Genomic DNA, 71,112 nt, shown 5'->3' on the forward strand with positions numbered 1-71,112 from the left:
AAAGCTTAGAAGGTTCTGGAACATCAGAGGAGCCTCTGAAGCTGCGTCAATGACCCTCAGTGCCGTGCCACCTTCAGCAAATGGATGTCACTTATTTCAACATCTTTGTCCCTGAAACATTAAGAGCACACTGCAGGAAGCAGGGGCACTCCATCGAGTGCATGTCTCCAAACATGTGCACTCCAGGTGAGACCCAGAGAGCAATTTTTTCCTGGGTTCCCTCTTGGCCACCCAAGAGTACAAATTTCTTCCCCAGTTTCTGCTGAACACCAGGCAGGGATAACAGAAAGTCAGACAAATACATCCTTGCCTGCCCAGAGCCAGCATCAGTCATACAGACAGAGTCAGACAATGGTCATAAAAGTAGGTGGTACTCAAGTACGTTAGGGGAAAGAGAGCCCATCCAGCTCCCACCGCGGAAGAGACGAGCAGGCTGGGGGCCTGGGAGGCAGCACCAGGTGGGTTTTCCTGGGGAAGGCAGCCAGGGTGGTCAGATCTCATTTGGACACGAGGACCCGGTCAGACGGAACAGTGCACAGGTGAAGTAGGGCTCACACTTGCCTGATGGTTGGGGAGCCCACTAAAGCTGGGACTGTGGGCGCTAGCACAGATGCCCAAATGTTGAAGACCAGTTGGAAGTGGATGAGCAGGAAGTGGCAAAGCTTCGTCAGGGGAATCTTCATCATGGTGGTTTAACTGACGCCCAGGAAGCCCACACGAGGCTGACCCAGTTTGGGAAGAGGATGGACATTTCTGGGAAATCTGAGGGTGTCAGGGCACCCATAATCCCAGAAAGCTAGAACAGAGTTACAGACAAAAACAGCAGCCCAGGGAGGGTTCCAGGTGGGAAGGGGCAAGCCCAGATCTGGGAAGGCAACTCACAGAAGGTTCCAGTTCATCAACAGTATTCAACTTTTTCATGGGGTGAACATGTTGGCAGCATTCAGGAGATCTCTGTGGACCCCTCATGCTTTCTCTGACTCTGGGGCACCCCCTTCCCTTTAGGTGTGAGGAATCTGCCCTACCTAGTCTGAAATTGGCCAGATTCTAGCCCCAAAGGGACCAATAGTGGATCCTAGAGACTTGAAGAGGCTTGGCATGCGGCCCACCCCAGTGCATCAGGGAACACAGCCCCCTGATCCTTGTATTCCAAATGCATGGGTCCCAGTAGGCATACCCCTACCACATATAGGCTGTGCTAAAACTCTGCTTACAGACACGCTGGCTCAGTCCTGGGAAGGAGGTGGAGAGGCTGGGAAGTGTCACACACCCCCTTATGACTCATGTGGTGAAGACAACTCACATGAGCAGCACCCCCATTCCAGGGAGGCACCAACTCCCCAGCCCAACACACAGACAGCTCATCTCTCCTTTCAGAAGCTTCTGGAAGCCTTTGTACTTCTGACCCTACCATGCACTACCAACAAATAAACACATTAGCAATGGAGGGGTGAGCTCATCAGAGCATGCGTAAAACTACACATCAACAAGTTTTCAAACAATAGGATATTTTTAGACTCAAAGTGTCTCCACACCAATCATTTCTTATTTACAAAGAGAGGAATTGGAACTCATCAGTAGACAGACACGGCTGCCCCAGGGTCCATCAGGGAGCACACTAGGTCCTAGGAGAAACCCACACTATCTGATGCCTCATAAAATGCCTTAGGAGGACACCATGATACTGATGCCTAAGTCAATCTCAGCTTGAAGGCTGGGTGCGATGGCACACGCCTTTAATCCCAGCAATTGAAAGGCAGAGGCAAGGGGATCTCTGTGAAACTGAGGCCAACCTGGTCTACATAGTGAGTTCCAGGACAGCCAGGGCTACACAGAGAAACACTGTCTCGAAAAACAAAACAAAAACAACAACAAAAAGCTCAGCTTGATACATTTCCATCAGAAAGCAAGCTGCAGAATGCCTGTTGAAATGCTCAAAAAGGTCAGTACCCCAAAATCCAAAGAGGGGAAATGGTAGACCATGGAGATGATTTAGTGGGGTAAGGTGCTTGCTGTGAAGGCTGGTGGCTTGGGTTTGATTCCAGGGCCTGTGAAGTGGATAGGGGAACTGAATGACTTCAAAAATTTTCCCTCTAACCTCTACAAGCATGCCCATAGACACACACACACATATAAATGAATGTAAAAAAAAAAATTCAATGAAAATCATTTCCGAAAAGAGAAGGCGAGGGCCATGTGGTAACTAAATACAGTGTGTTGCCTAGAACCACAAGGCTTTGGTAATGGAACTAACTGTAGCAGTGTTGACGCCCCCAGTTGGTCATTAAGCTGGGGTTATGAGAGCATCTCCCTCCTAGGAAGTGCTTTCAGAAGTGTCCATGGGGAAGAGGGTGGTGAATGGCTACAAACTGCCATCAAGTGGCCTGAGAAATACAATTGTACGTGTACATGTATGTGTACGTATGGTGAAAGGAGTGTGGATGATGATGCAGAGGGGTCACAACCTAAACCTTCAGTGAGTCTGCATCGTGCAACTGAGCAGAGCCCACGGGTCAGTTCTACACATTTTCCATGAGTTTGAAATTTATCTGCTGTGTAGCTTTTTTCTCCAAAGGGAAATGTTCCTTCCTCCAGGGAGCATGGCGGCACCTGAGACTCAATGAAAGCTCAGAAAGTTCACAGACGTCTGAGGCTCCTCCCCATGCTTATGTGAGCAAGAAGCAGCTGCTGGAGGACACTCTTGGGTGGAGCCCCCAGTGAATTGCTCAGGGCCCCCCAGGACGTGGTTTGGAAGCATTACCCATGCTGGACTTCTCAATGAGGCAGCTGGCTGAGTCACTTGAGCTCCTGTGAGTGACCCCGAAAAGCTCGCTGGTCTACCGGCTTGGACTCGGGCAGATCTGTTGATGTTGCCGTTTCTGGGGTGGGTGGGTGTTTGCTCTCATCTTCCCAGGAAAAGTCACATGATACCTAAATATAAAGCTGCTTTTGGGGTTGAACCTGAAATGTATCCCAACCATGTTCTGAGAGCTGGGTCCCCAGGTGGTGACATGATTTGGAGAGGTGGTGGAACCCTTGGAGGCAAGTGTACCTGGAAGAAGTGAGTCAGGGGACAGGCCTGTGAGAGCATGTCACCCCGCCTGCTTCCTGTTCCCTCTACCTCCTGGTCAATGTGATGTGAATAGCCTCACTGTGACTCCCATAGCCAGGATCCAAGCACGTTTTTCCACCGTGATGGTCGGGAGCCCTCGGAATCGTGAGTCAAAACCTTCCTTCCCTTGAGTGTATCAGGCACTGTGATCACAGAGATGAAAAGAAAAAAATGAATTAATGTAGTTACCAAAAAAGGGAGGAAGGAAGGAAGGAAGGAAGGAAGGAAGGAAGGAAGGAAGGAAGGAAGGAAGAAAGGAAGGAAGGAAGGAAGGGAGGAAGGAAGGAAGAGTCCTGCTGCCTGCTGGCCTGGAAAAGGTCCGGAAGCTTTTTTGGCCCAACATTGCTGCAGCTCTGTTTTCCTGCACCTCTCTTTGGGTCAGACCATGTGCAGCCCAGAGTCACTGGCCGGAGACCCGGGCTTCTCTTCAAGAGCTGTGTCTTCTTCACCAAGCGGACTGAAATTCCACTTGGGAAGACATTGTCCATCCTGGAACAGACCAGATCAGATTCCTGCCTGCTGCTCACTCAGCTGCGGCCTGGGTCCAGTGTACCCTCCATCCCACACATCTGTCAAAATGAATCCTGGTCCCACTGGCCCATCTTAGCTGCCTTTGGCCCTCTTGCCATCTGTAAGCAATCTACCACCTGCCACTCAGCTCTCATTAACAAGAGGCAATCGGGAGGCCAGGCTGCAAGCCAGAGCCTGGGAGGGACCTTCCGGAATGGCCGGGCTCGGGCACAGGCATTTACTTTGTCTTCATTACACTCTAATTCCACTTTACCCACCTTGGCCAGAAAGGTATGTGGCTAACGAGATGCCGTGATGGCCCCCAGCCCACCTGTGCACCACAGGGCCTCTGTGCCAGGCGTGGGTGTGGAACCATGCCATCTCATTCATCTGCAGCCCAGCAGGCCTAGCAGGCCAGACCTATGCTCCTGTGACATTTACCAAAGGGAAATGGACACCACAGGCTTGTCCGGCGCTGTGCTGACAGAGGCAGCCAGGTGTTTTCTTCTTCCTGCTGCTGTCAGGGTCAACTTATGAAGACACTTTTCTTTCTTTTTCTTCTTTTTGTGGCCTCGGCATGGGACTGCAGAGCTCGCACATGCTACACACATGGTCCACCCTTGATGTAATTGCTCTCCTCAGAAGCATTCAGAGTGGGTAATACAGACACCACAGACATCAAACACCACAGAGATGTCCACAGGTGCCCAGCACCTGTGATATAACTGCTGAGACCCTTGTCAGATAGGGAGGACCAGGGCAGAGTCCCTGTTAACTGCCTCAGAATTCAGGGACGGAAATGTGACACTCAGTACCCAGCCTGAAGCCAGTGATACTGGGGTGGGGATGCTGAGGTTGGGATGCTAAGGTGGGGATGCTGAGTTGGGGATACTGAGGTTGGGATGCTGAGGTTGAGATGTTGAGATGGGGATGCTGAAGAAGGGATGCTGAGTTGGGGATACTGAGGTTGGGATTCTGAGATGGGGATGCTGAGGTTGGGATGCTAAGGTGAGGATGTTGAAGTGGGGATGCTGAGTTGGGGATACTGAGGTTGGGATGCTGAGGTTGAGATGTTGAGATGGGGATGCTGAGGTGGGGATGTTGAGGTTGGGATGCTAAAGTTGGGATGCTGAGGTTGAGATGCTGAGGTGGGGATATTGAAGTGGGGATGCTGAGTCTAAGATGCTGAGGTGGGGATATTGAAGTGGGGATGCAGAGTCTAAGATGCTGAGGTGGGGATATTGAAGTGGGGATGCTGAGGCTGAGATGATGAGGTGGGGATATTGAAGTGGGGATACTGAGGCTGAGATGATGAGGTGGGGATATTGAAGTGGGGATACTGAGGCTGAGATGCTGAGGTGGGGATGCTGAGATGGGAATGCCATAGTAGGGATGTTTGCTATGAGCCATAGGAATATGAAGCAGAAATTCAGCTGTATATGGTAAAGCTATATCTGGAAGAATCAAGGAATTCTTCCAGAGAAACCTAAATCTCAAGGAGTACTTGATGTTATTTGGCTTTTAGTATATCAGCTGTTTCCTGCTATCAATTTCATGTGCACTCTTATACTAACAATGTATTTATCTGAAATACCTCTCAAGCATTCAAGACAAATGGCAGACCAACTGCTAATCTCCTGAATTAAGGTAAACACCCTTAAGGAGACATCGCCTGTCCCCTAGGCCTAGGAGACAGGCGGACCTAGGTGCATAGCTTTGTTTCTTGTGCAATGAAGCTCAGAGCCTCCTTTCTCTCACAGCCCAAATGGTGTTCCAGAGCAATTGACTCAGAACAAAAGGGCTCTTTGCATCCCCGGTGCAGGTAGCTATGAGGCAGGTTTCCTAGCTCCCAGCAGAAGTGGGGATGCTGAGATGAGGATGCTGAGGTGGGGATGTGAGGTGGGGATGCTGAGGTGGGGATGCTGAGGTGGGGATGTGAGATGCTGAGATAAAGGATTCTGACATGGAGATGTGGATACTGGGGATGCTTAGATGGAGGATGCTCACATGGGGATGTAGGAATAGAGAATTCTGAGTGGTCCAGTGTCACTGAGGTCAGTGCAGACCATGTCTTGTCTTCAACCAGGTTTTTATCCTACCATCTTCCACAAAGGAGTGCACATACAGTGAAGAGAACAAATGGAAAGAACTTTATTGTCAATTCGGGATGAACAACCTTAACTGGAGGAAACGATTTGAAACAGATTGCCCATTTTAGACTTGGCTAAAACAATGAACTCTCAGTAGCAGTAGGAAGTGCTATAGCTGCAGAAATGCAACAGCTAAGGTCGCAATAGTTGCAACAACCAAAAACAGAAAAGGGGGGCACCTCATAAAATTAGATCTGCCTCTGGGGAGAGGCACCCAGCTGTGGAGGCATGGGAATAGGGGAGGCAGACTTCTTAGCCTCAGGAAACAAGGACTAACCTGGGCTACTTGGGACCTGCATCTGGAATGACCCTCACCCCCAACACTTTTCACTGTTAGCCCATGCTTTCCCTCCGAGGGCCAGTCACGCTCCTGCGGCTGTTCCTAGCCAGGAATCTCCTGCTTCAGGTCTGGGGACTCTGTTCCATGACCCCAGCACACCTTTCCCTGGCCTCTCTCTTCACTGTACATCTCCTCACCCCTGGCCCTATTCAAATGCTGCACTGAGGCCACCAAGGCACCTAGCTGGGGGCGGGCATACCCATTGCCCTTCCTCCATTGCCTTGGCTAGGCCCCTGCTTCCTACAACTTCATAATACAATGTGCATGAGGGGCTTTCTCCAAACCCTTCAATAATCCATTTGTACTTTTTTTTTTGGAGCTGAGGATCGAACCCAGGGCCTTGTGCTTGCTAGGCAAGCACTCTACCACTGAGTTAAATCCCCAACCCCTGTACTTGTTAATTCAGTATAGTAAATGGTCAGTTGATGTAATTAAGTTATTAAATTCTTAGTTTAATGGAAATTATATTTGATACAAGTCAGTATCATCTTGTGCTGGTAGAAACACACCTGCAGTCCAGCACTGGGAGGTGGAGGCCGGAGGTCAGGAGTTCAAGGCCAGCCTTAGTTACATGAGGGCTCAAAGCAAACAAACAAACAAAACATCTAAACATTAATCAAAATTTTCTTCTTAATGAATATTTAACAGTGATTTCCACCAATCACAGACACGGTGTCAAGCACAGTGGGAGCCCAAACCTACACAGTGAGTGGCTGGCAAGCTCTGTCCCTTGACTTCTGTGGGCCCAACCCTAGCCAGTGTTACACCAGCCCTGGTGGCTGTCTCTAGGCCAGGATATCCCCACAGCAGCCCTATTCAGCCCAGGCTCCTGGGACCCAGACCTCATTATTCCTGCCTCAGGCAGTAAGTGGGGCATCTCTTGGGAACATCCCCAAACTTGCCCACTCCCTGTGGCTGAGACGGTGAAGATCTGTCCTGTGTTCCTCTCCAGGCTGGGGACAGGCCAGCAGAGGACATGACACCTGGATGTGACTTCACTGGGGGTGTTTTGAGAGACACCCTTTGGGTTGATGTTTAAAGTAGCACCTAAAGGAAACCTGGTGTCCTGTGGGTGAGGGACACTCTGCAAGAGTGCCATGGCTGTGAAAGCCAGTGTTGCTGTGACACAGAACGTGGAGGGACCCGAGGACTGTGGCAGTGGTTCCCAGCCTTCCTGACACTGCAGCCCTTTAATACAGTTCCTCACATTGTGATGACCCCCAGCCATGAAATTACTTTGTTGCTTCCTCATAACTGTAGCTTTGCTGCTATGAATTGTAATGTAAATATCTGATATGTAGGCTATCTGCTATGTGACCCCAAAGGGGTTGTAACCCACAAATTGAGAACTGCTGGACAATGAGTTAGCATTTTTAAATTTCTACTTCCCCTTCTGGCCCCCCCCCCCCCCGCAAGCCAGGGAAGGTTCCCCCAAGGGCTGAGGCAATGTTGTTTTGAGCCATGACCTCTGGTGGCTGTGTGTGGCAGGGCACTGAGGGCAGTAGTGGGCAACAGGAAGGTGGCCTGAAAGGGCACTGACTGGCCTTCACTGCTGCAGTCCTGACAGATGCTGTCCCAGGGGTGCCAGGTGAACACAGCTCTGAGGTCTAGACTCCCCACAAAGGCGATACCCGTGCCTTACCTGCAGGAGATGTCTGGGATGGCCTGCACCGACCTAGTCTCTGGACAGCCTGGTACAATGCCCAGCTGCTCTGAGCATTCCCAGACAGATCTGGCTGAGGGGTAGTTTTTGTTTTTGTTTTTTTTTCCCCTTGGGCCTGCCCTCTGAAGTTGAGCAAGGGATGAGTGGAATGTGGTTACCTTCCCAAGCCTTTCTGTGGGTGGGTTATGAACCTCAGACTTCAGACACATATGTGCATGGTTTATGTCCAGACAGACAGATTGAAAAAACCTTATAGGAGGATGATCAACCAGTCAGCCTGCTGCTCAGGCATCCCAGGCCCCACTGGCCCTCTCTCTTACAGGGAAGCCTGGCTCTGTCTGAGGTCACAAATGCTTATCGCTTTCTTGGGAGAGGCATTAGTCACACTTCGGCATGCCCTCAAAGCTGAGCTTCAAGCAAAAGATCTCTATCTGCTGCCCTGCTGCACCGAAGACCTGGAGCCAGTCAGACCTTCTGGAAAGTGAGGCAAGGCGGTTTGGATGTAGATGCAAGACCCAGTTCCTCCGAGGCCAGGACCTGGTCCCCTCCCGTCTCCTACCCCCAGTTTCTTCCTGTGGTGACTGAGAGACTTCATGACCCGTCTCCATGTACCCTCTAGGAATACAAAATGAATGCACACATCCCCATGCACAAGGATCCAGCTCTGAACCCAGCTGTAAATGGCCATTTTCTGGGTGAGTTGATGTCAGACAGACATGCTGATACTGGCTAGTGAGACAAACAGGCTGTCACCACCCAGCACTCTTAACGACGGATGTTCTGGAGGCTGAGAACTGCTGGACAGGGTGACAGGCTAGACTCTTTCCCAAGCTGACCCCTATGGCCCAAGGCCAGGGTCAAGTCACCCCACTTACCCAGCAGGACCCCCCAAGTGCCTCTGTGTTTGACAGAAAAGCAAAGCAGAGAAAGACACACCCCACAAGAAAGCCATGCTCCCGGGGGATGGGGGGCCTAGAACTGCCTGGAGTTAGAAGGTCTGGCAGGTGAGGAAAGGGAGAGGCGAGGCCTGTGGAAATTTCCCAGGACAGTGTGCTGGGAAGCAGGGGTTTGGCAGGCCGGCTGGTTTCCTCGGCTGCACAAGGTTTCTTTGAATAGAATCAGAAACAGCAGGAAGGCGGGAATGGCTAGGAACACATTGGTTTTGTTGGGATCCTCTCTGCTTCTAGAAGCTACTCCAGAGGCCAGAGGGAGTCAACCCTGTTTACCTGTGGTTAGCAGAGTGCTGCAGACCCCAGATGTCCACATCTTAACTCCCCAAACCTGGCCTTGCAGAATTAACTGGCCAAGGGGCTTCACACATGTGGTGAGGGAGGTGAGGAAGGAGCATCCCCCCACCATGCTTCTAGGTGAGTGTCATGAAACAACCAAGTCCTTCATGTGGGAGAGCCCTTTCCAGCTGTGGTCAGAGGGCTTGGGACTAAGAAAGTCAGAGAGAGGGAGGCAATTTAGCTGACTCGATGGTGATGGCAGAAGTCAGGGGCCCAGGAATATGGGTGCCTTGTGATCTGGGACAGGGATTAGGATGTGCAGAAATGGGTCCTGCCTACATCAGGAAGTCAGCCACTGCGTGATGAGCCGGAATGTGAACTGTGGTGGTGGGAAAGCATGGGCTTTCCCTGCAGCTGTGACAGCACACTCCTCCTCAACGCCCTGGTACAGGACCTGTGATGCCCCACGCCATCCTTGAGAACACCGAGTCTCTGGGAGATGAACTGATACATCCAGAGGGCCCAAGGAGGTGGGGACCCTCAGCCAACTGAACCACTGGGTTCCACTGCTCCGAGGTAAGGGGGTATGCAGTCCTGACCAGGCAGGGATGGGTGAATGAGAGTGCTGACCTAGAGTCAAGGCTCCTCTGTCCTGCCCTCTCGTCCCTTGTTCCAAACATTGCCTGAGCCTTGGAATGAGGGTGACTGTGGGTAATGTCAGCTTTCTGTTCCTATGACATGATGGCTGAGGAAAACAGTCCAAAGGAAGAAAGGTTTCTTTGGTCAGGAGTGATGGTCAGCACGCCTTTAATTCTAGTGCTTGGGAGGCAGTAGGTGGATCTCTGGGGTTGAGGCCAGTTTGGTCTACACAGTGAGTTCCAGGCCATCTAGGGATACCTGGTGAGACTCTGTCTCAAATAAATAAATAAAATTTATTTGGACCGCTGTTTCAGAGGGTTGGTCCCCAGCAGCATGATTGGAGTGTGTGAGGGAGCTAAGAATCACCCTTCAAGGCCGCTCAGGACACACAGTGGAAAGACTGGGGACAAGGTATGCCTTTTGGGGTACACCTCCCAGTGACTCACTTCTTCCAACCAAGACTTGATTAAAGTTAATGTGATCAGATTACAAGGTCCCAAGGGGTGAGTGTACTGAGGTGCTTCCCCAGAGCTCAGTCTGAAGGCTGCATTGAGGACCAAGCCTGCGGCACAGGAGCCCACGGGAGGCATTCCATAGGTAGTGACTATGTAACTGAGTGTCCTCTCCAGGCAATGACAATGTTTTGGAACTGGACAGAAGTCACACACTGTCATTATTTTCTTCTTTCTTTCTTTCTTTCTTTCTTTCTTTCTTTCTTTCTTTCTTTCTTTCTTTCTTTCTTTCTTTCATTCATTCACTCATTTATTTTGAGACAGGGTTTCTCTGTGTAGCCCTGGCTATCCTGGAACTCACTCCTAAGACCAGGCTGGCCTTGAACTCAGAGATGTACCTGCTTCTGCCTCCTGAGCGCTGGGATCAAAGGCGTGGGCCACCACTACCTGGTTGTCATTTTCTCTTTTTTAAGATTTATTTTTGTGTGCCTGGGAGTTATACCAGCATGTATGTCTGTGTCCTGTGCTTTCCTGGTGCCTGCAGAGACCGAAGAGGGCAATGGATCCCCTAGAACTGACTCCAGCCACCATGGGGTGCTGGGAATTGAACTCGGGTCCTCTGGAAGAGCAGCCAGTGCTCTTAACTGTTGAGCCGTCTCTCCGGCCCCAGGTGTCACTTTACAATGGCTGCTCTTGTACCACGTGGACTTCACTTTAGTTATCTTTCTAAAAACCCGCTGAGACCCGACCCTGGGAGGTTCTGTCCAGGGACATGAGGACAGCGAGGCTATGGGTCTAGGTGTTATGTGAAGTCCCTTCATTGGCAGATCTTAGTGACTGTATTTTGTCAACACTTTGGGGCAGACCAGGGTCTCAGCCACCGGTGTGCAGCCTCGGCCAGAGATGACTAGGGTCGTGTGGGGGCTGCCCCTTGACTGTGTGGGGACAGGAAGAGAGTAGAGATGGAAAAGTACCTCGGTCCCAGAGGAGTGGCAGGACAGGAGTGTGGTTTTAGACCCGCAGGGCCTCTGCCAGAGTGAGATGCTCTTTGGGAGACCATAAATGTTAGCCCTGCCGGCCTATGTTGTAAATGGACTTGGTTTTGTTTAGTTGGTTAAATTTTTATTTACTTTTTAAAAACCCACAAAAACCCTGGCAGGACTGTCTTAAGTGAGGACACCATGTTACCCAGGAGAGCTGAGTTCATAAAGGCTGAGCTGGGCCGATGGGCGGTGACCGATGCTCTCCACCTCAGGTATGGGCTGTAGAGAACCCTCAATCATCACTGACTGCTCTTTCTTTCTTTCTTTCTTTCTTTTTTTTTTTTTTTCTTTCGAGACAGGGTTTCTCTGCGAAGCTTTGGTGCCTGTCCTAGATCTGGCTCTGTAGACCAGATTGGCTTCGAACTCACAGAGCTCCACCTGGCTCTGCCTCCCGAGTGCTGAGATTAAAGGCGTGTGTCACCCACCCCACGCTCACTCCCACCCTGCTGCTGCTGTTTCTTGAGATCTGTTGTGTGCCAGAGGTCCCCCTTAGCTGTGTGCTTCCCCGTTTCTGACCCCCAAGAGCTGCCAAGGCAGGAGCTTACCTGTGCCAGCTCATCTTACAGAGGACTACATTTTGGCACAGAGATGCCAAGGGGCTCACCCCGAGTCACACAGCCAGGGAGCAGCTGCTAGACAACCAGGTTTCTGACTGCAGTGAGCTCAGAAGGCCTGCTGCCTTGCACCCAGGAACTCCCAGGACCATTGTTTCTGGCCAAACGCTGTTCCCGAAACAGATCTTGGCTCCGGAGGTCAGGGTGGCCTTGCTCACGCCTGGTGGTGTCTGTGCTGCCGACCCATGCATGCATATCTGTGGGGTGGCACTGCCTGGCCATAGGAAATACAAACTGGGAACAGGGGATGTTCTGTCCCTTGGGCTCAGTGCAGTTCCTGTTGCGGCCTTGCTGGGGTGAGTGCCAAGGTCCCACCAGGAACTCTGCAGATCAGGAAACCTGGCTGGGCTGCCTGTGGGCCAGCTAGGACCAGCCTCCAAGGTCATCCAGTGAGCACTTGTCCCCATGCCTCAGATGGCTGGGTCCCTCCAGGGGAGGCCCTGAGGGCAGTCACTACCCTGCTGCTGCTACCCACCCATGGGCCTGGTGACCAATAAAGTGAATCCCCCAACAACTCTGGGTAGTTTTTCAGCTCTTTCCCAGGGTTCTGTGGTCCCAACTAGCCCAGATTCCACACTTGTGGGTAGACTGCCACTCACCTGCCCCTGCCCCAGAACTCTTGCACAGCCTAGGGGCCTTCTCCCTCTCCTGGCCTCAAAGCCCTTCCTGCCTCAACCCACCCCCACTAAGATTTGTATTATTTTACATGTATGAATATATGGGTGAGATCCTGATATCCGCAGAAGCCAGCAGAGGACGTTATATTCCATGCCCTGGCACTGGAATTATGGATTATTGTGAGCCATTATGTAGAGATGGGGATTGAACCTAGGTCCTCTGCAAGAGCATAGATGTTCGGAAATGCTGAGCCATCTCTCCAGCCCCCCCTCCCCCTTTAAAGATGTATTTATTTTTAATTTGTGTATGAGTTTTTAGCCTGCCTATATGTATGTGTACCATATGTGTGCTTGGTGCCTGAGGAAGCCAGAAGACACTGTATTCCCTGGAACTGTAGTTACAGACAGTGGTGAACCGCCACATGGGTACTGGGAATTGAACCCAGGTCCTCTAAAAGAGCAGCCAGTGTTCTTAACCACTGAGCCAGGGAGACTTTCTTCTGGCCTTGTTTGATGGGGCTGGAGAGATAGCTCAGCAGTTGAGAGCACTTGCTACTTTTGTAGAGGACCTAAGTTCGGGTGGCAGCTCCCATGTCAGTCAGGTAACTCCATCTCTACAGGATCACACACACACACATGCACGCACGCATTCTTTTTTGTTTTGTTTGTTTTTCCAAAGCTGAGGACCGAACCCAGGGCCTTGCGCTTGCTAGGCAAGTGCTTTACCACTGAGCTAAATCCCCAACCCCCCACATTCCTTTTAAAAGAGAAAGCAAGCCTTGGGGGAGTGGGGCATCTGAGCAGTATGCAGACATTTGCTGTCTCCTGGCGCCCCCTGGTGGCCATCATCTAGCACTGTAAACCCACTTTATTCTCTTCCAGCCTGTTCCTACAGGGAGGGATGCTGCCAACCCTTGTCATGGTGTGAGCTCCTACCAGCTCTGGGTCTTTGTAGGCCTGGGTGATCAAGTGAGTGGCGGGCATCCTGCTGGCCGTCGTGTGCACTGTGATTTTCCTAAAGCTACTCATGTTTAACAGCATCACCACTGCTTGCTGCCTAGGTGCCCTGAGCCTCAGTTTCCCATGTACACAGCGGTACAGTAATGACAGTCAAGGAAACCATGCATGGTAACTCGCAGCAATGGACACAGGTTTTGTGTGTTTATGTGTGTGTATGTGTGTATGTGAAGGCCACAGGTCAACCTCAGCATTGTTCCCCAGGCAATCAACATCTGGGGTTTTCAATTATTATACATTTATGTGGGAGGGGGGCATGTACACATGTCATAGGATGTGTGTGTGGGGGGGGGTCAAAGGACAATTATTATATTTGGTTCTATCATGTGGGTCCAGGGATCAAACCTGAGACATCAGACTTGGTGGCAGGTGCCTTTACCCACCGAGCCATCTCTTGCGGCAGCTTGTTTTTGAAGCAGGGTCTTTCTGTCCTGAGGCTCACCCGAGTAGGGGAGGCTCGCTGGCCAGCAGGACTCAGGGATCCACCTGTCTTTACCTCCCAGTGCTGGGATTTCAGCAGGGCACCACCACACATAGCTTTTTTTAATCTAGGCGCCAGGGATCATACTTAGGTCCTCATGCATGTAGAGCAAACGCTCTGCCAACTGAACCACCTCCCCAGGGCAGTTTTGATGAGCATCGCTGTCCTGATGACCTGGGGTATGCCTTCAGCAGAATACAGAACGATGCCCTCAACCCAACAGGGCACACTGGGAGAACAGTGAGCTTGTTCCCCTCTCTGAGGGGTGCCACCCTGTCTGTGCTGCCTCTCAGTGACAGTGAGCTCCCCAGTTTCTGAACGCCAAGCTGTTTGGGGGGCTCCATGAGAGGACGTCTGGCACCTGAGTTCTGCTCCTTGACACAGGGGAGAGGGGCAGTTTACTCTGGAAATGTGGGCGTCCCCTTCACCTCACAGTCCAACTGGCCTCAGTGTCGTACTCTAGGACTTGAGGAAGAGGCTGCAGTGGTAGCCAGAGAGCACGGAACTGGAGAAAGGAAAGACAAGGATGAAGCCAGAGTCTGTGGTGGTGACACCCCCCATCTATGGCAGACCCCTGATGCCCTGTCCTATGGCACAGAGCCCCACAAGCTCCTGGGCCTGAAAACTGTCACAAACCCAAATAAGGCATCTGAGAAGGTGCTGGGGACAGTGACGTACACCTGTAACCCCAGCACCTGGGAGGTGGAGGCAGGAGCCTGGGCCATGCAGGAATTCTAAACCAGCTGGGTAACATGAGGCAAAGGGCATCTGGTGCTCATGGTGGTGCACACCTTTAATTTCAGCACTGAAAAGCAGAGGCAGGTGGATCTCTGTGAGTTTGGGCCCAGCCTAATCTAAATAGCAAGTTCCAGACCAGCCAATGCTACACAGTGAGACCCTGTCTAAAGACAAGCAACAAAACACACACGAGAAGACTTAGAAGACAGAGCTGAGGGAGTTTTCCAGAAGATGACAAAAGAAAAATAGGTTGGGGGGGGGGGGAGTCTAGGCGGTCCCACACTTAACTCACAAGCAGAGGAAAGAAGCAGAGAGAAAGGTACACACCGAGGTGTTCCCCAGAACCAAACAGGCAGCCAAGATCCCTGGGGACCAGCCCAGGGCAGGATTAGCAAGGCTGAGTCTGAGATCCAGGGCTAAACTTCACTCTATGGGGTAAATTAAAGTCACTTAAAACCAGACACATGAGAATGGAACCCATGGACAGCCGCGATGGGAGGTGGGGGTGTTAGATGGGGTGAACCCAGTCTAGCCATTGTTCCATGTCAGTGTAGAAGGTGTGAACTTCAAGCAGAATGAACAGGGATAGGGAGGGGTGGGGCACAGGACATGGTGACTTCTCTAAGGGGGGCTAGGTCCTGCAAAAGCCACAGACCCCTCATCTCGAGCAACAAAATCTCCAGCCTCGTAATGTAAGCTGTACAATGAAGAAAGTGCACTGCCCAGGAGAGGAGCCCAGGCTGCGAGCCCCAAGCCAACAGGAAGCAAAGGGTTACCCCTCACCTCTCATCTGTGGGGTTGCACGAGCAGGACAAGCCCCTCCACAGCCTCCTGGACTTTCCAGAAAGCCACCTGAGCTGTTGAGACTTGCCCTCGTTGCCTCTTGAACAGTCCAGACTGTCCATTCTTCTTCCACAGGGCCCCACGTCTTCCCTTCAGGGATTAGAGGCATGCACCACCACACCTAGCCTATGGAAAGTTTTTTTGGTTGGTTTTGTTTTTTGAGACAGGATTTCTTTTTGTAGCCCTAGCTGTCCTAGAACTAGCTCTGTAGACCAGGCTGGCCTTGAACTCAGAGATCCACCTGCCTCTGCCTCCCACGTGCTGGGATTAAAGGCGTGCACAACCACCATCTGGCTCGGAAAGGATTTTAATAGCATTTGTTCACATGTTTGGGTCAGTTAGACTCTGTAGGCAGATTGGCCTCAAAGGCACAGCAATCAATCCTCCTGCCCAAGGGCTAAGGTTACAGATACCAGCTTCTATGCTCAGCTTTAGTTTTTATTTTAAACTAAACTAAACAAAAAATTTTTTCCCCAAGGCCATTCAAGAGAAAGGTAAGGAGTCTCAGAGTAAAGTCTTAGCTGGGGAACAGCTGCAGAGGTAACTCTGGGAGCTGTGCCCAGATGCCCACATCCCGTACCAGGCACACAGCAGTTAGATTCTGGAGAACAGGCAGGTGGGCAGGCAGGCCACCAGGAAAAAGAGGGCTGCAGAGGTGAGAACTGTGGACAGGTCACTTTATTTCATATAAAATCACACTGAGGAGTTGAAAAGTCAAGTATACTCAGCTTGGATTCACCGCCACAGACTCCACACTGGAGGATGACACCACCAGAGCCTGCATGCCCAGACACATGTGCAAATGAATGCAGAGACAATCTGAGGCCGCCCCACAGTTTGCTCACTGCATTAGGGCTAGGCTCAGGTCCTGGGGTTCCCCTCAGTGGCACAGAAGCCCAGATGAGGGCCTGGCAAAAGCAACTGACATAGCCAACAGTCATGGTATCACAAGACAGAAAGGCAGCTGGTCCCAACAGGGAAACACTGGTGTCTGCATGGGAGCGGACTCACAGCAAGTCCCTAGCCTCTGTCAGACTGCTCTCACTCAGCAGCAAAGGAACAACCTCGAAGTTTAAGGCAAGTCCCCTGAGGGGAGCTGTGTGTACTGACATATTCGAAGCCACACCAAGGGCGCACTCTGACTGCAGTGCCATGGTGGAGAAATAAAGTCACCAGTCACTGCTCTGACAGCTCAGGCACCAGGTTATCCCCCACTGCAGCACCTGCCCAAAGGGGCCTAGGCAGCTCGCTTCTCTCATGCCGAGCTCCCATGGCCCCCTTCCCCATAGTGCTGGGCCTCAGCACAGGGCACCACCTTCCTTGTTGAGGGACTGTTGCATGCTGTTAGTTTGGCCGGAACAACACAACCTCAGCTCCACGCCCTCAAATACTCCTTTCAGTGAAATAAAAGTAGGAGGCCGGGCCCATGCGCAGGCATGCCTGTTCTTTGGATCTGGACACTGTATGATACATTCATAGAAGGCCAGCAAGGGCCAGCAGTGCGTCCCACTTCCCTGAAACACTGGAGTTTGAAAGACAGCTTGTCTACCACACACGTGCCTGAACAACACTGCCGATCTGACACATGCCCAACACACACACACACAGACACACACAGATGAGCACATACAGACTTGCTGGAAGGGTCAAAGGATGCCCATTTCCGGACAGCAGAGAGTGTTCTGGAAGCCATCTTCACTGTTCAGTGCTAGGGGTTGGAGCCCTCCAAGCCATAAAGTCTCCGTGGAAACCCTTCTGGTAAGGGAGTGTGCTGGGGACGGGCCGGCAGGACTCCCAGCAGCTGCTGTGTGGGCTTTCCTCATGACTGAGAGGCAGCTCTGCCTGTGGGGTGCTCTCGACCCACAGGACATCCCAAGTGTCAGGATGGTGACAGGATGGCCTCTTGGGGCTGTACGCTTCTCCTGGCAGCACACACAAAATCTGACAAGCCTTTGTGGCCCTGAGTCCACAAATCTGCTCACGGCCCCGTCAGCTGGACAGCTCCATCTGCCCACAAGGCTGCTGCTATGTTTGCAGGCCAGTGAGCATCAAGATGTCTGCAGACACTCCTGCCCTGAAGGCTCATACAGAGAACTCGGGGCCCCCTTTCCTAGCCCTCATCTGCAGTCGTCTGAATCGGAAGCCAACAAAGGGGTTCATCCAGAGGAGGGAGGGGGGGCCCCCGAAGACAGACTTCATCCCTTCCCACCGCAGTCTTCGCTCCCACGTAGGCTTCTCGCTCTTCAGCCTCTCGATCTCCTAGAAGCAGAAGGAGGCATAGAAGCAGTGAGGAGAGATCCACAGACGGCTAAACACGGGTCTGCTGCCAGGCCACCAAGGCCTGTGTGGACCTGGGCCTGTGAGTGCTCCTCCCTGTCTCTCTCACAGCCAGGCTGCAGCCATCTGCACGGACCAGCCTCCAAGTCAGCCTGCTGGGCTCTAGAAAGGCAGTGACCCTCTGCATGGAGCCAACACCTTGCTCGAATTCCTACTCAGTCATGTATTTACACAGCACCTACTCCAGGCCTGCAAGGGCAGGAGGGTAATTGAGTTCCTGAGACCCACTGAGCGTTCTGACCCAGGGCCTGCTTGGCCTAACTGACTTCCATCAATCCAGGGCCCAGAAACAACACTGTGCCCATGGAGGGAGCAGCAAACACAGGCCTGTGGGGTCCGAGGCTGTCCAAGACTCCAGATCAGACAGTGCCCCCAGACACAGAGCAATGTCCAAGACTCCAGATCAGAACCCCACTCCTCCGCACCTCTGCAGACACATTAATGTCCAAGACTCCAGATCAGGACACCCCCCTCCCCCGCAGACATAGAACAAGACTCACTGTTTCATCATTGCATATTGAGTGGATCTGGGTGCCAAACATGACCGCAGTGAACGTGAAGAACAGGAGGCCCTCAAGGCACAGGAAGACCAACAGGATTACAGTTATGGGAGGTGAGAAGTCGCTGCACTCTGGGGATGAGAGGGAGGTGTGGTCAGTGCACCACAAGCACCCTACACCACAGGGAGCCCTACACCCACATACCCCTGGCACCTGCAGTAAGTTTCCTGGAAGGAATGTGTTTCCTTGGAGAGTGCACTTGAGCTCTCCAAGAAGCTGGCACCCAGCCTGCCCAGCACACAGCCTTCCCACCCTTCCTAGGCAGTAACCTCACAAGTCCACCTTCACTGAAGTTCTTGCTGCACTGGGGGGTGTAGCCAGGGCTTGACAAAAGCCAGGCAAGCATTTTACCACTGAGCTCTACCCCCTGCTCTCTTTATGAGATAAGGTCACACTAAGTTGCCTGGTTTCCCGGAGGTATGAGACTGTCCTGAAAGGACACTCCTGTACCTATACTGTGTGGCTACTGTCACAAGAGTTCAGCCCCTCTGCCTTTCTGAAGCTGCCAGTCAAGGCTGTCTGGATCACACCTATCTGGATATCCCATCAGGCCACGCCAAGACAGCTGTGAATCGTGACCAACTAAGCCAGCCAGAAAGTGAACACCAGACTGATGGACCCGTGGCAATCCTGCCCGCTTCTAGTGTCTAAAGTCTGCAAGCAGCTAAAATGACCTATCAGAAATTCGTCATGCCTTGAGTGAGGAATCCAATGAGGGCTCAGCAGGATAGCAGGGGCGAAACTACCACACTCTGGTCTTAAGAAATGTCAACTTTTTACTGGCACAATGGCTTATACCTGGTATTCCAACACCTAGGAAGCTGAGGTAAAAGAATCATCCCTGAGTTCAAGGTCAACCTGGGATACAAAGTTAGACCCTGTTTAAAAAAACAAACAAACAAACAAAAAACCCAAAACCCCAAACAAACAACTACAACAAACCAAACTTATTACAAGTAAGGCTGGTCGTGTGTGTGTGTGTGTGTGTGTGTGTGTGTGTGTGTGTGTGTGTGTTGTGGTGTGTCCGTGTCCCGAATCCAGGAAACTGACTCTCCCTTTGGCCCCTCCCCCACACTGCAGAACTCTCAGGAATGGCACACAGAGCCTCAGTTACCTGTCCACTGCCCACGGACACAGGAGATGAACTGAAGTCCACAGAGAATCAGAGCATGGACTGAAGACAGAGCTATGTACATCTAGGAGGAGGGAGTCGGGTTAGCTCTTTTGAACAACTTGCCATCCTACAAGCAGAGGCTGGCTGCTCTCCCTCTTTCTCAGCCCGCCTTCCCCCCCCCCCCCCCACGGAAGCGTGCTGGCGGCTGATCCAAGCCCACAGTGGGTCAAGCTCAACCGTCACATGGCAAACAAGCAGGGAATCGAGCTCTACAGGTGAAGGAAGGCCCTGGGTCTGACAGTGGTGACAGAGAGGGGACAGACAAATCCACAGGGGATGTAATACAAGCAGCAGACAGTCACTCCTGGACTGTGTCTTGCATGTGCCAACACAGCCATCAGCTCTGAGGCTAAATACCTCCCCAACTCCCCCGGGTTCAATTTTCAGCACATCCAGTTCAATGCAATCTCCGTACAAAGTTTCCACTCACCGTGAAGAGCACGAAGAATCTCTGGTTCTTTTCTCCTACACAGTTGTTCACCCACGGGCAGTGATGGTCCATTTTCCGAATACACCTTTTACAAATACTGCAAAAAAGAGAGCACAGTTCAGTCCAGTGACAGACACCAAATGAAATCCAAGGTGGAAGAGGCTGGGGGACATCTTCTGCACAGCACTCTGCCAACACCTGTGACAAGTCTCAAACTGGCTGGCCTCAAATTCATGATGATCCTCCTGCCTTGGCCTCCTAAGTGCTAGGATTACAAGCATGTATTGTGCCTTTTCCTACACTGCTCCACATGCCTGACTCTGCGGCTAGTTGAGTTTCTGAAACAGCTTACATCACCGACTGCATCCAGTAAGCACTGTACAGCAGTAGTTGGCTCCCTGGTCTCTTAACTATCCCACTCTGTTGGATGTAGTTTCTCTCATGTCCCCTGGTATACCTGCCAACCTAACAGCTTCCAAAACATTCCCAGGTCATCTCCAATGGACTGCAGGAGTAACTTCCTGCCACAGCAGTGCATTCACTTTAAATGCACAATGGAGTGACTCCTGCACTTATGGAACTGTGAGGTGACCCCTATAAGGAATTTGTGTCCACAGCCAGTACTCTCCATGCCAGCCCCAGCCCAAGGCCACTACTCCATCTCAATGCCATGGCACCTCTGTTTGCTTTCTGGCCTAGCTGGCTGTAGCTTCCCCGCTTTTCCACAGCAACAGGTGGACAAAACCGTACTGTCTGTCCTCTCTGCAGACAGACCGCGGATGGCCCTGCTCATCTTTATTTGCTCCCACTGGCAAATCCCAACCCATTAGGAGGAAGACACACAGAGACTCAGTCCAGGACAAGGAAGCCCAACAGATTCCCCGGGATGGAGAAGTACCCCAGGTTCACCCTCCACACCTGATATCAGCACCCCCAAGGAACAGCAGCCTGTTTAAAACCAAGTCCTGGCACAGCAGGACAAATGACAAACTGCAGCAAAGGCCAGTGGACAGAGCCCAGGAGAGGCTGCCGTTCAGATGCACGTTCGTGGGCCGGACTGTTGCTTCTCCTTCTCATTAGCCAGTGTCAGACACCATGGCTACAGGAGCCTGTATCTAGTCTGCAGCTCCTGCCAGGCAGGAAGGGCAGCGACCATACAGAGGCCTGCTTCTCCAGCAACGAAATCCACGTGCCAGCAGCCCATGGCAACCAGGTCAGGAAAACAAGGGGACACCTTGTCACTTCCTCTGGCTGCTGTCCACTTGTCCCCGGCCCCAGGGAAGGGACCTGAAGTCGGCACTGTGTGCAAACTCCCCAGGACTACAGGTGCTAACTAGGCTCCGCTGAGGGTGGAGGCTGTACCTGCAGTGGTGGGCACGCTCCGGCTTGATGCAGCAGCACTTGGGGCACTTGTAGATCACCTCGCCAGGCTTTAGCTGCAAGCTCTCCATGTACTCCTTGGTGGCGTTGCCTTTGGGGACAGCCCCCTGTGCACAGATTGACAGGGTGGGTGAAAGGAAGACAGAACAGTAAAACAGGGCTCACACTCATAATCCTAGCACTTGAGAGGCACAGGCAGGGGGACTGCCACTAATCTGAGGCCAGCCTAATCTATAGAGTGAGTTCCAGGCCAGCTAGGACTAAACAGGGCTACACTCTTAACTACTCTGGCCCCCTCCTCTACAGAAAAAAGAAAAAAATCAGTAAAACACTCCCATAATCCCAGCACTGGGGAGGCAGGTACAGGAGGATGGCTGAGTTTGAACCCAGCCTGAGCTATAGAGTGAGATCTTGTTTCAGGAAAACAAAGGCTTCTGAAGCCCCAAGTGTACTGAATTGAGGAAGGGAGTTCGTGCGGCCAGAGGGTCCACAAGCACACCAGGCCACTGGCAGACTGAGCACCACAGGGTGAGAGGTCTATGAACAGCTCTGTTCACAGGCTAGCTGTGGATAGGCTAGCTGTAGATAGGCTAGCTGTGGATAGGCTAGCTGTGGACAGGCTAGCTCTGGATAGGCTAGCTCTGGATAGGCTAGCTCTGGATAGGCTAGCTGTGGCCCCTGAATCAGACAGGAGAGAAAGCAAAGGCTATGCTGTGGATCCCAACATGGCAGGGAGGCAGCCTGCGAGGCCAGGCAGCCTTGCCTCCCCCGTAGATGGCAATATAAGCTTACAACAGTGGTTCTCAACCTCCCTAATGCTGGGACCCTAATGTTCCTCATGCTGTGGTGACCCCCAACCATGCTATGATCTCGTTTCATTTCATAACTGTAATTCTGCTACTGTAAGATCCGTATTGCATCGGGCGCTCTGCTAGGCGTGTTGGAGTCCACTGGTTTACAAGGCCCTGACAGCCAACACTCCTCCCTTGTCCCCTGGTGGGAGGAGCAAACTGGCAGACACAAGTCACTCCACATGCACAGACCAGGTCCCTGAGCCAGGGTCGCAGTCAGTGCTGTAAGAAGCTCAGGACATTCTTGGAAGGAACACACATGGCCTCATACCCCTGCAGTGCAGTGGCTGCCTGTGGGGACTGCTCTCACGTGGCCTTCAGATTGCCCTTGCCAGCCATCTCTCCCAGCTCTAGGGTGGCCACAAAAAGAGTATGTCAAGCTTCTGAGAAGCAGCGACCCCTGGCCTGGAGGCTCTGAACTGAGCCTTCATGGCATCAGGAACCAAGGAGCTGAAGTCCAGGTCTGCCTTCACTCGGAAGCCAACAGGACTCTGTTCCAGAGACGGGCTCACCACACTCTTCATGCACCACACTCTTCATGTCTGCACATATCTGTGCAGTGCTGTGTGACACTCCTTGACAGCATCAAGACACGCCAATGTTCTAAGCCAGAGATGCGTGTACTCACCGGGTCGGTGAGCATGGTTCTTAGGTGGGACGACAGTGCCAGTACTGCCAGGCAGTTGAAGATGACTCCATTCACCACAGAGTACCAGAAGTCTTTGGAAGGCAGCAACATGACGAAGGTCACCACGAAGTCTGCATAGACGACGAGAAGCCATGTCATAACAGCACAGACCATGCCACAGCCATCACGGATGAACCACACCCTGTCTGCCATGTCGGCCTCAGAGGACGCAGAATCGTAAGTGTCATTGTCGGTCAGGAGAGGATGATGCTCGATGTCCCGGAGCCTGTGTCCTGACGGCTGCATGATTCCCTGACACACCCTGCAGAGGGGGTGAGAGCTGGTGAGGCTCCTGGGCAAAACACGCATACACATACACACTTAACACACATGCCAAGTCAGCTCAAATACACAGAGCAGAGAAGACCCTAAGTACCAAACTAGCCAAGGGCTCAGTCTCTGCCTTCTTCTGTCCTGCTGTGTGAGACCCAAGGGGTCAGTGTGGATTTGCCTGTGCATGCAAAGCTGTCACCTACCACATACAGAGATAACGAAAGGCACCAGCTGTACAGAATCACAGCATCCAGCACACATAGAGGACCCCGGTGGACATTGCTGTCCTCAGTGACCTGACCTGTCTGTGCTCTGGACAGGGCTTTCACCCCCTCAACATAGATGTCACCAAGGCATAGAGAAAGAAGCATGGCAAACAGTGTTCTGTCCTCCCCTTCCTAGAGACTCACCAGGCTGAATTTGTACCTGGCTGCCCTCCACCACCTCAGCTTCCTCCGCCCCAGGTTAACGCAGAAGGTGGGCAACAGCTTTTGCGGACAGCTCCTGTTTTCGCCTCTAGATTCCTCAATCATATGCTGCTTCTAGCATGTGATTTTTAACCTTCATAAGGTCTCCTGTTTATGAATCCATTCTTTCTTTCCAGACTTTCCCCATACTTCCTGTGGCCTCCAACTGCCAAGAGCACAGATCACAGGAGCTGACGAACTGGACTCTTGAGCAAGCAGGAACTGCTCTGTGGCGGCGGCGGCGCCTGGCCTGCTCGCCTTGGCCTTCTCTTATCATGTTTGCTAAGGGTGGAGACACTGGGGACAAGTACAGTAAGGGAGGGAGAGTCCGGCTGTGTCCCAGCCTTGGTCCATGGAGGGAAACAGTGATGGGCACCAAGGTGAACTTGCCCCTCCACAGCAGCATCGAGGTGGGCAAGGGGGGGGGGGGGGCTGTTCTTGCAGCTCCACCAATCAGCAGCATGGCTTTTCAAGTCCGGACATACATTTTTTTTTCTTAATTGTAAGTGGAACACACTTGCCAATGGGTGTCCCCACTTGCAGAGTACAGAACTTTGACATGCAGCACAGACCAGGGCAAGAAGAGACACCATTGTCTCCACAGCCAGAGAAGAATCTGAGCCAAAGAGCTTCCAGGTGATGTCGGGTGCAGTAGAAGACAGAAGAATGGGGACATGTGCCCGGGCCAGGGCTGCCCTGTTCATGCCCCCACGCAGCTTTCCCGGCCAGGCTCCTGTAAGCCACACAGGGCCTTGCTTCTCCTGCCTGCCAACACCCTGCACAGCTCCTCAGTCCTGGACACTGGGACTGGGGTCTCAGAACCCCAGGCACCACTGGCTGAGCCTGGTTCTGAAGGGCCAATGGCTCTGCCTCATCTGAGATCTCGGTATATCCACCAGCCAGGTTCCGCCCACCTACCTCACCTGTTCCCTGCCTGACACTGACATCAACATGCTGAGACAGAGGATACTTGCACACAGCAAGAGCTGTCTGCTTAAAGAGAGCTATGACAGGAAAGGCCCTCACAGATCCAACACTCTCCTGTAATTCCCACTACCTCTTTCTTTCTTTCTTTCTTTCTTTCTTTCTTTCTTTCTTTCTTTTTTTCTTTTTTTTTTTTTGCCAGAGCTAAGGACCGAACCCAGGGCCTTGTGCTTGTTAGGCAAGCACTCTACCACGGAGCTAAATCCCCAACCCCTACCTTTTTCTTTTTAAAACGTGATTTCACTGTATAGCCTTGGCTGGCCTGGAACTGGCCAGCTATGTGGATTAGACTTGCCTCAGTCCCTCAGAGATCTACCTGCCTCTTCCTCCCAAGTGCTGGGATTAAAGGCAGTGTGCCACCACACCCAGTGAATATCCAATTCTGTAAACAAACTGTAACTAGGACCAGGAACATCAAGGCTCCAGCTGAAGGATTCTACAGGCTAGGACCCCTTTGTTTTCTGGTTTCCTCTGCTAGGCATGCTCTGCGAGGAACAGCCTGGCTAACATGGAGGGACAAGAGGTTCTGGGGTCAGAATTCCATGGTTTCAGTCTGAGCTCTCCCTGGAGGGCAGGGTCTGCAAGTCCCACAGGAGCACAGCCACTACTGAGTGGCACCAGCTCTGCTCTGCTTCCCAGCTCAGGTCCCAAGAGAGCTTCCAGAACACCGAGTGCTCTGCTCTTCCTGGGGTACAGGTGGCAGGGATATCCACAGAAGAATGGCACCCCCAGACACCTAACAATGGCTCTGGCAGGATGTTCTTAGATGTGCACATCAGGCTGGCAGTGTAACATGTGTGTGCTGGAGTTGTGCACCTCCAAATCCATGGACACCAAAGAAGGAAAACAGCCCAAGATTCAAGTGTCAATTCATCCCTTTTCCTTTTCCTTTTCCTTTTCCTTTTCCTCTCCTCTCCTCTCCTCTCCTCTCCTCTCTTCTCTTCTCTTCTTGTAAGACAAGGTCTCAGGTAGCTCAGGCTGTCCTTGAACTCCTGACCCTCCAGCCTCTACCCACTACGTGCTGTGATGACAAGCATGTGCTGCCATGCCTGTACACAATCTGAAAGAAGGCAGTCACTGAACACAACAGGACTGCTGCTATCTGTGAGTTGCTCCATCCCAAGTCACTGTGCCCATTGAATTGGTGCAATGGGAAAGGAGAGAAAACACGAGGAGACCACTCCATACATAGAGAGAGCAAGAAATGTGATGCTGGGCCACTCGACCCACCAGGAGCCATGTACCACACAACAAACACTAATGTCTGCTGGTGCCACACTCCTGATGGTCCATCCTGGAAGAGCTCTGAGTGAATGTGCCTCACCCTGAGACTAGCCTCTCAGGGAACCGAGTGGGAGTTGACAGCCAGCAGCTAAGCAAACAGGACAGTAAAATATGAAGTAACAAGCCATGGGCCTTGTGGCAAAGCATAAAAAGAACTACAGGTTAATTTAACTATAAGAGCTAGTTAGTAATAAGTCTGAGCTACTGGATGAGCATTTGTAATTAATATAAGCCTCTGTGTGTTTCTTTGGGACCAGCCAGTTGGGACAGAAAAACTCCGCCTATAGCCTCATACTGCAGCTGCCTCTGGGCTTGACCACATACACACCCTTACCTGTCCCACAATCCATAGCTACATCAGCTAGGGAGGGATACTGTGCTCTAAGTCAAGAGTCACAATGAGCTGGACTGGTGGCTTGTGCCCATAATCCCAGCACTCAGGAGGCTGCGACAAGAGGATGGTAAGATTGAAGTCAGTCTTAGCTAGAGTGAGACCCTGTCACACACACACCAGCCGCAGACTCACCTTACAAATTGCTTCTAAGCATCATGGGAGCACTTGTGCCTTTTTTTCAGTACTGTAAGGCGCATGTTGTCCTGTGTGATGTGGCCTGCAAGACAATAAACTCAATGACAGGTTACTTGCTGAGTGACAGAGCAGCACACAGCACAAGTCTGTGAACCATGGATGTCACACACACAGTCTACAGCAGCATTGTGGCTCTTCACTTGGGACTGTCCACAATAATGAAATCACTGGGCTTCTGAGTTCTGATCACCAGAAAATTAACCATGGAAACAAAATTATTGATTTTATTATTTATGTTTTTGAGATAAGGTATTATAAGCTGTCCAGGGTAGCCTCCAACTCAGGCTCAAGCCATCAAGCCACAGGACCCAGCAGCTAAGACTGGGGCACACACTACTGCAGCCAACAATAACTTCCTGTAGTCTCTTTTACCTCCCCATGTTAGAGCCAAATCCAGATGCCTGACTCCTTCAAGAAAAGGTATGGTGGCACATGTTTTTGATCCTAGTACTTGGTAGGCAGAGGCAGACAAATCTTTATGAGTCTGAAGCCAGCTGGGTCTACACTGTGAGACTCAGGAGAGACCCTGTCTCAAAAATCTCAAAAAGAAAGAAAGAAAGAAAAGAAAAGAAAGATCCAGGGATAGGAGGAGGGCCACACCTGGCTCACCCTTCTGTCCAGCAGTAGCCTGTCCTCACTAGCCATGGAGAAGGAGCCACAGATGGGCAGAGTGTGACGGAAAGGGGGCAATTATAGCACCAGGCACTGCTAAAAAGGGGGGCAGAGCGGCCAAGAGAAAGTGCTGATACAGAATTAGGGACAGCTGCAGATGGTGTCTGCAGGAGCCTGGCCGAGTGCGGCATATTCACAGAGGGAAGAGAAAAACGACCGACCGAGCAACAACATTGGTGGGCCTCACAAACTCCTGCAAAGTGAAGGAACATGTACGGAGTGACTCTCCCGGGGACGACAAACCAACAGGTTTCTGAAGAAACTGCAACAGGTTCCAGCCCAAGAGGCTGAGGCTGCCTTCAAGCTGAAACAAGGGACATGGGTACATGGATTTATCAAAGCAAAATTCACTAAGTAACCCACTGTGGGCACAGCTGTAACCCCAGGACTCAGGAGCCCAAAGCAGGACTGTCTCAAGTTTGAGGCCAGCCTGGGCTACACCGTGAGACCATGCTTTAAAAATTCTCTAAGTTGTTTTGAACAGAAACAGAAAGTATACACTTTAAATATGTGTTTCTCTGTGTATCCCGTGAGAGAAGAGGCACCGGTAAAATGGCTAGTCCAGGGACTGGGGCAGTGCTGGAGGAAAAAGCTTCAGTAGAAGCCACATCCTGGTCAGTGCATTTGTGAGCCAAGGCTGCCTTCCATTTACTCTCATCCGTGACTTCAGGCTCTGTGGTCATGTGGACAGAAGCAGAAGGAACTCAAGAATTAGTATCTGTTAGTGATTGGTTCCTCCAAGAACCAGGGATAGGAGGACATCTAATACTGTTATGCCCCAAGTGCCCGCCTGGGACCCCGATCTCACACTGAGCTGATGTTGCAGTAGTCACAATCCACCAATGCCCTACATACAGACACAGAGAGCAGACTTCTGCAGCTGGCAGAGATGCACCCAAGCGCCAGGCACTTAAAAAAACAACACAGACTGGCAGTGGTGGCGCACGCCTTTAATCCTAGCACTTGGGAGGCAGAGGCAGGAGATCTCTGTGAGTTCGAGGCCAGCCTGGTCTCCAAAGTGAGTTCCAGGAAAGGCACAAAGCTACACAGAGAAACCCTGTCTCGAAAAACCAAAAAACAACAATACAGAGGGGCTGGAGAGATGGCTCAGCAGTTAAGAGCACCGGCTGTTCTTCCAGAGGTCATGAGTTCAATTCCCAGCAACCATATGGTGCCTCACAACCATCCGTAATGAGATCTGGCGCCCTCTCCTGGCATGCAGCCAGAACACTGTATACATAATAAATAAATCTTAAAAAAAACAAACAAACAAATCAACAACACAGAGATGTAAGACTCAAGAGCAGAGCTTCATCCACAGGGTTCTCACACTTGTGGAGGTGGGGGTGGGGGTAGGGCTGAGCCTCCCAAACAATGTGCTGAAAGCTTCCAAACCAAGAGCAAAGGAATCGGGAGAGAGACAGCAAGAGTTCCTCTAGCTGGGAACCAGAGTGAGGAGCAGGAAAGATGACTGGCCACATGGCAACCTGATGGACAAGCAGATACGGAGAAAACACAGAGAACCCAGGTAGGAAGGGCACCACCCAAGAGAGGGGGCTGAGATGGGGGACCGGACTGGGCCCCACTAGCAGTCCGCTGAGTGCCTTGCTCAGGCACCAGAACTCGGGCAAGAGGACAGGTGTCCTAATGAGGTGGCACACAAAGAGTACTTGGCATCAAGACAGGACGAGGTTGGCAGGGGAGGATTGTCACCCAGGAGGCTATTGTGTCCTCTCACCCACGCAATGGTGGGCAGAGGGCGGGAAGAGTAGGGCCTGGGGAGGCCATGGGCAGTCACAGGAAGGGCGGCAGAGTTCACGAGCCTCTGGAACGAGGGAACTGCAGGCTTGTGGGGAGTGATGAGAATGGGGCTCACCGGATCTGAGGTGTCAGCAAGGCAAGCCCCAAAAGATACCAGCTGCCGACCTCTGCTCTGACTTAGAATGAGAGGCCTCAGCACAGCAGCATGCGGCTAGGTGGAGACAGGTAGGCCCACCATAGACCCTGGGGCACTGGGAACATGGGCATTCCAGAGAGGGGGCAGGGCAGGGAGGGGAACCAGGAGGAATGGGACAGTCAGCCACTACAGACAAGGCTCATGGGTCACCAGGGACCTCTCCTAGCATTTTCAGTCAAGTGTTAGGAGCCCAGGCCACTGACTGCTAAGAAAGGTACAACTCTTTTTCCAGATTAAGACTCCAGCCAGGGTCTCACACATGCCAGGCCAACGAAAACAGCAAAATCTTAACTTAAGAGAGAGGCACCTGAAGCTAGAGGGAGAATCAGAGGCCTTGACTCTTAATCTCTGCAGTGTCCCCCACTTCCACACTGGAAGTCACACAGAGGACACTCTTCATCTCCCTACCTTACAGAAGCACTCCCTGCAGCCATGGCGCCTTGCTATGACCATGTCACATTTCGCCCACAGTGGACACTATGGGGATGCAAGAACAGATGCCAAGTGAGCTGCAAAGCCGCTGGACTGAGTGAGAAAAGGCTCGTATCCGAGGCCCTTTCTTCTGCCCTTGCTTTGAACTTGTCTTAAGGCCACCAAAGCAGTGCAGATCTGATTCTGGGGTAAAGGGCCCATGTGTGCAGGCCCAGGGAATGAAGCCACAGATGACAGGGATGACGAGGAGAAAGCCAACTGTTAGAGGGTGGGAGGCTAGCCTTGGCCTGGGGAGAACTAACATCTAGAACTCCCAAGTGCACTGGACAGCTGTCATACATTCAACAAAGCAGAAGCCTAGATAACCAAACAGATCAGTGGCTTCGGGGCCTGGAGGGAGGGTAGTGTGACTGTCTTGTCACACTGGGATGATGGCCACATAGCCATCTGATGGTGGGAACTTGCTAAAACGTACAGTTGGAGGAGGTAGTTCATGCTTTAATCCCAACACCCAGGAACAGAGACAAAGGATCACTACATTACAAGTTTCAGGTCTCATACAGCTGGCTGCAAAGTGAGACCCTTTCTCAAATAAACAAACCCCAACACAACAACCACCTTTGGACCCTGGAGGAAGGGGTGGGTGGGTGGAAGGAGTGCAGCGAGACTCAGGGACAGCGGTGGAGACTGGAAGAGAAAGAGCAGAAATGCGGTCATGTATCCATAGCGCCGAGAACCTTAAGTGCTCCAAAAGCGCTGTCGAAGGCTGGCCTCTCTATTCCAAGACCCTGCCGGGGCTCACAATAGCTGAACGAGATGGCAGGCCAGCAAAAGAGATGGTAACACAAAGTGGGTTTTGAAGGCAGGACTTGGTCTGCAATTGCAAATCAGAGTCCAGGATGCAGAGGCAGATGCTTGAAACGCAGGCGGTGGAGAACGTGAGGGCACAAGTCCTGAGGAGCCCAGCAGCAGACTGGGAGGGAGGGGAGATGCAGCACTCCTGAAGACTGGGTGCAGTAGGAACCCTAAGCACTCAGAGGGGCACCCATCAGGACCAATGACTCCTCCAGGTGGTCAAGTACACCTATGCCTTTGACAAGCGTCCTGGGCATGTCACCAGACAGGTGAGAAGGGCACCTAAGTTAGGGTGGGGACGATTTCAAAGGGCCAAGCCTCACTCGATATGGCAAATGAACAGCCTATGTGACCTAGCACGGTGCCCGTGAAAAGTGTTTCCAAAGCACTGTTCACTCCAGTGCACAGCCCTGAGTGTAGAACTGGCTTCCCATGCCAGGCTGATCACCTGTGCACATGAATCCATTATTTTCTCCTCTAGTTACTAAGTCTAAAAACTATTAACCTTGAAGAACATACAGACACACCCAACAAAAGCCAAGTGTCAACACACTGGCAAGGGCTGTATACTGCAAGCAGTAAGTAGCCTTATTTAACCTTTCTAAAAGTATCTGTTAAAAATACTTAGTCACAATAAAGCAGCACTTGGAACACTGCAGGTCACAGAGGTTGTAAATGGAGAACACAGACATGGAAACAGAGGACAGGAGGAGGAGCCACCTAAGGGGTGGAAGGCACCACTGAGCTTTCCCCTCAGCAGCCACACTTGCCCACAGGTCTCATATAGATATAGATAGATAGATAGAGATATATATGGGCGGGGGGGCAAGGTTTCTCTATGTAACAGCCTTGGCTGTCCTGGAACTTGCTTTGTAGACCAGGCTGGCCTCAAACTCACAGAGATCCACCTACCTTTGCCTCCCGAGTGCTAGGATTAAAGGCGTGCGCCACCACTGCCTGGCTAGGGTCTTGACTTCTTTACTCCCGTGCTCTCTGAAGTGACGCCTTGGGGATCACAGGCCCAGGGAGTTGGAAAGGATAACTGAATCTAGAAAATACCCATACTGGTGACATAACTGTCTAGTCAACTGGCTACTAGCAAATTCCACTGCAGGAGGGTTGGAAGCAGAACCTCGTCTGTTAAATTTTCCCCCCTCCCCATTTCAATAAACAACACTACAGCATCTAGCCACCAAGGTCAACTACTAAGAACTCACCTTAACTAGCCTCTTCCTCCAGCCCCCACATCTAAGCCATGAGCAAGTGTTGGCTGGGGTCTTGACCCTCAGAAGCATCCCCAACCTGCCCACATCTCCACCTCCCCTGCCCACCGAGATTCTGGCACTGGGCACTCAATTGTAGGCTCCATGCCTCTATTTACCTGACCAGCCTGCCTCGCTTGCATTCAGTGAATCCTTCGAGGATGGGTCACATCAGTTCCAGGCCTGCTATGCAGACCCTCTGCAGCCTGCTGTCACAGCCACCCAGAGCTGCACACCTCCCCTCTTGCTGGCTGCTCGCTTGCTGCTTGTTCCTGACACAACCTCACCAGGGCGTTCTTGAGATTTCCCTACACTCCAGAACACTGAGTGAGTGAAAGAGAAAAGCAGGGTGGATGTTGCAGGTTGTGGGGGATGGGGACGGGGAGGATGCTTGAGGTTGGGAGAAAAAGTGGAGCAGGGAGGGTGCTCAAGGTAGATGGTGTTGATAAAGCTCACTCAGCACAGCGAACTGCTGTTAGATGAGGAGCCAAGTCTTGGAGATGGGTCATTCAAATACACCCTGTGAATACAGGGTTGGGGCCACTCTGCTCTACTGTGGGTTCTCCTGGGATACACACTCCCTCTACTGTGGGTTCTCCTGGGACACACACTCCCTCTATTGTGGGTCTCCAGTGACACACAACCCCTCTACTGTGGGTTCTCCTGGGACACACTCCCTCTACTGTGGGTTCTCCTGGGACACACACTCCCTCTACTGTGGGTTCTCCTGACACACACTCCCTCTACTGTGGGTTCTCCTGACACACACTCTCCCCTCTACTGTGAGTTCTCCAGTTGACACACATTCCCCTCCAGAGCCCAGGTTGAGAAAGAGCACTCAACGGAACAGCAGAATTCTGAAAATTCAAAACTTCTCAATGACACTTGGAAAGTTTGTCTCCAGAGAGACTGACACTTCTCTAGCTGGTGGCCCCTCTCCACTGTGCTCTGAGCATGGAGCCTGGCTTCCTCAAGCAGCCAAGATTTCCTCAGAGGCTCTCAACCTGCAAGCCCAATGCCTCTGCTCTCCTGTATGCCGGAGGACACACCTACTTACATGTCCTTGTCATCACCTCTCCATGATGCCCTCACCCTATCCCATGGAAGCCTCTGGGCACTAGGTCCCAACAACTCTCTGCATTAGTTGACTGGTAGAAACTGGTAGATTCAAAGGCCACTGAGGACAGACCCACCCTTCACAACCAGCAACTTGGAAAACCAGGAGCTGAAACTGTAGGACTGGGACCTGGTAGGATGGGATCTGAGTTGTTATCTCTGGCCCTGGGTAGAGACATGGCTTCTGAACTTCCAGAAAGATCCTAGGACTTCTACCTAGCAGAGGCTTCCTGGTAAAGAACGAAGATATAACTTGCCTGTCCCTTAGGGATTAATCCAGTGGCCTGTCAATCACCTGCACAGGAAGGCACCTCTCAGGAAAGCTCTGTCCAAAGACTTCAGTAGCACAGTGTGAAGTCTGCCTAAATGTATGGGCAGCATGACCAACTCTCTGGTCACTGTCACTACATTTCCCTCCATAATGGTTCCTCGGGCCACTGTCCACTCTCACCCTTGCAAGTGTTCCACACTATGATACGTCTCATCTGAATTCGTTCCCCAGAGATGACAAGGAGTCTAGATCAAGATCCCAGTAACAAGAGTTATTCTTCAAAATCTCAGCTCCGTTCCCCAAATCCATCTGGTCCAAATTCCTCAGGGCTGCTTCACTGACTGAACTCTCCTCCAGACTCATCAAGGCTCAGTCCTTCCATCTCTCCCACAAGTTTTGGTGAGCTCTTCTGGGCTTCTGCTCCTCCCTCCAATGAAAATTCACATTCACTCTCTCTGCCTAACACAAGTATTCATTCACCAATTTTCAAGCACCCACTATCTTCAAGCCATGAGTGAATATAGTATTTTTAAAATGATCAGGTGCTGTGCCAATAAGACATAGTCCACAGTCTGGATTTCATTCAAGAAGTAACAGAATTCTATGACTTGCTTACAGCAATGGAATTCAGCAGTAAGCAGGGCTCAGAGCAGCAGGAGATGGAGCATGGAGAACAAAGCCAGACAAAGACCTGCTGTGTTGTTCAGGCTAGCTCAAACTCCTAGGCCCAAGCAATCCTTCTGTCTCAGGCTCTGGAGTCAGGACTACAGACATACTACACCTACTTCAGAGACTTATTAGATAGAAGAGAACTAGAATTACAAAGTTCTCCTACTGACCTTTGTCTCCTCCATGATTTAGAAGAGAGAGTCATTAGTCAACGGCAAAGCAAGAATTACATTTTCAAGTAGGAAGAGTTAAAACAAACAAACAAGAACAAACCCCTAATGTTATGATGTGCTGTGAGGCTCTGGGTGTCACAGTAACTATCCACCTTAGTAAGGCTGCTTATTGTTCCACTAATTATCACACCCTTCATCAGAGGAGGCCTGGGTTGGCAATACTCCATACACAATATCACACAGCAATGTCAGGGAGCTGGGGACCCATAGGAGGAGGGCAGATGCTGGTATCTGAGACTTGCCTGGATTCCATTCTTTTCTCTTGGCTAACTTTAATCTGCAGCCCTTTTCTGTAATAAACCAACTAACCGTTATCTCCTTCAATGAGCTGAGTCCTCCCTGTGAACTATGACCAAGTGGGTGGCTTGGAGAACCCCACCTCAACTTGCAGTGTGGAAAGCAGGGCTGTTCCCCCTAAATTTTGTATCTCAGCAATGTTCACAGTGGACTTAAATTCTCCTCAGCTGTTAAAACTGAAGTGTACCATGGTGAGGTGTCAATGTTCACCCTGCCCTGGAGCTCAGTTTTGATTTTAGGTCTTCTGTTCTGTGCTTGTGCGTGAAAACATTCTTTAGAAAGTATATACAGGCTGGAGCGATGGCTTCAGTGGTTAAGAGCACATGCTACTCTTCCAGAGAGCACCCACCTTGAGTCACTCACAACCACCTGTAACTCCAGTTCCATGGCAACTGATTCTCTCTTCTGGCCTCTGCAGGCATCTGCATGTACACACGGGGCAGGTACACACATGATGCATGCACACAAATAAAAATAAATCTTTTAAAAGCATTACTTTTATAATCTAAACTTTACTTTTAAGAAATGTCCCTCAAAAGCTGCCTTTAGGGAATGTCACATGTCATTGTTCAGCCGGGACCGAAGCTAGGAAGTGCCAGAGCGACCAGCAAAACCACTTCCAAAGCACCAAGACACTATGTTAGCAGGGACTGACTCCTAGTCTCACTTCCTTGGGTTAATATTGTTATCATACAACATCACCCAAAGTTCACGAGAGCAAGTAACAACTTCATTAAGAATACAAATCCTAGCCGGGTGGTGGTGGTGCACCCCTTTAATCCCAGCCCTCAGGAAGCAGAGCCAGGAGGATCTCTGTGAGTTTGAGGCCAGCCTGGTCAAAACTACACTGAGAAACTCTGTCTCGAAAAAACAAACAAACAAACAAATCCTGTCCATACTTTTAACTAGTCAAAACCATTCTTAAAGTTTCACATATACTTTTGAGCTGAGGGTCTTTCCATTAACAGTAATTCTATTCCACTTTTTTTGTTTTGCTTGAGGTAGGCCCAAACTTTCAATCTTCTCATCTCTACCAACAACTCTTGGATGCTGAGGCTATATGTGCCTACTTTTCCATTCTTGGGAAAGGGCTTGGTTTTAAGGCAAGTCGATTAGCAGGGCTACAAAGTTCTAATTTGATTTTGTTTTTGTTTTTGTTTTTCAAGACAGGGTTTCTCTGTGTAGCCCTGGCTGTCCTAGAACTCACTATGTAGACCAGGCTGGCCCCAAACTCACAGAGATCCACCTGCGTCTGCCTCCCAAGTGCTGGGACTAAAGGTGTGCACCCACTATGTCCAGCTTAAGAGTTCTAAGTAAACAAATTTCACCCAATGTTGTCTCTCCTCCTTTCCTCGGCTCTCAATTCAGAAGCCTGCGCACAAAGTATACACCTCCAACCTGTCTATTTTGTGCAGCATTCAAAAAGTGAAATTTAGTTAACACTCTCATTAGCCCATTTTATAAAATACTCCAAGAACCTTTCACTTCAACCAACTGTGCAAGTTTAACAAGGTATCCTAACTTAGGTAAGTGAAAGTTGTAAACAACATTAGAAAGATCACTGTCCTGACGGGCAGCTGGGAAAGATTTGGGAAGAAATGTAAAGGGCCTGCCATCCAAGCCAGCAAAATAAACACGAATGCAGTCTCTACGGGGTCTGCAAAGGAGGCTGTAGCTTGGGTTTGAACAGCACCACACACAACTGTGAAAGCCGCTGTAGAGTAGACAGCCGCCACTCTCGTTACTCCAATTTAATTGCCACAATAAACTGGCTGTTCACGAGCTAATAAAATGAGCCTATTTAATAGCCAGAAGGGACTTAGTTCTAAGAAATGATGACAGCTCAGAAGAGCTGAACCTTACTACCCTGAAAGCTGACCTGCTTGTCCAAGATGCCCTTCCCGGGTAACTAACCCCCTTAACCCCATGGGCAGGGGCAGGGGGAGGAGACGTAAGAAGACCGACAAAGAATAGAAGAGTTCGGTTAAAGGGGGTGGGGTGGGGGCATAGGATTGGAGAAGTCAGACGTGCAACGAAGCATGCCTACAAAAACTTCACAGCTCACAGACGGGTGACAGCACTTTATGACAGCAACCCTGACTGTAGTCATCGAGAACGCTTGGCTCCGGAGCCGGGTGTCGCGCCCAAGGTCAGGCAAAAGCCCGAGGGTGCAAATAGGGTCCTATTCTGCGGGATCGGCAGAGAAGGCAGAACACACACACCACACACACACACACACGCACACCACCCCCCCACCACCACCCCCGCGAGGGGACTGTGGCTCGGAGGCCGCCGGGAGCAACCTGGGGTTGTGGCCCCGGCCGTCGCACGCACTGCACTTACCCGAGGCCCGGGCGGGGTCGCCCAGTGCTGCGGCTCCTTGCGGCCGTCGGCTGCAGCGGCGCGAGCGGCGACGCATCATGCGACCGCGCTCATGGCCGGGCCGAGTGGACCCGGATCCGGTCGGTTCCGCTAGGCTCGGGCCGGCCGGACCGGTGTACCGGAGGCAGCAGCCCAGCAGAAGAGGGAGCCCAACGCCGCGGCCTGGACAGAGGAGCGGAACGACCCCGGAACTGGACACGGCGAGGTCAAGGCGCAGAGCCTGCGTACTTCCGGCCGCGACGCCCGGGGCTTCCAGGAGGAGGTTCGTGAGGACACTGGCGATTTCTTCCGCTACCGACCTTCCAAAAACCTAGCGGTTCTTGGAGAAGAGACAGCACTTACGGCAAGACTGCTAAACGGAGATCCCCGAGAAGGGTGGCCCGGAAGATAAAAGCCGGCGCCTACGGGCCGCCGCGAGGGCCACGCCGCGTCGCCATTCGTGCGAAGAACTCTACTGAGAACTTTTCCTGTGGCACCCTAGGTCTAGTCTAGTGGCGACTCAGATCCTCTCTCAAGGCTGGCCTGTGACAGGTGGAGGATGGAGAACTACGGAGGTGGAGGGTGGACACGTGGGAGTGTAAGCAATCAAGCCAAAGAGCGTTGGGGAGCCCGTGGAAGCGCCCTGGACTGGGGATAGGGTGCCTGGGTCCGGACATCACAGCTCCACGCTCTGGTCGCTGGAGCATCGTTGCAACCCCTTCCTGGTGATGGCTCTGAGTTTTGCAGAGGTAGACACGTGCGTATTTATCCCCTTGGGCCCCTGACAGACTTGGCACGGTTTGTTGCACCGTTTGTTCAGGGCAGAGAAGTGTGCGGTAGTTAAAACCGGCGAACGCGGGATGTGTTTTAAGGCTGGAAAAGGCTATCATGAGAGTGCGGGGATCTAGTCCATGGTCTGTATGTCATCTTCGCGGAGTTTCCCGTCCCTGCGTCCAGAAACTGCTATTCGAGCCAGACTTTGGAAGTAAGGGTGCATTACATTAACTTTCCCAAAATTACAGCGTTTAAGGCTAGGTGCACGGCTACATACCAGCACTAGTGAGACTGAGGCAGGAGGACCTTGAGTTCGAGACCACTCTAGAATACATAGTAATGCCATCTCGAAAAATGCATCGTTTGGTTTAAGTTTTTTGTTTTGTTTTGTTTTGTTTGTGTGTGTGGTGTGTCTTTCTTTCTTTCTTTCTTCCTTTCTTTCTTTCTTTCTTTCTTTCTTTCTTTCGTTTTTTTTAAATTAAAATTTTATTTTTATGTCTATGGGCATTTTGCACCACATGTATGCAGTGCTTGAGGAGGCCAGAAGAGGGCATTAGATATCCTGGAACTGGCATTAACAGTTTTGAATTGCCTTATGGGTGCTAGGGAATCAAATGTGGGTCTTCTGGAAGGGCAACCAGTGCTAATAACAGATTAGCCTGTTCTCTAGGCTCCTTTATTGGTTTATCTTGTGCATCTGTATGTTCAAGATGGTAACCGTCTTTCAGTCAACTCTTGTTTGGCCTGCCCCGTGTAGCTGTTTCCTCCGTGGGGGAAATGTTTGCTCTTAGAGGAAAGGGAGGCTCAGGAAACTCACAAGACCCAGGAGGCCTCTCAGTTCATGTAAGCAGTACACTGTTGCTGGCCAGAGGAGACCTTCTGGAGCCTTGCAGGATGTGTCAGGAGCTCCAGTGAGGCAGCCTTCAACAGTGTTTCCCCATGCTAGGGTGGACTATCGATCCTTAGTCATCCATGCACCTAAAAGTAGCCCATCACGCACATATTTGCAGGTAACCTCAGTGAACTCGTCGGTTCACTGAAGTGGACTTGAATAAAACTGGCCAGAATAGAAAGACAGGGACATCAAGGGACATGGGAAAGAAACCCCTCACCCTGGGATCTACCTGACCTTTCCTGTTGACTGAGAGTCAAGCAACCTCAGCATGATTGGTAAAGGCAACATTGCCTACAGAGATAGTGTACTCTCCTCAAGACAACTCAAACAGGATGTTAAAAACAGGAAATAAACTGTGCATACTCATGTTTGTAACCGTGACCTTGAGTACCCAGCCTAGCTGAACGACCAAAGCACAAGTGGGGGGCACACCACACACACACACATACATACACACACACCACACACACACAACCCCACACACCACACACACACACACACACACACACACACCACACACACACACACCACACACACACACACACACCACACACACCACACACACACACACACACATACACCCGAGATTAAAATATAAATTAACTTTGGAGCTGGCGTTGGAGATGGCTCAGTAGTTAATAGCACTTGTCTCTTTGCAGAAGACCCACTTTTGGTCCCAGCATTCATACACCAGCTCACAAACCATCTGTACTCCAGTTCCAGGGAATTTGATGCCTTCTTCTGACCTTTGAGGGCACGTGGTACACAAACATATATGCTTGCAAAACACTTACATACATAAAATAAATGTTTAGAAAGTTACCAGCTCGTATATTTTACTTAACATTTACTTTTTTTTTTTTCTTGAGGCAAGATCTCATGTAGCCCTGGCTAACCTCAAACTTACCGTGAAGCCTTGGGTTCTATCCCCAGCACTGTATAAACCTGGGTATGATGGTGGTCACGATGGCTCATGCCTGTAATTCCAGCACGTAGAAAGTGAAGGTAGGAGGGCCCAAAGTTCAAGGTCATCTCAACCCTTTACTGAATTTTAAGCTTTGCTTAATCTTTAAACCTTGGAAATTACATCTTTTGAGGAGTGTAATTTAAAAGGCTGTAGGTTCATATGTGTGGCCATTATGAAGACACCTAAGCATGCCTTCCTGGAGAAGCCCACACACCTGTCTTGAGATTGTGTATTACCCTCCTCCTCTGTGACTGTCTCAATACTTAATAAACTCACTAACTTTGCTTCTGTTTGACTCATCCCGAAATTCTTTCCTACAACCAAGTCTAGGATACTTGGGTTGAAAGCCCTGAGCAGGAAGGGGACTCCTGAGGCTGCTGGTGGCTGTATCTCCCCACAGTCACTGGCAGAATCATTTCTTTGGTCTGGGGTTGGTGCACTATCTAGGGTGAACAGATGCTTGTTCATGTCTAGCCAGGAAAAGTCATGTAACAGCCCGCTATCCTGGTAGTTTTGACTTCATGACCACTAGCTGGTAGCTAAGGTTTTTTGTATTTAGTGAAGGGAAGGTTTTGTTCCTCTAACACCAAGACTGGATGGACACTGTAAGTGGCATGTATTTCCAAAGAGCAATGCTAGAAGCATCTCTTTTCCTAAAAGGGCAATTTCAGGTTTTGATCAAAGTAAAATGAGCACGTGCCAGTGTGCAGTAACTCAAAGATGAATCTAGAAGACAGACAGATAAATGCGTAGGTAGTCAGGAATGCTGAGATGGCCTGCTTAATAAATACAAAGTGACTTTCAGAGGAGGGAGAAGTGAGCTAAACTTGTACATGACAGATTTATCTGTGTGTGTGATATCTGTGGACAAGAATCACTGGCTCTCTAATGGAATCCCATCACTTAGGAGGCTAATGCAGGAAGATCGCTATGAATTTGAGACTGGCCTGTGATACAGAATGACACCTTATCTCAAAAAAGCCACAAACTGTGTAACGATGATGATAAGAATCATTTCACTAGCCGTCTTTAGTTACAGAGAACTTAAAGACAGGACTGCACAGAACCAGTGAGCCAGAAAGGTGGGCCAAAACAGACCTACTGCTTTCTTAAGATACAGCAAAGGAATCAGAACATGTCACCACACAACACACCTCTAACTTCAAGTGAGCTGAAAGTCACTGGAAAGCTTTCTCTGCCTCCCCCTCCCAGCCTAATGACAATGAAGTCATGATTGGAGACTTCAGGTTCCTTCACCCAGGAAGAGTGCAAAGAAGTGTCCTGTGAGTTTCTGAGAACGTAATCGACCTGCCTGGCCTGCTGCCCTGAACTCTAGGACTGCTTTGTCCTGCCCTTCGGCCGATGTAGTCTTGGTCGACGGTGTTAGAGAGGCCGGATTTGCAGCCTTTCCTGGGTTTCCTTTATGTGTCCAGTGAGGTACATGGAGATAAATGGCTGCCTATTTTTCTCCTGGCAGTCTGTCTGTGTTCCAGGGCTCTAGCCCAGAACTCAGGAGGAAGAAGGAAAGGATGTTCTTCCTCTTCTATGTGCCACCCTTTGGACCCATTCCCAAGTCTTTCACAAGAAATGGAGAGTCAAAGGACCCTCCTCTTGGCCCTGTGAGCCACTCTCTGTGAAAGCCAGGAACCTCTGAAGTAAAAAACGTGATGCCCTCTTAGAAATACCAGCCAGAAAGAGATGCAGTTTCTGGGGCAGGCTCCCTAGCATCTAGCCTCCGTCAGAAAATGTTCCCTGAACCTGAACTAAGCTTTTTGTTTATTTTTCATTTGTTTGTTTGTTTGATTGTTTATTCGTTTATTCATTTTGGTTTTGTTGAGACAAGGCTGTCCTGGAACTCTGTAAACCAGGCTGCCCTCGAACTCTGCCTCTCGAGTGCTGGGATTAAAGGTGTGCAACACCACTGCCAATCTCTTTTATTGAGACACTGTCTCACTGTGTATCCCTGGCTGGACTGAACTTGCTATGCAAACCTAATGACCTGAGTCCAGTCCCTGGACCCACATGTGAAGGAGAAAGCCTGTTCCAACAAATTGCTTTCTGGCTTCTACATGAGCACTGTGGTATACCTACCTCCCACCCCCCCACACACACACACAACACATACTGCACATACCACAGACACACCTATACAACACATACCCCATACACTCACATCCACACCACATACCCCTCACATATTTAACACACACACACACACACACACACACACACACACACACACACCAAACTGCTTTGTTAACTTGTTATAAATAAATAAAATGGGGAGTTTTGTGTTTATTTGGTTGGTTTTGGTTTTTGTTTTTTGAGACAAGAGTTTTCTATATAGTCCAAGTTGGCCTCATTCTTTCCACCCTGTCTTACAGGTATACACCACACCCAGCCCTGCTAATTCTAAATTGTGTGTGTGTGTGTGTGTGTGATTCCTCAGGAGCCATCTACCTTGTTTTTGGAGACTGTTTCCCCCTGGTCTGGAGCTCAGTGGTTTGGCTAACGTAACTGTTCAGTGAAACCCAGGGACTTGCCTATCTTTGTCCCCCAGCACTGGGATTACAGGCATGCCACCACACCTGGCCTTTTTTGAAAACGTGGTTTCCAGGGATGAGACTCACACCCTCATCTTTACAGCAGGCACTTTCCTGACTGAGCTGGCCTCCGAGCCTGACTCCCGCTGTCTCACTGAGCATCTCTGTCTCATTCTCAGCAGCATCGGTATTTGATCTGCCAGTCATTTCCTTTCTCTCAGCCAAAGTGTTTGAGAAGGGCCCAGCAAAACTCCACAACAAAAGATTAGACTTGATTTTTAAGGTTTCTTCCTGTTTTGTGACCATGGTTTATCACTCTCATTGATTTCTTTCTGTAAGTGCCTTGGGGCTGAGGCCCTATTCCTAAAAAATATTTATTTTATTTGTAATTATGTGTATGTGTTGGTATGAACACAAATGCAGTGTCCACAGGGGCTGGAAGAGGGCGTCTATCCCCTGAAGCTGGACTGATAAGCAGCTGTTACCTGCCTGATGTGGGTGCTGGGAACCACATTTGGGTCTTCCGCAAGAGCAACAAGTGCCCTTAACCACTCTCCAACCCAGGAACCTGCCATGTTGATGCTGGCTGGAGTGGGAAACCGTTCCCTTCCCTAGGTGGGGTTTTTGGTTGTGGTGGTGGTGGGGTTTTTTGTTTGTTTGTTTTTGTGTTTTTCATAGGGTTTCTCTATGTAGCTTTTGGAGCCTGTCCTGGAACTCGCTCTGTAGACCAGGCTGGCCTCGAATTCACAGAGATCCACCTGCCTCTGCCTCCTGAGTGCTGGGATTAAAGGTGTGTGCTGCTGCCGCCGCCGCCACCACCACCCAGCTCCATAGATGATTTTTGTTTATTCCTTAGACAAAAGCAGACTGGTCCCCAGCAGAGCCCTTTTCCCAGCAAACAGCCCATGGAGGGTCCATTCAACAGTGGAGGGAGGCAGGAGTGAGTACATCCTACTGGTCAGCACAGACCGACAGGTTAATGGTACCCTGTGCTGGCAAGGCAGACTGTTAAGGAGCTGTTCATCTCTCTAGAGCACGTTAGTGGTAGGACTACCCAAAATGTGTGTGTGTGCACATCCTTTGATCCAGCTTCTGGGAATTTATGTACATAAAGACCTCTGTTTGCTCAGATGTGTGCACCTGAGTGTCCACAGTAGCACCAGCCACCTTCCATGTGCCCATATGCATACATGCTAGTGGGCTGTGCTCACTCCATGGTGTGAAGCAAGCATTAAAGGCAGCTGTCCTCATGAGTTAATACTTACAGTCAAGATACATTGATTCTATTATGTAAAACTTTTTGTGTGGAAAGGGGAGCTGAGGATATGCATGCTTATATAGCCATAGAATACCTATGGAAAAGATGTAAGAAATGGCTCAGTGGGTAAAGGCCAAGCCCAATAGCCTGAATTTCAGTCCCCACAACCCACATGGTGGAAGGAGAGAACTGTGTTGTCCTCTGACCTCCACACCTTGCTGTGGCATGTGCATGAACACAAACACTCTTCAAAAAAAAAAAGGAATAGGTTGTAATGTCATATATATATATATATGATTTGATGTCTATAAAATCTAAGGGCTGAAGAGATGGTTCAGTGGTTAAGAGCATCTGTTTCTCTTGCAGAGGACCCAGGGCTGATTCCCAGCCCCTACATGATGGTTCACTATCATCCATAACACCAGTTCCCAAAGATCTGATGCTCTCTCCTGGCCTTGAGTACCAGGCACACATGTGGTACATGTACATACATTCAGGCAAACACTCATACACATAAATATTTAAACTTTTAAAAATCTAGGATCAGCTGGGTGGCGGCGGTACCCCACTTGGTTAAGGCAATGGGCTGCTAAAAATCTAGGATCCACAAGTGAGAGAAAACATTCCATGGTTATCTTTCTGCAGTTGGTTTGATTCACTTAATGCCATTATCGCCATTGCATTCATTTTCCCGACAAGGATGGCTTTGTTCTCATGTATGGCTAAAGACAGTTCCACTGTGTGAACCCCGTTGTCTTTAGCCATCCTCCTGTGACATGCTGACCTGGAGTCCTTTCGGTAATGAGTGGAAGAGCTGGGACTGCCATAGGACGGACTAGCCTCCATTTCCTGCAGTGCATAAGGACTCCCTGGTGTCCACCTCTCACAGCATTCTTGACTGTGTTCTTAGTGATTGCCATTCTAGCTGCAGTGATGGACTCCCACTGAGCTTTGGGTTTGAGTTTCTCAGATGGCTAATGAGGTTGGACATTTTCTGCATATGCTAATTAGCACGTGTGCAAGTACACCCCCCCCACACACAAACAAAACCCTTTTAAGTGTTTTTTTTCTGTTTTTGTTTGTTTGTTTGTTTTTGTTTTTTTGTTTTTGTTTTTTCTAGACAGGGTTTCTCTGTAGCTTTGGAACCTGTGCTGGACTAGCTCTGTAGACCAGGCTGGCCTCGAACTCACAGAGATCTACCTGCCTCTGCCTCCCGAGTGCTGGGATTACAGGTGTGCGCCACCACCGCCCGGACTTTTAAGTGTTTTTGAACCATGACTACACAGTGTTTTTTACTGGGGGGGGGGGGGGAGACATGTGGGAGATGGAACCAAGGGTTTTGCCCATGCTGAGCATGAGTTCCACCACTGAGCTCCACCAAGCCCCCCCCCCTTTTAAATACTTATGCATATGTCTTTGTGTAGATCAGAGAAGAACTTGTGAGAATTGGTTCTCTCCTTCCACCATGTGGAACCTAGAGGTCGAACTCGGGTCTTCAGGCTTGGCAGGAAGCAACTTTACTTTTGAGCCACCTCACCAGTCCAGAGCCTGATTTTAAATGTATCATTGGAAATAAATAAGAAACCTAACAGAACAATTAGCAAAACACTTGACTGGGTTATCCCAGCAGAGACCCTCTAAACACACTGTTTCTCGTTTTCATTAGTCAAACTCAGTGAAACTACAGTGAAGTACTCACCACATTCCCTCCAAAGAGGCTGCAATGAGAAACACGGGTTCAGGAGCTCCCACACTCTAGCCGGTGGGGATGAGACAGGATTTGCTAAACTTCAGCCTATGCACAATGACAGGATCCCCACACTTGACATAACCTAAAGGTCCCTGAAATACAGGGTGGATAAAGAAACTGTGGTCTGTTTGTACAGTAGAACTAGCCTGCAGTTATGAAAATGTAGAAGTAGGCCCGGCGGTGGTGGCGCACGCCTCTAATCCTATCACTCGGGAGGCAGAGCCAGGCAGATCTCTGTGAGTTCGAGGCCAGCCTGGGTCTACCAAGTGAGTACCAGGAAAGGCACAAAACTACACAGAGAAACCCTGTCTCGAAAAACAAGAAACAAAACAAAAACAACAAAAAGTTGAAGTAGACAACAGTAATTGAAAAGGAAAGCACTGGGAGCAGCATATGTCACACAACATGATGTCACATAGAAGCAAAGTGCCAAGAGTGCACACTGCATTCCTGTCAAAAAACACACGAAAGTGGCCTCCGCCAAGCCAGGGCTGTCGTGGCTCCATTGAAGGGGATGCACAGGAAGCAATGATAATCTGCCTTATGGCCTGGGTGCTCACGGCAGGGCATTCTTGTGATGAGAACCCATCTAGGCATTAAGGCTTGTATCCTCCTTAAGCAAATGCTGAAGAGACAGAGCCCCAAAGACAGCACCCTGGGGAAGCAGAGATGTATTTTGGAAAGCTGCCTGGGTTGTTTGACATTTTCCACTGAGTTTGTGGGGGTGAATTTGTCAACAGCCAGATTAGGAAGGCCTGATGACTGAAACTCCACACCCCACAGTGTTGAGCAAGAACCCGGAAGTCAAAACCCAAAGTGGGGCAATATGTTCCTCAAATCTTTTGTTCTGGGCACTTCACCTTACCTATGAGCAGAGCCTGCTAGGGGTGGTCTGCTTAGTGGGTTAGGGTGCTGGGTGAGATGGGTGCTTGGTGGGATGGGTGCTTAGAAAGTCAGGTACTCAGGAGAGCAGGTGTTTGGTTCACCATGCATGCTTGGGGCTGGGAATGGCTGCTCCCTGAAAGCTGGGCCTGGCCTTGACACTCTCCCTTGAACGGCCTGCTCACTGTCACGTCCCTTAAGACTAGATTGAAGTGCTTTGCTGCCTGACCAGATGTAGGATTCCTCCCCGGGGCATCTCGTCCCATCCCCTGCCCTGCTGCAGCCTGTCCTCTCTGGTCACCTCCATTTCTCAGTCATTTACTCGATTCTTTTGCTCCTCATGAAGCAAGCCTCAGAAGGCAGGGAAATATGTTGAAACCTTAGCAATCACTCTGTCCTGGATACCTGTTGCTTCCCCCTCTTCTGGCAAGAGCACCTCTGTTTCCTGGAAATCACCTTTTCCTCCGCACCAGTCAGCATGGTGGGGCTGGCCCATACTGCTCTTCAGATTCGCCCAAGCCAGTCAGTTATCCCAGTCAGCTGGCCTCAGAAACTTGCTCTAAGGATGTGCATTCCCACCACATTCTGGGATTTTGCTGGAAGGATCAAAAGAGAAGACCCCCTTTGTCCACTGGGCCACTAAGGTGAAATAAGGTGAGACAGAGTAATCCTGGAGCTGCTAGAGAGCGGTCTGTGAAGAGAAGCTGATCTGAGAAGGAAATCACGTTAGGCTGTACCTTGGCTAGCATTTCTATTGCTGTGCTAAACACTGTGACCAAAAGCAACTTGCACTTCCACATCACAGTCCATCATTGAAGGAAGTCAGGGCAGGAACCTGGAGGCAGGAACTGAGGCAGAAACCCTGGTGGAGTGCTGATCCCTGGCTTGCTCCTCATAGCTTGTTCAGCCTACTGTTTTATAGCTCCCAGGACCACCTGTCCAGGGGTGTCACCTCCCACAAAATAGCTGGGCCCTATCACATCAACCCAAAAATGCCCCACAGGCCAATCTGGTGGGGAAATTTTCTCAACCGAGATTCCCTTGTCCCAAAAGTCTCTAGCTTGTGTCAAATTGACATAAAACTAGCCAGCACAAGCAGGCCAGGAAGAACTAAGTTCTAGTGACATCTTTTGGGCCCCTAGATCCTGCTGGGCTTGCTTCAGAGCTTTTTAGTTAGGGAAACTCACAGATCTCTCTTCAAAAGGCAATTTGTATTGAGTCCCTTGCTTAGAAGGGAAAGAATCCAGGGAGGTCTGACCTATATCAGTCAGGGTTCTCCATGGGAGCAGAACAGAGTATGTGCTATAAAGGAGGTTTATTAGGTTGCCTTACAGGATAGGGCCTGGGCAATCCAACAATGGCTATTTGCATACTGAAGAGTGTGAGAACTTGGTGGTGGTTCAGTCCATGAGGCTGGATTCCTTAGCAGTCCCAATCTAACACAGAGGGCTACTGGTCTTCCGTCCATGTGAGAAGGCCAAAGAAGCTGGGTTCTGATGTCAGAAAGGCTGGTGGCAGCAATAGCACAGATGTGCTCACCAGCAAGGGGCAAAGGTGGGTAGGCAAACGTAGTATTGCTTCTCTCTCTACCTCTTACTTGGGTCTCCCAGCAGAAGATGCCACCCCCGGGGGAGGGGACCTCCCCCCTAACTTAATCCTTCCGGGAACATCTTCATACCGGACCAGAGGCTTGATTCTTAGTTGATTTCAGATCTAAGCAAGTTGACAACCAAGGTTAACCTTCCTACCTTTGGTTGGAGATGGTATTCCCACCACACCCCCTTATCTCTATGTTCACAACAGGAAATAAAGCAAACCTATCATCATGTGGTCTTTGACTTTGTTGCTGTTCCGAGGCTCGCGCTCTCTGTTCTTGTCTTCTCAAAGGAAAGAATTCAGTTGAGAGACATGGACAGTTTAAGTAAAAATTTATTCAGCAAAGCAAAACTACACTCCAGAGAAAGATTGGAGTGGGCTGTCCCAAAGAAAGAGGCCACCTAGTGGGTCCGAACAGCGGATTTTAAAGGAAGGTTCTTATGATTGTTATTACTGTCATTATTTGTTGTTGTTTCTCGAGACAGGGTTTTAATGGGAAAAGGGGTCCAGATAATGGGATGATTCCACGGATTCTATTTGAAGGCCAAAGGAATTTATTCAGGGTTTAACTCACAACAAGAATAATTGGTCTTGGGATCCAGGAGGGGTGGGTGCAGTCCAATGCGGTTCTCAGGAGAGCTCTGCCTTGATCCGCAGCAACAACATCCAAGACCACAAGGTAACGAAGAAGGGGCAAGCAAGTTACTCCACCCAGATCTTAAGGGGTCCCAGTCTGGGCCACGCCCCCTGGGGGGCAGGTACCTAGCAGTTACCTGCTGCCTCACTAGGGGCAGTGCTTCAGGGTAAAGCACAGACAACCAGCCCTACAGGGTTTCTTGGTGTGGCCTTGACTGCCCTAGAACTAGCTCTGTAGACCAGGCTGGCCTCAAACTCACAGGGATCCGCCTGGGATTAAAGGTGTGCACCACCACAGTCTGGATGATTTTATGATTACTTATGAAGTATGATGGATGACTCTTTTCTCCTCACAAATCGTGATTGGGCCAATCTCCCTTTTAGGATATTCCCATGATCCTCTTGAAAAGCCCACAGAGAAGTGTAACACAATATAAATGATAGCATGATGAAACAAGGGTCTTCTGAAGATGTGGACCTTTTGTTACTACCATGTGTGGCACTGGGAAAGATCTGTGGTGCCTTAGTCTCTGATAAAATGGACAACCTCTCTGCAGATTCAAGGATGTTAACCTGCAAAGGAGCATCCTGACCGCCAGAGAACACAACTCCGGAGACACAGCCTCAGGCTCTTTCTTTCTTCATCCCCTGCCCCTTGCCTATCATGTCTCAGCGTGTCATTTTCAGAGGGGCCACAAATATTTCTGAGTCATCTGCCCTGAATGCTTCCCAGGTTGATACCAAGTTCACTGGTCTGTGGCTTGCAGAACATTCTTCCTCATTTCAAAATGTCATGTCATCTGCCTCTATCCAACTTCCTGAGGGGGATCAGAAGCCTGTTAACAGGCAGGGCAGGGTGCTGCTGAATCTCTTGAGAAGAAGTGATGTCTCTCAATATGGAGTATGACCATATGGTTTCAGGTCTCTCCAACAGTTGTCCAGGTGAGGTCAATGTGGCAGGAGCTGGTGCCTAGTGCCAGCTTCCTTCACTGAAGGAGGAGAGGGTTCCTTCAACCCCAGAACCATCCTCTTCCATCCTGCAAGTTTTCTGAGCACCTATCTCTAGCGTCTCACAAGGGTGAAGGCTACAACTACCCTCCCCGCTCCGGAGCTGGCACTAAGCTCTCACACCCAGAGGTCTAACTTCTCCTTGGGGTGGCCACGTGCACCTGGAAGGTCCCAAACTGCTCCCAACCTTTTCCTCACCATTTCTTAAACTTTCCCAAGAAGTCTTAGTGAGACAGATGTTCGCATCTGTTCGCAGCAAGGGGCAGGTGCTTGGTTACCACACTACCTACATCATCTTCCTGAGTGGCAGAACTCCAGTCCCACTGCCTAACATTCATGACTTCAAAAAATCCCTGGAAATCGGCCTTGGTTTTCTTTTTCTTTTTCTTCCTGGCTCTAGGCATGGGAGCCAGGACCTTGGCCACGCTGGGCCAGTGATCCGCCACTGAGCTCCACCCCCAGCCTCTTTGTGTTTCTCTTTTGAGATGTAGGAGAAGCTGTATGGCTGGACGTTGTGTTTTTGAAAAGAGCCAAATCTACCGATCTTTTAAGACACGCCTTTCAGGAGACAAATGGGATGCAGCTTGCCTCCGGCGCCTTCAAAGGCGTGTCGGTCCGAGGGATCTTCGCGGGGACTCTGCTACCTCAGACAGGGTCAGGAAGTGACCTGAACCTGACCCCAAGGGCCTCGCTCCTTGAAGAGCTTTTCCCTCTCCTAAACCACACTTGCGTGCAAAAATGCCGCGCCCTGGTCATCCCTCTGCAGGAACTCTGTTCCGAAGCGAACCCTCGCGGCTGTCACGCGGCGCAGGGAAGAAGGGGCGCTCCTGCGCCTGCGTACAAGAGCCGAGAGAGGCGGGGCGCACCCGGCAAAGTGACAGCTCGCTCGTAGTGCCTCGGGAGGCCCCGACTGCCAGCGTGTCACGTGGTGCTCCAGAGGCGGGGCGCCCGGCTCACTCCTGGGCTCTGGAGAACCCGGCAGCTCGCGCGTCACTCGGGGTGGGGGGCGGGGTTGGGCGGGGCGCTGCCGGCTGACTGACAGCGCTCTCCGCCACGCCTCCGAAGGACCCGGCTGCTCGCGCGTCACGTGGTGCTAAAGGGGCGGGGAGAGGCCAACTGACTGACAGCTCGCTCCGCCACGCCTCAGAAGGACCGGGCAAGGCTCGTCGCGCGCGGCGCATTCGCGGCAGCTGCGGACCCGACGGCGTCCGTCCCCTGCCGTGTCCCGCGGGCCGCCGGGGTGAGAGGGCCTTGGGCTGCGGGGCTGCGCTCGCGAGGGGCTGGGCGGCGTGGCTGCGCGGGGGCCGGAGAGGAAGCATGAGGAGGGGTCGCTGGCGGCGTGGGCGGGTCGGCTGGACGGTCGGTGCGGCGGGCAGGGCTGTCACTCTGCCAGCCTCAGTGCCGGGCCCGCCGAGGGCCGCGCGAGCCGGTCTGCGCGGGGCCGCTAGGGAAGGCTCGGGCACCGGAGCAGCTTCTAGGATTTGGGAAGATCCGACCCAGTCTGGCCCGGGTCTGCGCTCCCCCGAGTTGCGGGTTGAGACGTGGGAAGGTGACAAGGGGTGGAGGAAGGAGGCGCGGCGGTCAAGTGCTGCACCCACCGAGTGCGACCTACGGAGTGAGCGGGAGCGCGGCTCTGCCGGCACAGGTGCGCTGGCACGGGCTGGGTCCCCGACGTGGAGCTGTCCGGGTGGTGAGTCAGAGGTAGAGGTGAGCTGGCAGCTGTCAAGCCGGGCTGCCCTCACCAGGCTGGGATCCAGCCTGTAACCCGATGCTGAGTTCTGATTCATCCCATTCTGCCTCCTCCCTAATCCTGAAAGCAGGGCAGACACATAGCAGGAACCTCAGGACAGGAGCAGAGAGGCTCCGGCGTTTGGTGAGCCACGTCCCTTCTCTTTTTTCCCACACTGTGGTCAGAAATGGGGATATTTAGGCCTTTGAGGACCAAAATGGCAGATAAGCTGTTTAGATGGGCTCCATGGAAAAAGTTGACATCTGGAGATTTTCTTTTCCTCTCAAACACTGGTTGGTGATGGTGGGCTATCTCAGTCTCTGCTGCATTCCACAAGTTCCTTGCAATGGTTGGCTTTTGGACGGTCTGTATCAGTTCATGTGGAGTGGATTCCTATTTTTTGAGACTGTCCCAAGTATAAGCAGTGAGAGGAGCATATCATAAGTCTTAAAGAAGTTGAAGTGAGGTGTCTCTACAGATGCTAACTGCAGTTTTATCTTCATGGCAAGTGTTTCTTCAAAGGTAAGTTGTTTCTTAGTAACCCCAAATGGTTACTCTTAAGACAGCCCCCTCCCCAGGGGAGCTATAGAGTGGGCAAGTCACGTGAATACCTGGCTTTCTTTCCTTCTCTCCCTTCTCTGCATTCCTTTCACAAAAGGAAAACAATCAGGTTCAAAGAAATGTCAAAGGGCTGGAGAGACGGCTCAACAGTTAAGAGCATATGCATGTACTGCTCCTGCAGAAGACCAGAGTTCAGTTTCCCAGCACCCACCTTAGGTGACTCGCACCACCTGTAACCTTGTCTCCACAGACTCTGACACTCTTCTAGCCTCCTCAAGCACCTACACTCACATACAATGCATAAAATTAAATAATAAAAACAACTCCTAAAAAAAAATGAAATAGCAAAAGCCAGGTACAGTGGCATAGGCTTGTACTATTAGCACTCCAGAAGCTGAGGCAGGAATGTCATGAGTTCAAGACCAACCTGGGCTATATAACAAGACCCAATCTTAAAAGGGAAATCAAAAGCTGAGTGACAGCCCACTTCAGGAAGGAACAGCAGCAGCAGGTGGCTTCCACTACCAGCCACTGTGTCCTCTTGCTTTGGGAGCTTACAAAGTACTTTCAACAGGAGCTCTTAGTTCATCCTCATTACTTTGGGAGTGGCAGATGGCATTCCTCCTGATGAGGAAACCAAGACTCACTTGTCCAGGGCCACTTAATTGTTGGAGGCAAAGAAAACACCACAATAACTTTGTTGCTACAAGTGTCGAACATAACAGCTGGTCAGCAAAGGGAGATGAGCTGCATCTGAGTAGATTATGCCTCCTGCTTGACTTGGTGGGTGCCGAGTGGAGCATCCTTCTCTGCCTTCCTTGCCTTACTGACAGTCAGCCCGGCTGGCTCACCATCCTGTTACCTCTCCCTGCACACCCTCTGTGGCAACTCAGATTTGTTTCTAGGCTTTGAGAAAGCCAGTAGTCGGAAGTGCATTGCTGAGCATCTTTGCTCAAGTGCCTAGTGTTTCCAAACAGGCCAGGTGTCCTCGGTTATGATGCAAGACAGCGAGGAAGTTCTGGGGAGACCTGCCCCAGTGAGTTTTCCTCCTCACCCACCTAGAAGAGAAACCTTGTAAAATCCAGGGAGCTGCTGTTAGCTGGTTTCACCTAGATTCTGTACTGGCTTTGTTTGAGATTTCGTGGCATCTTTTCTATTTTTAGCATACACAGCTGTTCTTGTTAGGGAAGAACAAGCTTTTTATCCCATTCTCTAAATCCTGGCAGCACCACAGGACTGCAGGGGGTTGCCTTGTGTCTGCCTCTGCAGGTCAGTGCTTCAGGCCAGATTGAAAGCCAAGGCAGTCGTGGGCACATGTATTCACTGCATGCCTTGGAGACTGTGTTCTTTTCATGAAGGTCACAGGAAGCCATCCAGAGTACTCACTGAGGTGCAGGAATTAGAGCCGGTAAGCCAGGAACATCTTGATGGCCAGAATTACAGAACATTCAGAACTGTTATTGGGAAGGTCCCAAGAAGCAAAGGACAAACAGTACAGTTAGAAAGGCTTCAGTTTGAAGAATGCCATGGTCTTTCAGGATGACTTCCCTTGGGCTGCCAGGTAGTGACACAGGTACTGACTGATCTCACCTGTTTCTCCAGTGTCAGCAGCTACCCAGGTACTCCTGGAGGTCCCTCCCTAAGCATGCCTAGTTCGCTGTGCCACAGGGCTTGTCCACTGGTTGTTCCTCCTTCCAGATTTCCCTGTAGCCACCTCTCTGTCATTCAGGTCACCACTCCTACATCACATGTTAAATGAGATCTTCCCTAATAGTCAAAATGATCTTCCCATTACCCCTGGCCCCCAGCCCACTCCCTTCAGCGTGTTGTAGTAGTCTTTGTCTGTATTAGAAATGACCTTGTTTCTTTGAGAATATTTTTATTATCTTTCCATTATTTGCTGCTTGTATCAACAGGCCCAGAACAATGACTGGCTTGTAGTAAGTGTTCAGCGTATATTTACTGCGGGATTGTTTATTCCAGTCAGAGCCTTGCAAGATGGGAAGTTGTGCTACTAAGGTGGGCATTGAATTGGTTTTCTCTTACTAGAGATAGCAGCTGGCTGGCAGCTGACTACTGGGCAGAAGAGTTCAGGCATGGGTGAATGGGAAGGGAAGCCAAGTGTCAGTCTCCTAGAGCAACTAGCTGTGACAAAGTGCCACAAACTGGGTGTCTCAAAAAGGCAAATGTATTCTTCCAGAGGTTTGTGGATCAGAATCCCAAAGTTGAGGAATGAGCAGGGCTGTTTCCTTTTCAGGGACTCAGAGGGAGATGTCCAGGTGTCTGTCTTTCTGCTTCCAGTGGTTGCTGGTGAGCCCAGGTATCCTTCCCTTATGGATGAAGCACTCCAGCCTCTGCCTCTGTGGTCACATGGTTGTCTTCTCTTGTCTCTGGGTCTTCTCTTGTAGGGGCACCAGTTGGACTGAATTTAGGGTCCACAGTATCCCACTGTGGTCTCAACCAGTCACTTCTATGACTACCCTTTTCCAGATAAGTTCATGCTGAGAGATTCTGGGGTTAGAACTTCAGTTGACTTTTGGGGGAGCATAATTCAATTTAACATCTTCCGATTACAAGATCTAGTGACCTTTTTAGTTGGGTGTCGGGCACTCACTTGTAATCCTAGCACTTGGGAGGCAGAGACAGAAGGATTGCAGCAAGTTTGAGGCCAGTTTCCTAGGAAGTTTGAATTCAGTCATAGCTATAGAGTAAGACCCTATTTCAAAACACTAACAAGCAAATAAACTAAAAAACCAAACACACACACACACACCCAAATGTAGTGACATTTTAAAGGGGAAAATTGGTGGAAGGTGCTTGATGATGTTTAGGGATGATGACAGTGATTTAGACGCTTTTGTGGGAAGTGTCCATGATCCTCCCAACCTTCAGAGGAAGGATGTATGGTGTGCTTCATGCAGGTCCTAGGACAGAATTTTCTTTATGGGCTTTTTGCTGGGTTCTGCCCAATGGAGTAGAAATAGCTTGTCAATGTCTCGCAGTAAGACAAAGATATCCTATCCTTGTTCTGTTCACCGTGGACTTCATTCACACCTCTGTGTGGAAGAGGTGCTGACATCAGGGAGTCTGTGCCCTCCCTGCATGGCTCCTAAGGGCAGCTGATGAGCCTGTTGGGGCATGCAGTCTCTGACTTTGACCCTTGCTTGACTGTGCATGAGCTTTCCAGGAGCTCCTGTTGGGATGGTTGGAGATCTGTGGGGACAGAGCATTATTCTTCCCTTCCTTGCTCTCTAAATCCTCCTCCTTCTGTTTTATTTTGCTTTGAGATAGGTTCTTGCTATGTAGCCCAGGTTAGCCTATAGCTGCTCACAATCCTCTATCAGCCTTCTAAGTACTGGCATCCCAAATCTGTGCCTCATTGTCTAGGTTGCTTGTAGTTTTTGACTAGGCAATCCATGTGGCTAGTATCAAATTCAAATGACATCAAAAGATGTTAATGATGGGTTGGAGATTTAGCTCAATGGTAGAGTGCTTGCCTAGCAAGCACAAGGCCCTGGGTTCGATCCTCAGCTCTAAAAAAAAAAAAGAAAAGAAAAAAAAGAAAAGAAAAGAAAAGAAAAAAGATGTGAAAAAATTGCTTCGGTCACTCTCGTGTCCTCTCCCACCTTCTCAAGGCACCATTATTGTCAGCTTCTCGGGGCTCCTTCCAGAGACCTGATGATCTTTTTGTTTTCCTCTCCAGTCACCACAGGGCTGTTGTTGCCTCTCCTTTCAGCCTTCTTTCCTCCTGCCCCTTCTATGCGCAGTGGCCTGGCTTGTTCCCATGTGTTAGGGGTGATGGCAATACCCCTGCCTGGAGTTCTATATTGGGAAGGAACGTGCTAGAAGAAATGACTTGGTGGTAGCACATTTGAGACAAATGTGAGAAAAGTGCTTCTCTGGAAGGGTGGTTTTCAGTGTCCTGTTCCTCCATCCTCATTAGCTAGGCTAGTGCTGACAGGGGTGAGGACAGGGGACCCTGCGGGCAAGGTCAGCTGACGTTATGTTCCAAGAATGTGAAATTGTCCAGAGCCTTATGAGAGCTGGTGCTTATTATAGAGTATACTCTACCATGACAAGCTGTGTGCCCAGCTTTATAGGGTTGTCACCTCAATCCCCACAAAAGCAGTCTGAGGTAGCCACGGGTAATATCCCAATTTACAGTTGAGAAACTAGGCATAGAGGAGCCAAGGAATTTACAAATCCAGGCTCCCTGGCTCTGGAGCTGGCTTCTTAGCTTGTCTCCTCTGCTGCTGCCCCGGGATGAGCCCAAGTCATCTGTGAGATCCCCTGTTAGTGTGCCTCTGCCAGGTGCTGGAAACAACACTGACTCTCTGCTCTCTGTGCCTGGGCATTCCTGTTGCCCTGCCAGCCCTGGCATTGAGTCTCTAGGCCTTATAGATCCCCAGCAAGAGCACTATCTCAACAGCTTTGTAGCCTGGCCAGGGGGGTCTTCACCCACCTCATTCACTCTCTTACCTGGCCTCAGCACCTCTAACACTTTGGGGATGCAGAAGTGCAAAGGTAGAAGGCTGCAGATGGCTGGCTTGAAAGCCCTGGCCTCTCCAAGCTTGGCTGCCCAGTTCCTTCTGTGGAGATGCTCAGCTCTCAGCTTCAGACCCAAGAGCTCAATTCTCATGTGTCTTCTGCCTCCCCTCAGCCTCTCTCTGCATAGACCTTAAACAGCCTCCTCCTTCCCGCTTTGCTTTTCTGTTCCCTCCTTTCTTTAAGAGCTTGTAGAAGTACATTTTACATATTAGAGAATTTACCCATTTCACGATTCAGTTGTTTTTAGTAACTCTACTGAGTGGTAAGACCATCATCATAGTCTAATTTTAGACCATTTCCATCGCCCCAAAAAAGCAAGTCCCTAGTGATAGCAGTCACTCTTGGTCCCATCCCCCGCCAAGGAGCTTACCGGTTTGCACCCTCACCAGAGTTCTGCCTATTCTGGGCACTGGGCAGTAGGTGGCTCTTTGTGACAAGTGTAACCCTATTGGAGCATGGACCAGTCTTTGCTCCCATTCAGCCATTATTCTGTCCTGAGAAAGTGTGATGCCTTCTGTCCCTCTGTTTTCCAGCCCCAAGAGGCATCTTGCAGATATGCCTCTGCTGTAGGTGGTCAGGTGAGTGAGGGTTCCCTTAGCATTCTTGTTGACTCAGCTGTGGACTTTAATTTGGGGGAATAACATCTATATAGCTCTAGCAGGTTTGAACCCACAGTCCTCCTGCCTCAGCCTCCCAGTGTTGGGATCACAGACATGTGACACTAGCCTGGCTCACACCTTGTTTGAATTGCATGAGTTTGTCTATGAATGTCTTCTTTCTGTCCCAGGATCCTAGTAGAGTCCCTGTTGCATTTCTGTCATAGCCCCTGTGCTGGGACCCCTCTTGTCTGGACACACACACACACACACACACACACACACACACACACAGAGAGAGAGAGAGAGAGAGACAGACAGACAGACAGACAGACAATTATGGTGGTCCCTGAGAGAATCACCAGCTTTGGAAAAAGAAAGGGACACTAAAACAATGCACATGAAGCTGACTACTGTATTGTGGAGGGAGGATTGTCAGGAGTGAAGCCGTTGTGGATCTTGGCTATGGGGGCTCCTTCTAGAAGCTTTTTCCAGCCTCTAGAGCCAGATATGGGTGGTCACAACCCATTGCAAGGCAGGAAAATATCTAGCAAAGACTGGGGCTAGGGGTGTTTTTCTCTTAGTTACCACCCCTATTCAGGGCATTGTGCTGTGTGCAGACCACAGGCAGGGGCTCCTACCCAGCAAGGTGTGCCAGAGACATTTCCCTGGCCTTTGCATCCTAGGCAGGCATGATTCAGAGCAGATGAGTCACAGCTGCAAAGTAGCCACTGAGCTTGGGGGAAATGGGACACTGGAAAGAACAGATCCAGTGCAGATGGAAAATACCCAAGTAGATAGGCACCAGTGGCTGATGTTGAGCCAACATGCTTGAACTGAGAGGAATAAACTAAAACTGGGGTGCAGAGCAGGGGTTCCAGGGAATGGGATGAAGGCTCTGGAAGAACAGGAAATATTGGGAACGGAGAAAAGACTTAAATGAAATCACACGGCACCAAATCTGAGATGTCCTCCCCTGGTATTTTAGTTTGGGGTGGTCCAAAGGAAATGGAAAGCCGGCTAATAACCCAGCCTAATGCTGCTTCTACTCTGGGATCCAGAGCATGCTTACAGCTGGCCATGACGGTGCCTGCCTATAATCCTGGTCCTCCCAGCACCGAGGGCTCAAGGCTACAGGTCTGGGGTCACTGCCTCTTCTTGGTAGTCCTAATTTTGTTCTACTAGTATGCAGTCTGCTCCAGGACCAGAGTGTTACTCAGTCCTAGCTGATTGCTCCTGGGATGTAAGCCCAGATCTTTAGCCTAGCCTCCAGGATTAGCCTAGAGCCCTCCTAGCCCCAGTTCCTGACCCAGGCCTTTGCCTCACTGTTGGCTACATGGTCAGATTCCCTGCCTTCTCAAGGTGGAGTCTTCCTGCCAAGCCATTTTTCTCACTCAGCACTATTCAGTAGAAATTCAACGTGAGCCACGTAGGTAAAATGTTCTAGAAGCCACATTAAGCTTCCTTAAATAAAGGAAACAGTAAGATGAATTCAATGATTTTTCTTCATCCCCCTGCCAAGCTGGCCATGGAAAATACCAAAGTAGATAGGCACCAGTGGCTGATGTTGAGCCAACATGCTTGAACTGAAAGGTGTAAACTAAAACTGGGGTGCAGAGCAGGGGTTCCAGGGAATGGGATGAAGGCCCTGGGAGAACAGGAGCAGCCCCACCCTGGAAAACTGTAAGTATTAGGAATGGAGAACCGAACTCAGGGACTTGCGCTTGCTAGGCAAGTGCTTCACCACTGAGCTAAATCCCCAACCTGAATTCAATGATTTTTATGTAGCTGGTATAACCAAAACATTATTTCCACATGATATAGTTTTTAAAAGGTTTACTTATTTTTATGTGTATTGGTGTTTGTGTATCTGTGCACCACACGAGGGTCAGGTACCCCTGAACACCAGAAAGGATATCAGATCCCTTGAGACTGGAATTACAGGCAGTTGTGGGCCTCCATATGGGTGCTAGGAATCAAACTTGAGTCCTCTGGAAGTACAGCCAGTGCTCTTAATGGCTGAACCATCTCTCCAGCCCACAGTTGAGAGTGTGTGTTTGTGTGTGTGTGTGTTTAGATAGGGTCTCACTATGTAGTCCAAGTTGGCCTAGAACTAACTCATTGTCCTGTTTCAGCCTCTTGAGCACTAGAATTGCAAGTGACACCACCACACCCACCTCATGATAATTATTACTGAGAGACTTTAAATTCTTTTTTTCTTGAATGAAGTTTGAAACCTGATGGCCCTAACATGTCAGTTTGGACCAACACATGTGGCCATTGCTACTGGGCAGTTCAGCACTGATCTGTTTACATTTGTGTTTCATTCACAGCACTAACAACAGCACTATGGTTTCTGCTTATTCTTCTTCTTTGGTGCCTCTGACTGAAGCAGAAGCTCCTTGTTTGTCTTACCCTCTCCAGACAAAGTATGTCCCACTGTAAATGTACAGTGAACTCTGCTCAGTAACTCAGTGGGCATGTGGCCAAGCACATAAAGCCTCCACTAAGCATGTAGAGGCAGCTCAATACTCTGTGCCTTTGATGCCTTTTCTAACAGGGCAGCTTAATGTCCAGGCTTCCTTGTCACCAAGAAGTACTACCCATTTTGTATTACTGTTGTATCAAGGACCATCCTGATTACTCTGCTGGTGGGTTTTTTTGGGAACAGCAAAACTATGGAAGAGTTCAACATGAAGCAACTCAAAGGGTTGGGATTCTTTGGAGTTTCTGTTGCTTAGGGCTAATGTAGATCAGGAAAACATGCCTAGGGACAGTACTTTGAGACATTTGTAGTGTCACACTGGCACTAAGTGCCCTACCCTAGGCAGAGAAATTCCTACTAGAGAGACCAGTCTGCTGAAAGCACTCCATACTACAGTGAGAAGCCTAGCTATGACCAAAGGAGAATGATAGGCTGAAGGTCCACCATGCTGTGGAGAGATGCCCCGCTCTACTGTAATCCATGATGCCTGCTTCATCACCTCTGGTGATATGGGGAGGGTCCTTATCTAGGTACTTGGTAACTCCATGCAGACCTCACCTCTCATTCCCTTTCATCCCAGGCTGTAGTCTCTAACCTTACGTTTCTTTCCCTCAGAGGACAGAACAAATGAGAACAACCTCCAGTGAGAGCAGTTGAGCTGAGGGGAGAGACGATCACTTGTAAACAGATTTCTGCCAGAGGCAGTAGAGGGGCTACATCTGTACACACAGAATCGTCCTTGCACTGGTTAGATGCCATGAGTGTTGGGGTGGCAGGACCCTTCTTCCTCATTCACCAGCTAGTGGCACCTGCAAAATCTGCACCCCCATGTTTCTGAAGGACATGTGTTTATATTACAAAGTAAGAATTTTACGAAGAATGGGGACTGAGGGTGTTTAGCTCTTGTATATGAGTACCCATGGGAGGGTTCTGAGCAGATTTTAGCTCTTGTTGTATATGAGCACCCATGAGAGAGTTTGGAGCTGATTTTATCATGGTTAAAACAGTGGTCAACTATATACGTTTGAATTGTATGATTTGGGGGGATTGCTTCCAAATGTAAACGGAAGCTGTGCTAAGCTTCCAGTATTGTTTTCCCTCCCAGTTTTCCATCCAAGTCTGAGTAAGTCTGCATTAGCTATGTGGGGGTATGTCAGTCACCTCTATCCTTAATCTTGCTGTTTTACACCATCTGCTTTGTGGTCTTAAATGTCGTTTGGTGTCTGGTATGCTCAGGTTATTCCCAGATTTGGCACAGAAATGTATTCTCTCATTCTCCCCCCCCCCCCCCGTGTGTGTGTGTGTGTGTGTGTGTGTGTGTGTGTGTGTGTGTGTGTGTGTGTTTCCCCATGTTGATTTGTGAGTACAGTGCCATGATGCCCATGTGTAGGTAGGAGGGTCAATCTTAGGTATCAGTCTTCATCTTCCACTTTATATGAGACAGGGTTGTTGTTAACCAATGTACATGCCAGGTTAGCTTCCAAGGATTCTTCTGTCTCCACCTGTCATCTTGCTGTAGGAACATGGGTTATAAATGGACACTACTTTTCATGGCTTTCCAGGGGTTCTGGGGTCCTCCTGCTTTGAACTGAGTCTCTCTGCTTGTGAGGCAAGTACTTTACCCACTGAGCCATCTCCCTAGCACCAGGAAAATGAGGCTCTTAAGATTTCCCTGGGCAGAATCAAGCTTCCACTTCAATGCTGCCATTAGCATCTACTTCCAGAATTGTGGCATTTGCCAGGATGCCAAGATACTTTTGGTATGTCTCTAGCTTGTGATTGGGATGGGAGGGCCATTTCCCATTTATCTTCACACCCACAGGGCCAGCAAGGACCTGATCAGTGATTGTCAAACAAATCACCCGAACCCTGTGGAGTAACACCCTGTATCCTCCCATCTGTGCCTTCTGTGGGAAGGCAGGAGATGTGGCATCAAGACAGCAGCTGTGGAGTCTCTGACTGCTCTGTACTAAGCAGGGTTGGCAGCCAGTCCAGAGCAGGAACAGTCTCTCTGTTAATGTCCCACAGGCAGGGGCTGACAGCCCACCCCAGCCCTATGGCTTTTTGAAGGGTCCTTATCTATGTTTATCAGCTTTCATTACTGAAGCACAATTCCAGAGACAGCTGGGTGAGGAGAAGGGTTGTTTAGCTCACAGGTTTGGAGGTTCAAGCCTAAGGCTGGGCCACATTATTGGTTCAGCCTCCAGTGAGAGGAACAATGCAGGGCAGAGCCTGTGAAGAGAGAGTGGTTACTCAGCTCTAGCCCGAGCAGGACTGGATGAACTGAGTCCCAGTGACCTAAAGACCTCTCATTGTGTCTGCCTCTAGACCATCTCTAGCCCCTCCCATATTGCCAGCCTCTGGATCAAGCCTGTAATGGGATGGACCCTTGGAGGAACACAAATTCCATTCTAGCTGTAGTGGTGTCCACAATCCAGCAGAGCAAGGCTGTGGAGTCAGACTCCGCTGACGCTATCTAGACTTATGTGGTAGCTCTTTGGCCCCAAACAGCTATGTAACCTTTCTAAGCCTTAAGGCCTCCGCACCCACAGACTGAAGTAACAGTGGACTTGGTCCATGTGGCTCATTGCCTGGTGGGTTGTGACAGCATAGTGTAAGTTGCCATTATTTTTAATGACCAAGAAACCCTTGCCACTGCTGGAAAAGCCCAGCTGGGCTGCCCCGCCTGGAGTGCAAGCAGCACTGGATTTGGATGGCTTTGACTCTGGGGCAAATGGTGACAGGTTTACATAGCATGCAGAGGAGTACCCATGTCAACACAGGGCCCAAGAGAGGATGCAGCAGAGTCCCCTTCAAGACACCTGAAAATCCACTCTTAGATTCAAATGCAAGGTTTTTGTTATTGTTGCTGTTGTGTTTGTTTGTTTGTTTGTTTTTTGAGACAGTGTTTTACTGTGTAACCTTGACTGTCCTAGAACTAGCTCTGTAGACCAGGCTGGACTTGAACTCACAGAGATTCACCTGCTGCTGCCTCCTGAGTTCTGGGATTAAAGGTGTGTGCCACCACCACCCAGCTTCAAATGAAAAAATTCAGAGAGCTATAAGTGTACAAAGCTTCTGTAATGAGTGACACAAAATCTTTGAAATGTTTAATAAGAGAAATTTAAAGTGCTGGTACAGAGCTGTAGTTTCAGCTACTAAGGAGGCTGAGACATTACGAACACTTGAGTGTTGGCACGCAGTAAGGTGCCTGCTTGCTGTCTCTGTTTATGTGTGTCCAGCTCTCTCTCCTTCACTCGCCCTCTGTGGGTATTGGTGTTCACTTCTTTGCCTCAGTACTACTCTCCATTTCTGTCTCAGATTGTGTCTTTCTCTCTCTGTTATGTGACTCTGGTACCCCACCCCACCCTGTGTGTGTCCTTCTTTCTGGCACTGGAAAGACTGCGCAGTCTGATCTGATCAGAGGCATGTGGACAGATGGCACTCCCCTGCACTATGTTTGGGGGATTCTGACCTGTGAAGCTTATTTAATCTCTTGTATCAAGTTGTCTGAAGGATCTGGTGTGGCATTTTAGGAAGTTGTCCTAAATTCAACATTCTTCAGCAAGAAGCATCAAACTGAGGTGAATCACTCCAGGAAAAGCATGTGTAAAGTGAGGCCCTGGGGACAGGAAGGCCAGGTGTGGTCTGTTAGACTCAAGCCTCTGTTCCTGAGCCTTGCTGAGCCTGGCCTGCTGCTACTCAGGACCCAGGCTCATGTGGAGAGGGTTGTGTTGGTGCAGCTCCTCTCTGCCACAGAGGCACCTCCTCCAAAAGCTGAGGGTTCGGCTCTGGTGACCTGCCTGGCCACTCTTGCTCTTTTCTTTGGGATGCTCTGCCCCACTCCAATGGAGGTATTTGAATGGGTGAAACGAGGCAGACAGGCACAAACACTCTCCTGCTTGTTTCCTTGCTGGGTGAGGCAGAGGCAAGTGTTTTATGTTGCTTATCTGTGGCTCTGACTCTTGGGCAGTCAGTGGTGAAGACTCTAGATGAGTGGTGTTTGTTTATAGGGAAGGAAGAGGAGGGTGGATGCCTGGCACAATGCAGAAAGTCAAGGTGACCTTTCATGTCAACCAGGGTGGGCCATGGTGTTCAGGGAGCTGACTGGAAATGGAGCTCCACCCAGGGGCCCCTGAAGGAAGCCTGCAGCATGCATTGTTGCTCCTGGCAAGGACTGAGGCTCATGTTGTCCCAGCAGTTCTAGAAGCATCTGCTTTTCCACCCCAGACAGTAACACTAATCTTAAGGGCAGTTCCCTGCTCATCCTGTCAGCAATCTGGTGCTGGGACTCATCTGGTTTTCTGTGACACAAGAGTCCTGGGATCTCCTGGCACAGCTTCCTGTCCCTCACCCACACACCTGGTGTGAACTTCCTGTTCTGCCCTGGGCTCATGGCTGATGCTGAAGAAGCTCAGCATGGGTATATCCTGAAAAGTGCCCAACAAGGGTGTGACAGTGGTAGTGTGCAGTGTGACATCTCAGAATCAAGCTAGTTATGGCCCTGGCAATGATGCATTTGGCCTGTCAAGTGAGGGAGGTGTTTTCCTTGTTAGCCTGGGTCATTGGAGCTTCCCAAAGAAGCCTTGTGTCTCTGTGAGTTTTGCCCATCAGCCTCTCACTTGGTTGTCCATCTTGCTATACAGTGGTGCCTTTCACATGCAGTCACCCTCTCTGAAGCTGCCTGCCCTGTTTAGTTAAAACACCAAGCCTGCCTGACCTAGTGTGGGTTTTGAGCAAGGATGTATTTCTCCTGACTGGTGGAAGAGGAGGAGGAGTCTAGCGTGGGAAGCCCCAGCTCTCCTTTCCCTCCCCATCCAGCCTCCACTCCACCTGGCAGGGAACTTGGAGTTGACCTTCCTCATCTCCAGCCCCTCTCCAGCTTCCAGGCCCTCACTGAGCTTCATTGTTGTCGTGAGCAAGTGAGACTGTAGGTGGGAACATCTTTGTCCTTTGGGGCCTGCTGATGACAGAGCCTGAGGTGACTCATACTCTCAAAGGACCGGGTTCAGAGCTGCCTGTCAGAGAGGCATGTAGCTGAGGTCTCTCAGGACAATGGAAACCTGGGGAAATGCTGGGCATGTAGTGAGAGGCTGCAGCCAGCTGCTGAGTCTGGGGTCTCTAAAGCCCCCTCTTTCTCTTCTTTTTCTCCTTTTTCTTTTTCTAAGTTTATTTTGTGATGTTGGTTAAGTGCCCTATACTGAGCTATTCTCCAGCCATTTTCCTAAGAAAGGGGAACTGTTCAACCTGAGCTGTGTCTTGGGCATTTGGCTACATCTGTTTCTCTTCCTTATAATTATCATGCAGAAAAAGAGACAACTTTAGAATGTATTTTAAAATGCATAGATTCATTCAGTCACTACTGAATTCAATTAGGAAACAGTTCCTACTATCTCAAACTTCCTTTGATGATGTCCCTCCCCATCTCTACCAGGCAAGGGCATTTCTCTGTCTTTTGGAAAATGTCTCAGAAGGAATCAGGTGAACTGTCAAGGAGGCTCCCTGCACCCTGCTGAGGCTCACCAGGGCATTCATGCCTGTAGTCTAGAGTGAGAGCATGATGGCTGATGGAACCTTGTCTCTAGTTCTTAGTGTGAACATTGCTGAGCAGATCTGTGAATATGTTACTCCCCTCAGAAAGTGCACACCTGGGAGTGAGCTTGCTGGGCTCTGCAGTCACTGTGTTTAGCACTGTAAGATACCCAAGCCTCCCATGCAGAGGGATGTATCCCAGTGATGTATGCAGATGCTTTGTTCTGTGAGGTGGTGCCTCCAGCATACTTCTCAGTTAAGGCCATGAACAAAATAGGAGAGATAAAGTATTCATTGTTGTGGCTATGGAGATGGCTCAGCAGTTAAGAGCACTCATTGCTCTTGCAGAAGACTGAGGTTCTGTTCCCAGCATCCATGTTGAATGGCTCACACCCACCTGTAACTCCAGTTCCAAGGTATCTGATGCTATCTTCTGGTCTCCACAGGAATCTGTACACACATAATGCACTTAGAGAGAAGAGAGAGAGAGAAGAGAGAGGAGACAGAGACAGAGAGAATATATAATTCTGCAGAGTAGAAGCCCGATGGAGGACACAGCAACCTGATGCCCAGGGGCTGGCCTCCATCCAGAGTGGTGAGTGACTAGATGGCCTGAGCCCAGATGTGGTGAGAGAGAAATGGCTTTCTCTAAAGACTGCTCAGCTACATCCCAGGAGTATTTCCTTTCCTCTCTTGGGATTTTTGGAAACAGGGTCTCATGTCCTCAAACTTAGCATGTGGCTGAGGATGACCTTGAGCTTCTGATCTCCCTGTCTGTGCCTCCCGAGTGCTAACGGCATCTGCTACTGTACGATACTTCCATCTGGTTAGCTGTGCTTTCCTGCTCCTTGAGATATCCTCTTTGACTGTTAGATTATATGTGTGTGATGCATGTATGGTGTGTGTTTGGATGTGAGTGTGAGAGGGTGTGAAATGGATTCTCTAGAATTAGTCAGCTTCTTGGATCCATGGTCTTTGTCCTTTGTCAGTCATAGCTTTGGGAATTTTGGTTGGTTTTGGCTTGCTTCGCTGTTGCGTGCTATCATTCTTTCCAGCACACACATATTGGACCCTTTGCTGCTGTCCCTTGTCTGCAGGCTCAGCTCATTTCCTCATCTTTTCTCTGTTGCTGGGATCAGATGCTCGCTGACCTTTTGGTGTGCGCTGACTCTGCTCTGCCATCCCATTCTGATCCTCTCCAGTGAGTTTCTAATTTTCCATTCTACCGTTTCTGTTTGATTTTCCCCATCTTCTCCCCTGAGACTTTAAAAATGTTTTCATTCCATGTCAGGACCACCCAGCTTTGCTTCTTAGAGTATTTTTAATAATAGCCCTTCTGAAACCTCTGTCAGCTGATTTCAGTAGCAGTGCCCTCTCAGGTGATCTGAGCATTCATCTATCTCATGAGGATGTTCCTGGTTCTTTGCATGCTGAGTAATTTTGGATTAACTCTGGATGCTCCGCATGTCAAGATTCTGAGTCGTGTTTAAGTCCCTCAGAGAGTGTTGGTATCTTGGCTTTAGCAGGCATTAGCCTCTGCAGGTTTTGGTTTTGGCTGTTTCCCATGACTTTGCCCAGCTGATCTGATTTTCCCTTGCCATAATATTTCCATACAGTGGTTCCCATAGATGCTGGAAACCCTAGTGGTACCAAACTCATGGTAAAGTTTAATTTACAAGTTAGGCACACCAAGCGACTAGCAACAATAGCAATATGATGAGCAGTTACACAGCACACTATAATGCTATGACCAGCATGTGGCTCTTTTATTTTGGGGCCATTATTGAATAAAATAAAGGCTATGGAAACACACACTGGGTACTAGCACAGTGGAACTGGTAACCAACATAGATTCAAGTGATATTGAATGGGTAGTGTATAGAATGTGGATATGCTGGACCTCTTAGGCAGGATGGAACAGTATATCAGGAGGTCCTATCATACTGTTCAGAACAACACATAATTTAAAACAGGAATTTTATTTCTGAAAATTTCTGTTTAATGTTTTCAGACTGCAGTTGACTGAGGGCAACAAGGATACCATGGATAAAGGGAGCCTTCTGTGTTTCCCCCTGGCAGGACCTCCCCTCTGCTGTCCTTCAGCCCCAGGGCTTACCAGGCTTTTCCTGTCTTTGTGCTTACTTCCTTGTCCAAGAAGACAGAGAGAAAAAATAGTGGGGTTTCCACCCATTCACACCTTCCTGACTGAAAGGGGTTTTTCCTCCCTTGGGGCTGAGGTACCTGTACACAGGTCACCTGCAGCCAAAGAATGGTCGGGGACGGGGCCACTGGAAAGCAGAGAATAGAGGCCAGGCTGCAGTGAAAGCTTGAGGATCTGGCTCATCATCGGAAAGCAAGCCACCTTATTCCTTCCCCAAGCCAGGACTGGATGGCCAGCACCCCTCCCCCATGCTGGTTCCATGTATTGGGCTCTAGTTAGTCCAGGCTGGGAACAGCAGGAGCAGAAAGGACAGTTGCCTGCCACTCTGGTGGTACACCACCTATTGATCTCTTTTGTCACTTATCAGCCAGAATTAGATTTTCAGAGGCATCGGTCTACATTTTCTGCAGGCATCAAAGCCACATTTGGGGTGAGGTAGGTAACCAGGCTCTTATTCAGAAGCACAGGGAGCCTAGAAGTCCCAGCCGGTAAGGCATGAAACTGAGAACCTGGATTGAATAAAGAAAAGAGGAAGTTACTGCATGTCTGGCCAGGAACCATGTGGTTTGTGTGGGGAAAGAGGAAAAGGGTGGATGATTGGGCAAGGATAAGTTCAGTGCTGTGCTGCTCTGGGGCTCTCTGCAGCTCCTTTGCTGAGACAGCTGATTTTTGTCTTCATAGAGTGAGCAGCCTCCTGGGCTAAGCTAGTGAGTGACACCAGAGGAGCTGTCTTTGTGTCTGGAGCACAGGCTGAGGATCTGTATTGGAAAGTCTAAAATGCCCAGCTCTCCAAAGTCAGAAACCCTCAGCATCAATATGATGCTACAGTCAACCTCATTAGAGGGTTCGAGTCAACCACAGACACACAAAAGTACTGTATAAAGTTACTTTGGGGTATGTGAATAAGGCACATGTGGAAGATGCACATAATCCAAAGCATGAAGTATCTCAGATCAGCCACAGGCAGCCTGTATTAGACAATCTTAGGTGGAGATTCAAGGAAAGACTTCTGAGAGTGGAGTTTTGAGTCCAAGGTGTCGGGTGTTTGCATCCAGATGGTCACCATGCCGGTGACTCCTGCAGTGGAGAACAGTCTATCTCCATAAAGAAATTAGTATCTAGCCAGCCATAGTGGAGCACACCCATAGGCCAGCACTCCAGAAGATGAAGCAGGTGCTTTCCAGGCCAATCTAGGCTGCAGAGTGAGATCCTGTCTCAGCAACAATAAAAATTCTCAGTGTTTATACATGGCTATACTCTCTCATTATCCCTTTCTTCGTCCTCTTTTTTTTCTCTCAAAAAGCAAAGTTGGATGTGATGATACACATTTATATTCTCTGTGGGACAAGAGGATGGTCAGTTTGAGGCCAGCCTGAGCTACCTACTAAGCTGTAGGACCGCCTTGACTAAAACATGAAATCTTACCTTGAAACAAAAACAGACAACCAAGAAACAACCAAAAACCAAGGGCTGGAAATGTAGCTCAGTTGATAGAGTGCTTGCCTAGTATGTTCAAAACCCTGGGTTCAGCTCCCAGTACCACATAAACTGGGGATGATGGAATACAACTGTAACCAGAACATTCCAGAGCTGGAGACAGTAAGATCAAAAGTTCAAAGTCATCCTGGGCTGCATAGAGAGTTTAAGTCTATCCTGGGATAAATGAAATTCTATCTCAAAAAAGAAGTTTTTATTGCAAGAATGATTCTTGATGGATTAAAATACCCTCCAAAGGACTGTGCTCAGTTCCCATCAGTGAATTCCCACCTGCACGTCGACCATGGCTATCAGGGTTCTCCTCACTGTGGATTTTCATGCTGAGTTCCCTTCAAACACCTAGGATTAGCAAGCTGCTGAGTGCTTCTAGCTCTTAAACAGGCCTCCTTGGTCGCTCCCTACATCATCATCCCTACATACGTCGATCCCTACAGCAACCTACAAAGGCAGCCAGGTTTCCCACGGGCTGTGATCATCTTACTGCTCCCCTTTTTAGTTTAGTTTCATTTTCATTTAACATAAACATTTCCCCTGAATGCCCCACTGTTGTCATCACTCTCATATTTCAACAAAGTGCCAGAATTAATGTAACAAAATTTACATAATGTTTTCAGTGCACGGCTTTGCTGTATGCTTATGTTATTGCCCTAGGATAGACTGAACAGGCAGATGTGATGACATGAGGGGGATCAGAGGATACCAGTGACCTGCAGAAGGCACCCATATAGAACACTGTCAGCTTGAGATTTCTGCATGTGGAGGGGCAGGTTTGCAGCTAGCTAGGGGGTTCAGCAAGAGAGAGAGGTAGGAGAGGAAGTCAGCCCTGAAGATGTAGGGTGCTGATGAAGGTTCAGGAGTGCTCACGTACCCTCCTGAGGTTGCTTCTGAATACTGGCAGCATCTCTCTCTACCTTTGTCCCTGGAGAGCTGTGTGGGCAGCTTTGACCGAGATGACAGGTGTCCTGAGTAGGCGGAGATGGACATTAGTGGCCTTTCTGCAGAGGACTTTAGGCAGGCTGCCAGGGCTTCCTGCCTCCGGGGTAGTAGCTTGATCTCTCCTCCCACGGGACACATGTCCTCTACACATGCACAGCTTTGTGCTTGACCCTCTCCTGAGCCAGCAGAGCACTGGACCTAAAGAGAATGAACCATTGTTTGTTCCCATCGTGACCTCCAGGGGGATTTCAGGAAAGGCACACTTTCATATCCCGTGGGAACCTGTCTCCATCTGGGGATGGCCAGCTCTTTTTTCCATACCAAAAGGCACACACTGTTCATGTATTTTGCCAAATTACCAAAAAGGATGAAGAGTCAAGCCAAGCCAGTGTACAAATTGCATCAAGATGTGTCAATTGTTGGTTGGTTCTGTTAAAGAACTGCAGCTCAGCCAGGTGGTAGTGGTGCATGCTTTTAATCCCAGCATTTGGGAGGCAGAGGCAGGTGGGTCTCTGTGAGTTCGAAGACAGCCTGGTCTACAGAGCAAGTTCCAAGACAGCCAAGGGCTACACAGAGAAACCCTGTCTCGAAAAACAAAACAAACAAACAAACCTGCAGCTGGCCAAGCTTGGTGGCACACACTTTAAATCCCTGCACTCAGAGACAGGCAGATCTCAGTGAGTGCAAGGCCAGCCTGGTCTACAGAGCAAGTTCCAGGTCATCTACAGATACATGGTGAGAGACCCTATTCACAGAAGGACAGTGACTGACATTGAGCTGGAGCATGTGGTGAGTGTGGAGACAGTGGAGTTGGGGGATGGTGAAGGTCATGGACAACAGTGGACTTGCCTGAAATAACTGAACCATCACCTCTGAGTGTGGCTTGAGTTTTGAGTGGCGCACAGAAGCCCAGGGCTCGGACTCGGAGTTGTTGCTTGTCATCCCAAGTCTTGTCCTCCCTCCATGGCAACTTGGGCTGCTAGCCTCTTCTGGATGTTGGCTATGGGAAGGAGTTTGTTCTGGAACCCTCTGTGGTAGCCAAATCAAGGAAGAAGGAGGAGGGAGCCTATCTCTGCCATGCCATGCTCCCAGCCTGTGGCACAAAGCCTGGCTCATCTAGGCATGGGCAATACTATTGCTTTAACCATCTGGATTAGGGACAGACAGTCAGTTCTCTCTTTTTCTCATGGCCTTGGAAACATGTTAGCCATCTCATTCTTCCCAGAGATGATAAATTTGGTACCCCTTTGCATGTAACATTATAGGTGAAATTATTAAGGCCATTCCACATAGTTAAAAGGGAGGTTTATTTTGTGGGGTAACTTACAAATGAAGGGGTAGGTTGCAGGGTCTGGCAAAGGTATAGCGCAGTCCAGCGGTGTTCTCTGGAGAACTCTGCTCGGTCCACCTCTAGCGTCCCGCGTCCCGGAACCAAGAGAGCCACCTCCTCCTGCTCCTCGGTCTTCCGCTCCTTCCTCAGCCCCGCCTTGTGGGCGTGATCATTACTGAAGCCTCAATGGGGGTAGGAACTTCCAGGCCAATGCTGGGATGGCTACCCACTACATCTCCCCCTTTTGTCTAAATAAGAAAGTTGTAACCTAATACAAGACTATACAGAAAGAGATGGTTATCAAATATTGTCCAGGAGTAATGAGGGATAATGACTTAGATAAGTTGGAATTACAATAAGTGCAAACAATATCAAGCAAAAAACACATAGTAAAATCCAGGGAAGTCTAGAGCGTGGGTAGGTGGCATGTCGGTAGAGCATGGGACTCTTAATCCCAGGGTCGTGGGTTCGTGCCCCACGTTGGGCGCCAGATATAGGTGAAATTATTAAGGCCACTCCATGTAGTTAAAAGGGAGGTTTATTTTGTGGGGTAACTTACAAATGAAGGGGTAGGTTGCAGGGTCTGGCAAAGGTATAGGGTAGTCCGGCGGTGTTCTCTGGAGAACTCTGCTCGGTCCACCTCTAGCGTCCTGCGTCCCGGAACCAAGAGAGCCACCTCCTCCTGCTCCTCGGTCTTCCGCTCCTTCCTCTGCCCCGCCTTGTGGGCGTGATCATTACTGAAGCCTCAATGGGGGTAGGAACTTCCAGGCCAATGCTGGGATGGCTACCCACTACATAACATGATGAGGGTTGCAGCAGAGAAAAGCTAGGTTGAGTT

At 50.0% G+C, this 71,112-nt stretch overlaps 1 protein-coding gene across 2 annotated transcripts; it reads right to left on the minus strand.

Annotated features, from left to right (window-relative positions):
• Nucleotides 1-16,108: 16,108 nt before the first annotated feature.
• On the minus strand, nucleotides 16,109-36,986 carry Zdhhc7 (zinc finger DHHC-type palmitoyltransferase 7). 2 transcript variants are annotated; one of them, XM_036188596.1, is made up of 9 exons: nucleotides 36,573-36,986; nucleotides 26,403-26,487; nucleotides 26,211-26,321; nucleotides 22,809-23,130; nucleotides 21,312-21,436; nucleotides 19,950-20,046; nucleotides 19,460-19,541; nucleotides 18,286-18,416; nucleotides 16,109-17,707 (listed from the first exon to the last, which is right to left on the minus strand). In XM_036188596.1, the coding sequence occupies exons 4-9, from the start codon at nucleotides 23,112-23,114 to the stop codon at nucleotides 17,531-17,533; spliced, it is 918 nt and encodes a 305-aa protein (XP_036044489.1). In that variant the 5' UTR covers nucleotides 23,115-23,130; nucleotides 26,211-26,321; nucleotides 26,403-26,487; nucleotides 36,573-36,986; the 3' UTR covers nucleotides 16,109-17,530. The 2 variants fall into 2 exon arrangements, with proteins under 2 accessions (XP_036044489.1, XP_036044488.1); XM_036188595.1 differs by lacking the exon at nucleotides 26,211-26,321 and having other exon boundaries at nucleotides 36,573-36,985.
• Nucleotides 36,987-71,112: the final 34,126 nt, after the last annotated feature.

Source organism: Onychomys torridus, chromosome 5 (assembly GCF_903995425.1).
Source record: "Onychomys torridus chromosome 5, mOncTor1.1, whole genome shotgun sequence".
Taxonomy (NCBI): domain Eukaryota; kingdom Metazoa; phylum Chordata; class Mammalia; order Rodentia; family Cricetidae; genus Onychomys; species Onychomys torridus.

Coding starts and splice junctions, on each gene's coding strand:
- Zdhhc7 (XM_036188596.1), bottom strand. CDS start 23,114: ATGCAGCCGTCAGGACACAGGCTCCGGGACATCGAGCATCATCCTCTC. Junction 21,437..22,808: donor GAACCATGCTCACCGACCCG/GTGAGTACACGC, acceptor ATCTGTGCACAG/GGGGCTGTCCCCAAAGGCAA. Junction 19,542..19,949: donor GATTCTTCGTGCTCTTCACG/GTGAGTGGAAAC, acceptor CCCTCCTCCTAG/ATGTACATAGCTCTGTCTTC.